At 49.9% G+C, this 70,244-nt stretch overlaps 2 long non-coding RNA genes across 2 annotated transcripts; both read right to left on the bottom strand.

Annotated features, from left to right (window-relative positions):
- Positions 1-51,655: 51,655 nt before the first annotated feature.
- LOC135280248 (uncharacterized) lies at positions 51,656-53,631 on the bottom strand. Its single transcript, XR_010347267.1, has 3 exons — positions 53,318-53,631; positions 52,589-52,621; positions 51,656-52,028 (listed from the first exon to the last, which is right to left on the bottom strand). It is a non-coding gene; the product is annotated as an uncharacterized LOC135280248 (long non-coding RNA).
- Positions 53,632-57,680: 4,049 nt separating this feature from the next.
- Positions 57,681-67,083, bottom strand: LOC135280220 (uncharacterized). The gene is made up of 3 exons (XR_010347246.1): positions 67,022-67,083; positions 60,260-60,434; positions 57,681-58,563 (listed from the first exon to the last, which is right to left on the bottom strand). It is a non-coding gene; the product is annotated as an uncharacterized LOC135280220 (long non-coding RNA).
- Between the last annotated feature and the right edge of the window lie 3,161 nt (positions 67,084-70,244).

Raw genomic sequence — 70,244 nt, 5'->3', positions numbered from 1 at the left:
AAACTGTGTGCAGTTTCTGTTTTCTCTGCCATTTAAAATGTCGTAACAGTTGATCTGCTCTTGTGAGGAGGTTCTTTGTGGTGAACAGAAGGAAAAGTGGCATTTCTGAAGGGTGATTTTAAGACAAATGTGTTCTGGCCACGGTAGTCTTGAGGACTGAGGGAATCTTGGAAAAGACCTCAGAGAGCAGGTACCAGCAGGGCTGGAAAAAGTTGCTTCATGTAGAGTTCACAGAATTATAGAATCTTCTGAGTTGGAGGAGACCCACAAGGATCCAACTCCTGTCCCTGCACAGACACCCAACAATCCCACCCTGCTCATCCCTGGAGTGTCCAAGCCCTCCTGGAGCTCTGGCAGCCTCAGGCTGTGCCCATCCCTGGGGAGCCTGGGCAGTGCCCAGCACCTTCTGGGGGAAGAACTTTTCCCAAAATCTAACCTGACCCTGCCCTGGCACAGCTTCAGCTCCTTGGCTGGGAAACAGTTCAGACAATCTTGACCCTGACCACTGCACCAGAGGCACAGCTGCTGATTCCCATCTCCCATTAGCAAAGATTTCCCTGTAGGAATTCCCACTTTTGCTCATCCCTCAGGACATCCTCCTTGCTCTGCTGATGAGGGCACACAAACTCCATCTCTCGTGTCCACACCCCTCTGCCAGAGTGACAAAAGGATGACTGCAAACCTGTGAGGTTTGGGAGGAGGAGAGGGCATCAGCTCAGTGCCATGCATGGTGCCAGGCACAGCTGGGGACACACGGCCCACATGGCTGTGTCAGGTCTGTCACACCCCCAGCGCTGCCCTTTGCACCGTGCCAGCGTGGTGGCAGCTGTGACACATCCATCAGCCATGCCTGCTGCTCCTGTTGCCAGGCACAGAGGGGTGACCTTTTCAGAGAGGAGGAGAGGCTGGGGAGAGCCACGGGTGGGTGGGAGGCAGTGGCAGCCATGGCTGGGGCGTTTGGAGCAAAGCTGCCCATTCCTGCTGCTCTGCTGGGGGTTTGGATTCATGGAGCAAAGGTGCCCATCCTGCTGCTCTCCTGGGGGGTTTGGGGCAAAGCTGCCCATCCCTGCTGCTCTCCTGGGGGGTTTGGGGCAAAGCTGCCCATCCCTGCTGCTCTCCTGGGGGGTTTGGGGCAAAGCTGCCCATCCCTGCTGCTGTGCTGGAGGTTTGGATTCATAGGGCAAAGCTGCCCATCCCTGCTGCTCTCCTGGGGGGTTTGGGGCAAAGCTGCCCATCCCTGCTGCTCTACTGGAGGTTTGGATTCATGGAGCAAAGCTGCCCATCCCTGCTGCTGTGCTGGCTGCAGGAATCCCCATCCCTGCTGCCTGCTGGGGCTGAGGCAGAGCTTTCCCTGCTGGGCCCTGCCATCTCTGTGGGATGCAATGCCCGGATTATGGGAGGGAGGAGCAGGGTGCTGCTTGGCAAAATGCTATTTATGGGCTGCTGCAGATCTGGCTGTGTCACCTTGGGTGTAGGAAATTTTGGTGTCCCTCCATCCTTCTCAGGCGGGAGAAGCAGCCAGCAGCCGTGGGGGTTTGGGTCTTGTGCCCTGTGCTGTGATTTGTCCACGAAATGGTCACATTTTGTGTGCTGAAGGGGTTTTCCTGTGACTCCAGCACCTGGACAGTGCTCTGCTCTGTGTGTGCCTGCTCTGGAATGAAACTGGAGGTGGCTTCTCTAGGAAAGAAAATATTTTCCAGGTATTTGAGGTCAGCCTGACTCGGGAAACAATTCTGAGCCTCTCAGGCTGGATTGGTACAAATGGTACCATGAGTGCATGGAGATGCAGCTCTGTGTGAAGGGGTGAGGTGGAGCAGTACCAGACATAACCTGAAATGACTTAACAAGCAGCTCAAGTTTTTTAAATGCATGTGTCGTTTTTTTTCCTTTAATTTAAATTTCCTCTGACATTTCATAGGCTTCATCACTCAATGTGAAGCCAAGATCCATGTGAGTGTGTGCAGTAGGATTGTTTTTAAATTTTATTTTAAATACAGATGTCTGGAATAACTTTTTTGCACACACTGTAGGAGTGTAAAGGTTTCTAAGCAACATCATTTCATGCTGTTTGCATTCGAGAATGTAAAACAGGGTTCCTTTTTTTAAAAGTCTCTGCAGTGCAGGCATAATTACAGGATCCCATTATGCAGCATTGTGTCTACGGTGAAGCCTGCCCTAATGGAATATTCTGCCTTCTGCTGAAGCCTTACCTGCTTTTTACCAAGACACTTAAGGACTTAATTAGCGTCATTATAGACTGCCACCCCCTTCCCCAGCCCTGTGCATGAAGGGATAATGATCTGTCCAAGCTAGCAGTGTGTTCACTTCCCATGGTTAACAGCACCGCATGGAGGGAGCGATTCGGAGCTCGCTGCTCCTCTTGAATTGAACATGGAGGAGGAGGGGGGGATGAAAGCATTTCCTAGGAGCATAAATACACTCTGGGTTTACTTGGCCTGCTCCCTGCCACTGAGCTGGGAGGGTGTTTGTCACTGGGAGATCCCCGTGGAGCTCCTTGGTGTGATGCCTCAGCCTGGAGCGAGCAGCCCTGCAGGGCACCCAGGGGCACCCCAGCCCTGCAGGGCACCCAGGGGCACTCCAGCCTTCAGCAGAGTGCCTGGGAGCAGCAGGAGCCCTGTGGGTGCAGAGAGCCTGGCCCTGATGCCCCTGTGGATGTGCTACTTGTGGGCAGCATCCTCCCCTGACCTCTGTGTTTGCCCATCCAGATGTGGAATTAGAGTGGGTGGAATGGTTTGGGTTGGAAGGGACATTAAAGATCAGTTAAATTCCACTCCAGCCATGGGCAGGGACACCTTCTCCTAACCCAGGGTGCTCCAAGCCCCATCCAGCCTGGCCTTGGACATTCCCAGGGATCCAGGGGCAGCCACAGCTTCTCTGGGCACCCTTTGCCAGGGCCTGCCCACCCTCACAGGGAACAATTCTTTCCCAAAATCCCACCAAAACCTGATCTAAACTGCTTGCTGCTCTTGCTGGACAGCAGGTGTTGCAGCTGTGGTCAGTGGGCTGGAGTGGCAGGAGGTGGTGGCTTGAGGACACTGCTGTGATGCTGGGGGAAGCTGGATGATCAGGCCTGATCCCCAGTGCTAAACAACATCTGCACTGAGCTGCCCAACAGAGTTTTATAAACATCTGGGGGCTTTTTGTATTTTATGAGATGAGGAGTGTTGGCTTTTGTACCAGAGATGGGGCCAAAGGAGTTTTTATTGCTGGTTAGGTAACTTCTCTGGCATGTTGTGTTGGGAGCCCCAGACATAATTAATGAGGTGTGGGAGTGCTGTGGTGCATGTGCTGTTTTGTGTGATGGCTGTTGCTGCTGCACCCCGTGCCAAGACGTGGCCATGACGTTTTCCTTACAGGTGGACAGCCCTGAGCCCCCTCCACCTCCTGTGTCCGTCCTGTGGTGGCATTTCTGCCCTACCTCCTCCTGGTTTTTGCTCTCCTAGCAGGTTTTTTCTGGAATTCTGCTAACATCTTGCAGGGAAATTCACCCCTCTTTGCACTTGTTGGTTCAGGTAGGAAGGGGCACTATAAGAGTGGTCAGGGATTTGGGAGCAGGTCCTGTGGGATGTGGCACTCCCACAGCTGCATCCAGGGCTGCTCTTTAAAGGCTGGTGGCTCATCTCTTGTGAGAAGCAAAGACAGGACAGAAGGAGCTGTGATGCTGATGGATTTCCTGTTCTCCTTGACTCAGCTGCTTGCTCCCTCACCTCAGCAAATCTGTGTGGCCTGGGGTGCTGCAGGGAGGTCACCCATGCTGGGAGCCCCTGCACAGCCCAGAGCTGCTGCAGGAACCCATCTTCCTGGCCTGTGACAAGTGTCCCACCCATGGCAGGGGGTTGGGAGCAGATGATCTTTAAGGTCCCTGCCAACCCAAACCATGATTCCGTGTCCTCCTGCTCTGCTTTGCTCTCCTGCCCTGTCCATTCCTACAAGGGATTGGCTGCAGCGATGCAGTGCCTGGTATTTTTGTTTTCCAAAAGCCATTTGGCTCTCCTCTGGCTTTTCCAGCCCCTGCCCTCGAGGAGCTGTGTGTGATCCCTGCTCAGGGATCTGGGAACATCTCCTGAGCCCCACAGAGGCAGGGGAAGGTGCAGGCAGTGCTGGCCCCCAGCACAAAGCCCATCCAAGCTGCAGCTCCCTCGTGTTTTCCAGGGAGGTGGCCGGAGTCTCCAGCAGTGCATGTTGCCTTTTGGCTTCCTAAACACTGAAAAATGGTGCCAGATGGATGGAGCTTTATAGGATCTGCCCTGTGCTCCATGGATTTGAAACAAACCTGGGAGGGGGTTTGGGCTGGATCCTTGTTTGTTCTTGAAGGAATTGATGAGGGCTTCAGAGTCCTCGTCCATCCATCTTCCATATGGAGATAAAAAGTTTTGGCTGAACACTGCTAAATGTGCCGTCATCTATCACAGCGGAGGCGGGATTGTGTCAAGGAAAAATAATCCACCATCAGGCTCAAAAGGAAAAAAAGGGAAAAAAAAAAAGGAAAGAAATAAGATTTCCAGTAAAACGCATCGCTTTTAAAAATCCAATTCACTCTTTGCCAAGTCATTGTTTGGTTTTAGACTTGTTTCACATGAAAGCAACCTTTAAAGGTTACTTTTATCCCTCTTTAATGAGCTATAGAAATGAGGCTGGTCTGCTAGAGGGCAGAGGGCAGGGATGGGACCGTGTTGTGGAGCTGATGCTCCCCTTTGGAGAGGCTCTGTGAGCTGTACCACAGCTCCCTGGCTGCCAGCTTCTGCAGCCAGCAGCTTTCAGCAGGAGAAATGAGACAGGATCATTGATGTATATCTCTCCCCTTGCTGTGGAGGAAATGATACATGCTGCAGTGTGTGTGGGAGAGAGAATAGACGGGGCTGGCTGGGTTTTTCTGGAGTGTTCAGGATGCTGGGGTTTGCACCCTGGGGATCTGCTTTGCTGTCACCCCTCCTGTGCTGGGTGCTGAGCTCTTTGGAGATGTGCCCCCAATGAAAGATCTTGGAAACCTGATCCCTGCAGTGAGTGAGACCTGGCCCCATCCTCCCCCGTGGGTGAGGGGACACCAAACCCCCTCCCCTTCGTTCCTCTGTGGTGTCTGGGGGTGTTCAGGTGACAACGAGGGTGTCCCAGCACCTCTGCAGGGAGGGATTGTCCCAGCCCTGACCAGCAGGACACTCTTTAGGTGTAGGGCAGCGTGAGGGAGTGGTGGGCAGGGTGGCCATGGGTACAGCTGCCCATGGGTGCAGCTCCACAGCGAGGTGGCCGCATGAGCCAAACATGGCAAACACAACAGCAGCTCTCTAAACAAGACTCATCAGTGTGGAGTGGGCTCTTCCTTCTCCTGCCTGATTTCTTCTGCCCATGTGTTGTGCAGGAGCAGACCCAGAGTCCCCCAGCCCAGCTGGGAGCCCACCCAAACCTCACCCAACCCCTCAGTCCGAGGGCTGCTGCGTTTCCCCACTCTGCTCCCAAGTCCTGTGCTGCTGAAACATCTCCCTCATTTCTCTCCCGTTCACGTCACGCTGCCTGGAGCTTTTAGGGGAGCCCTGGCTCGTGCACAAGGAGCAGCAGAGGGGGGTAAAGGAGCCATGCTGTGCACAGAAAACCCGATGTGGTTGTGCTTCCCTGTGCCGCTGTGGGTGTGGGACATGGGCCTTGCATGGGCCATGTGTGCCCCAGGGCTGAAGACTCCAGGGCTGAAGGTTTCACAGCTGACGGCCCCAGGGCTGAAGGTTTTCAGGCTGAAGAGCCCAGGGCTGAAGGTTTCAGGGCTGACGGCCCCAGGGCTTTAGGTTCTAAGGCTGATGGCCCCAGGGCTGAAAGTTTCAGGGCTGAAGGCTCCATGGCTTGAAGGCCCCAGGGCTGAAGGTTCTAAGGCTGAAGGCTCCAGGGCTGAAGGTTCTAAGGCTGAAGGCTCCATGGCTTGAAGGCCCCAGGGCTCAAGGTTCTAAGGATAAATGCTCAAGGGCTGAAGGCAGCTGGGTGCCAATGCGGTCGGTGCTCCAAGAGGGGTGACTGTCACATCCCCAGCACTGGGGTGCCAGCAGGAGCCTGCAGCTGGCCTGGAGCTCTGGCCCTGCCTCTTGCCACCCTGTGGAGAGGTGTTTTTCCTGAATCCTCTTTCCCAGCAGAAACCACCTCCAGCCTCTTCCCGTTTTGTGTGCGAGGGGGCTTTGCCCAGAGGCTGCGATGCTCAGGTGTTTTTGCTGCTGGGCTGTGAGGGCTCCCCCCGCAGCAGGAGCAGCCACCCCGGGGTGCTCTGGGTGAGCAGGATGTGGTGGCCTGGCGAGGAGCTGCTGCTGCTGCTGGGGAGCTGCCAGCACAGAGAAATTCCCTCTGAAGCAGAGCTGAGGAGGATGCTGTTTTCTGTGGAAGTGTCAGGAGGCCGCTGGAGGCAGAGAGCAACTTTCCTATGGGAAAGTAAAGTCTTGTTCCATTTTTAACCCTTGGTAATTGAGTCCAGGGTGAAATGTGACCCCAGGTTACATAGTTGTAATGCCTTCCCTGTGTGCTGGGCTCTGGGCCCTCAGGAGGGGGAAGGAGCAGTGGCTTGCTGCTTTTGGCCCAGCTCCATGAAGAAGCGAATTTGTCAGTGCCTGAAAACACTGAAAATGGGGAGGCAGGAAGTGGACATCTCCTTAAGTGACATCGGAGCCGACAGCCCTGTGTGGCTTTGGGGACACTCACCCTGAGAGCGTGTGTGGCTCAGGAGAGCCTGGGAGAGTGGCAGGGGAGTTTGGGGTCCCTGGTGGGGCCATGAGGTGGGAGCGTGTCCTGGTGGGAATCTGCGTCCTGGTGCTGCCTTCAGAGGCTGCCTGGGACAGAGGCTGGGATTTAATAAAGCAGGGATTTATTGAAAGCCCTTCACAGGACACACCCTGGGCAGTGCAGGAGCCCGGCCGTGGCTCCACCCCACAGGGACTCCTGGCCACGAGTTCTCACTCTTGGATCAGTTCTGCTCCATTCCCACACTGGGTTCACTGTCCCATTCCAGCCCCAGGTGATGCAGTCCCACCCTCCCAGGCTGCTCTCCTCCATCCCCTGGTGTTGGCACTTTTTGGGCTGCAGCTGCAGCGGTGTCCTTGGTTCTGGGCTGGCAAAGGATTGTTCTGTGTGCCTGAGCTGTGAGGAGAGCTGCTGGCACTGGGTGGGGAGTGCAGAGTTCTGCACCAGTGCAGTGCAGAGCTGGGAAATATCAAAGCTCAAACTGAAGGCATCACTGGGATTTTGTGAACTGGCCCTGGCCTGGCAGAGGAAGGAAGGCAGCCCAGCCAGGCCATGGTTTTTGGCAGAGCTCTGTCCCAGATTTCATGACCTTTCCATGCTCAGCTCTGTGCTCCCTGCTCATGGATGGCACTGGGGAATGACACAAATCCTGTGTGGTCAGCTGGTGCCACCACAAACCATCTCTGGGAATTTGGGAGCCCTGCAGGCACCCCCAGGGTTTGGGAACCACCCCCAGCCTTCAGGGGAGACTCCTCATCCTGGGCACCTGGGATCTCCTCCTGCTCCCTCCTGCCTCTCCAAGAAGCTTTGTAATCTGATGATTCCACTGAGACAACACTGATAAAACATTTATTTGAGCCTTGCCATTAAAAATGGATGGCTGTAGCCTAAAGGTGGCTTGTTGGGTGACTTGCTCGCTGTTCTGCTTTGTTATGAAGGCTGAAAATTACTGTGTTTTTTTAAGTAGTGTTGCTTGTTTTCCTCACATGTCTTTCCAGCCTTACAAATATTAAATATGCCATGTCAGGTTGGTTTTGTTGCAGTCTCTAAGGAAGAGCTGCCCACTGGGAACTTTCTCTGCCCCGAGGATGTCAACAGATCATTTATCCACCATGAGGAAAACAACAGTTGACTGTAAAATGAGACCATAGAAGTAAAAAAAAAAAAAAAAAAAAAAAAAAAAAAAAAGTGGAGAGTTAACAACAGTCAGCAGTTCCTCTGGACTTGCTACCTCAAATATCCCTGCTGTAAATTTCCTGGAAAAAGGGCAGGGTACACAAGGGGTGAGTTTTTGGTGTTACATACTTCCAGGCCTCCTCAGGCCATCAGGAGGAGCAGGCCAGCTGTTGCTCCAGATGTTTCCTTGGGGAAAGGATCACTCACAGGAGCTGGATCGCTGCAGCTCTCTCGGGTGCCTTCCCCTTCTGGTGGTGTGAGGAAGCTTTTATGAGTCTTATCCCCAAAAATGGCATGAGATTCATCTCTGGAGATCCCTGGGAACATGGGGAGAAGAGGTGGCAAGAGGCCAGTGGAAATCCCAGAGGATGCTCCAGACACAGGAGATGCCCCAGGCGGGTGAGGACAGGACAAGGTTCTACTGCCACCCCCATGTCCCTGTTCTGATGTGGAATTCTGTCAGCCCTACTCCCCTCTCAGCCCAGTAAACAGGAGGTGCTGAGCAGCCCAGGCACTCTCCCACCTCTTGGAAATCCTGGGAAAGAAAGGTTTTGTTGTTAGTACACAGCAGTTACGAAGGAAGGTTTGTGTTTTCTTGCTGGATGTGCATTTCCCACCTCCTGGATTAATCCTGGCTCATGGTTAGCTCAGGGTTTGTGTGCCCTGCCAGGGCCTGAGCTGCATCCTCTACCAAAAGAAACCCATGAAACATCTGCTGAGGGGGCAAGAAAACCCCGTGGTGTTTGCTGCCAGCTTGGCTGGGGGAGAGGAAGGGCCAGGAGGGTGGAGAGGGCACAAAGAAGAGAATGTTCAGGGTGGAAAAATGCAACCTGGCTTCTCCATAGCAAACTTGTCTCCCACAGGCTCTCTGGGACAGTGTGAGCAGGGATTTTGCAATGACTGGAAAGCCCAAACCTCCCTGGGGCTGGTGAGGGCAGAGAGGCACGGCTGGGTGGGAAAACCCTCCCCAAAGCCTCTGGGAGATGCTGCTGAGGGTTTGGAGCTGGCTGGGCTGGGATGTGAGACAAAGGCCATCAGCCAGGCAAGGGACAGGGTGTGTGACACCCTGCCACGCTGGGGACATGAATTCCCAATGAAGTGTGAGTGCTGAAAGGCTGCAGGGCTCCTCAGGGAGGGACAGATGAGGATCAAAGCCATCCAGTTCTTCCAGCTGGTGGGCACTGGGGACAGAGCCAGGGATGCTGGTGCTGCTTGTGACCTTGTGACCTGTGCTGAGGTCACCTATGGTGGCACCAGGCACAGGGCACCCAGCAGGGCTCACTCAGGCTCCTTTTGGGCTGGGAAGGGCATCAGGGAGATGCAGAACTCCTGATCCTACAGGAAAGATGGAGAGGGGCTTTCTGCAAGAGCCTGAAGTGACAGGACAAGGGGAATGGTTTCAAACTGAGAGTGGGTTTGGATTGGATATGGGGAAAAAAATTCTTCTCTGTGAGGGTGGGGAGGTTGCCCAGAGCAGCTGTGGCTGCCCCTGGATCCCTGGAAGTGCCCAAGGCCAGGCTGGACAGGGCTTGGACCACCTGGGAGGTGTCCCTGCCCATGACAGGAGGTTTAGAACTGGATGATCTTTAAGGTCCCTCCCAGCCCAAACCATTCTGTGTTTCCAGGTGGTTTTTCAGGCAGCATCTGGGCAGGGGCAGTTCAAAGGAGCAGTCCTAATGCCCCAGAGGAGAAAGGGACACGCCAATAAATGAGCGAGTAGGAGCCCTGGGGACTCCTGAAGCATTGTGGACACCAGTGGATGTGTTTTGGATACTCAGCAGGGACAGATGTCCTGGGGGTGACAGCAGACAGGGAGGGGTGGGATGGTGGCGTGTTCAGGCTTGGGAAAAACTGCTCCAAAAGTGAAGTTTACTTTGTCTAGAAATTGGTTTTTAGACTGTGGCTTCACTGGACAGAAAGGAATGGTTTCTGCAGGAACCTTTTCCAGTGAGGAGCGTGGCTGGTGCTGCAGAGGGGTTGCAATATTAGACCATCTCCAGGGCTTGACAAATCATCTTGCAAAGTGTGTGCAGCAAGCTGCTATTTGCAGAAAGGTTTTGTGGGAGAGGTACTTAACCGAGAGGAAGAGGTTTGGATTCCAGAGCAGTCATCCTGGAGCTGTGGCCAGCTTCTGGTGCAAAGTGAAGCTTTTCTCAGAGGTAAACATCACTTTAAGGCAGGATAAACCCAGCCCAAAGCAGGGAGGGACTGCTCTTCCACCACCACCAATTAATCAGTGTGCAGCTCTCAAAAGGGCAACTCCTGCAGGCAGCTCCATTCGAGGGTCCCCCAGGGTCCCCCTGCCCGGGCTGAGCTGGGGAGGGGTGAAAGAGCAGCAAAAATTCGACTGCTGAAAGTTTCCTTCCTGCAGCTCTTCCTCAGGGTGAATCACTCTCCGTGCTCAGCAGCTAATCCTGCTGCCTCTGCTGGCCCCTGATAAGCTCTCTGGCCAGCTCTGATGATTTTCCAGCATCTTTATTAGAAAAATAACATCAGAAGCGCTTGGAAGTCAATTATGTTTCATGTGACTAATGTTAATTATTATTACTTTTGGTAGTTCACCTCATCCACCAGGATTCCCCCATTAATAGGTATCACTAATTTGTTCCCAGAGGGCACTGTCTCCCACCAGTGCATTTTGGAGCATTTCCCTGAACTGCCCTCTATTTTTTATTTAATGCAGTTTAAAATTTGATTGGAAGTTAATTATTGTGAGCTGGAAGTTTCCACAGGCTCCTGTAAACATCAACTAAGCTTTGCAGTCTGGGTTATTTTTACAACGTGTCAGGCAAAGAAACCCAGGGTAACAGTTTGGGAATGCTGGGAGACATCTGATTGAGAATGGAAATTGGCAGATAAGTGATGTGGAAGAGCACATCCCTGTCTGTGCAGGAGGTAAGGAGTGTGATGGATGTGGGTGGAGCAAAAAGAGGGTTGAGATAACCTGAACTAATGCCCACAGGCACCCAGTGAAATCTGCCTTCTCTCTTTGCTCTGGAGCACAAGATTTGCATGGATGCAAAACAATTTAAGGATCATGAAGACAGCAGGCTGATCATGGAAGAAAATCCTTGGATAAAAGCTTTTCTCTTGCTTCATTTTCTAAATTTCACTCACCCTTTTTTCTTTTTATTTATTTATTTTTTTTTGGCTCTCCATGAGGCACCAAGGAAATCCAAGAAATCTTGAAAATCTTGAGCCTTTTTGGATGTGGGTGCCCTTGGAGCAGCTGCTGGCTGGCAAGTGGTGCCCATCCCCTGTTCAGTGCTGCTGGGGGGCATGGTTTGGATGCAGCCCACAAAGAGACTGGTTTAAAAAGGGGTCAGACAATCTCTGACTCCAGCCTGTGCTCAAACCCTGTGCACAGTTCAGCACATGGAGTTGTGCTAACAAAGCTCCTTGCCAGCAAGTGAAGTGTTTGTTTGGAGATGGCACTGTGAGCCCTGGAGAGCTGGGCAAGGGTTATTTTCATTCCTAACAAAATAACAAACCACAACACTATGGAATTTATCATATAGGAGCAGCAGGAGGAGGTCAGGGCTGTCTGAGCACAGCACTGAGGGCTCTGCTTGTTGTGTTTGGCTTGGAGAGAGAATTCCCAGTGGGATTTTTGGGGCAGCGATCAATCCCTGTCTGCTTTTCTTTCTTTGATGGAGTGACAACACAAATCTGTGCTGCCAGGTGGAGCCTGGTGGGGGGTGCCAGTGGTGGAATGGAATGGGTTGGGTTGGGAGGGACCTTAAAGATGACCTGGGTCTGACCAGGGACACCTTCCTCTGTCCCAGGTGGCTCCAAGCCCTGTCCAGCCTGGCCTTGGGCACTGCCAGGGACCCAGGGGCAGCCCCAGCTGCTCTGGGCACCCTGTGCCAGGGCCTGCCACCCTCGTGGTAAAGATGTGGGGAAGGCACAAGAGGGGCCCACCTTGTCCAAAACTTGTTGAGACACTGGATAGTCAGTAATTTATATTTTTTAAGCACAATTATATCACTGGGTGTTTTGTTTTAATAAGGACACTGCTTGCTTTTGTGCAGACTTTTTATCCTTTGCCTCGTGCCTGACTGACTGCATGTCCATGCTGGGGTCACTCAGCTTCCTGCTCTGCCTCACATCTCCACCTCAAATTGGCACAGTGTTGCTCATTTCCCACTTCTGGTTTGGAGTGCAACCTTAATGGAAATGTTAATTTACAGCAACTACTTCCCAGGGTATGATTTGGGGAAAAGCTCTCAAGTTTTCCGTGTGGTTATCAGAGAGTGGCTGACTGCAAAACCCCAGCCCTCCCCTCGACCTGACAAAGGTCCTAACAATGCCTGGTGAAAGTAAAAGTGCCCTGCAGTCAGTTCATGCCCAGGGGATTATTTATGGGCAGCTTTCTCCAGAAGCATCATAAACTTTGTGATTAATTACTGGGAGAAGCCACTGTTGGGACAGGATAACACCGGGGTTTCTCTGCCTGCAGCCTCGAGGCAGGGCAGCTGCTGAACAAAATCTGCTCTTGCAAAGTAAAAAGCAGAATCCTGGTTTATTTATTTGTCTTGTTGTTCCTAACACCCTGTCGAGGTTGGGAGGCTGGAGGGAAGCTCTTGCAGTGGCCTTTGGGCGTGTTGCATGTCAGGACTCAGAGTGTGGCACGAGGCACTGAGCAGAGCCCTGGGCAGGTTTTCGCTGGGGCTGCTGGCACTGGGTGAGCAATTCAGGTGCATCCCTCGTGTTGTTCTCACTGCCTTGGAGAGCTGCTTGCCTGCTGCACTGCTTGGGGGCAGAGGAAGGGTGCTCTGCTCTGGGACTGTCCCTTTCTGCCTCCTGCTTCCAGTGTGGGCTTAGATGGGTCACTTGTTCCTGCTCCGCTTTGCTTTCCCAAAATCTCAACAATTGAATAAAGCAACTTTGTGCACTTAAAGTCAGAGACCAGCCCCATTTTTTTAGACAAGGTGTGGATGAAATGAGCTCTCTCTTACCCTGCATCCAACTGGCTCCTTGTGAGTGGCCAGTCCAGAGCAGGGAGCTGAAATAACGAGATTTTCTGGGAGGTGATGTGGTGACAGCAAGGTGGAATGAGAACCAGGAGCTGGTGATTTTGGAACAGGATGGCTCCTGTCTGTGTCCTCCCCACAGCCCCCTGTGAGCAGCACAGCAACACAGGGCACCTCATCCTTGCCTTTTTCCTCGAGGAGGAAGGGCAAAGGCTGCAGGAGGGTGCTGTGCTGGGTGCAGATGTTTCATGTCTCTCATCCCTCGAGGTCAGCTGGAGTTCTGCCAGCGCCAGTGACGTGTGCTGAGCAGCAGAGGCCAAACCCTCCCTCAGACAGAGCTGTGGGACTGCTCTGTGCTCTCTGGAGGCTTTTGTGGCATCCCAGGGATACCTCAGGTTTTAGCTTTTATGTTTTTCAGGTTCTGTGCTGCTTTAGTGTGTGGGGCTGGGTTCATATTATGGGATGGCGAGCTCTCTGCACAGAGCAGGGACACAAAACAATTCCTGCTCCAGCTGGGCACCAAGGACAAATGATCCAAATCTCAGCCCCAGAGCACAAACCCCGTGGGCTGCAGAGAGAAAAACAAGGATGGGACTGCAGGGGCTGCAGCTGGGATTGGACACTGAACTGCAATGTGCACATGGAGCAGAGCTGAGCCCAGGGAGAGACCCCGGCAGCGCTCGTGCATTTTGGGACCATTTGGGTTCATCTTGGGACCATTTGGGTTCATCTTGGGTGCAGCCCTGGCTGGGCTCTGGTGCTGCCCAAGGTGGATCCATGGAAGAGATCTTTTTAATGAATCCCTGCTTTATTCTTTAGCTCTGTCTGGTCTCTGCTCTAGCTCAGCCTCTCCCAAGGCATCCCCAGCACATCCAGTGCCCGGGGCTGACCTGGTGGCACTGGTGCCACATCCCCAGAGAAGGTGTCCCTGCAGCAGCACTGTCCCCACACCAGGCTGGTGTCTGTGGAAAGCTGCAGATGACTCATTTCCCTCCTGAATTCCTGCCTTTCCTCCCTTTGGGCATCCTGCTGCCAGCACTGCTCTCCCAACTGCCTGCACACTGCTCTCTGCTCGCTCTATTTATAGGCAATTTAATAAGATATCAATTAAAGAAATGAAAACAAACCCAGGACGTCTGTCAGCTGAAGAGCTGGAGAGAGGCAAGGCGATTGGTAGCAGTTGTCCCAAATCTTGTCAGCCCTTTTTACAGCCAATCCCTGTTGTTGTGGGACAGCTGGGCTGGGCCTGTGTGTCCCAGCAGGTGGTGGCAGCCACCCTGTGCCTCTGCTGGGACCCCGCTGCTGCCAGCTCCTGCCTGCCCTGCTCGTTAAAAGGGGAGGGATGCTAATGAGACAAGTGGGCTTCAGGGAGTCCCTCTTTGTGCAGCACACTGTTAATTAGCTCTCCTGATTTACTGCTTTCCTGTTTGGGGGATTTGGTATTTATGATCCTATGGGGAGGATGTGAGCTGGCATGGAGAGAGGAGATTTCTGCTCCTTCAGGGCTTTATGATCCTCCTTCCTCTTGAAAATTCCAGCTGTGGGGAGAGACCAGGAAATTGGAGATTTGTTTCTGACTGAGTGAATTAGTGTCTGTCTCTGTAAAATCTGTTTCCCTGAGTTTTGCTGCACCCTAAGTATCCTTTTGGCTCGCTGCCTGGCACCTCTGCAGTGTCAGCACGGGGAGAGCCTCCTGCTGCAGCCAGAGGCCATCCCAAACAGTCTGCAGGTCTGTCTGGGATCTCTGGTATGTTCATTTGTTCCTTGGGCTTGAGAGGGAACAAGGGGAACAGGGGGAAATCCTCCAGCCAGGGTCCCTCCAGGCCCAGAGCTCCTCTCCTGACCCTGTGGGCTCCAGGGTCCACGTGCTTGTGCCCAGGGCTGTGCCAGCACTGCCTGAATGCTCCCAGCATCCCTGTGCCCCTTTTCCAAAGCCACCTGGAACAGATTATTTCTCTTTAAAAGCTTGAGCTGCTTCTGCTCTTTATTCCTGTATACTCTGTATTCTGTGTTATTTTTATAAGAGTAGTGACAGGACAAGGGGGAATGGCTTTAAACTGACAGAAAGTGAGTTTAGATGGGATTTTGGGGAAAAATCCTTCCCTGTGAGGGTGGGAGGCTCTGGCACAGGGTGCCCAGAGCAGCTGTGGCTGCCCCTGGATCCCCCAAGGCCAGGCTGGAGCAGCCTGGGACAGTGGAAAATGTCCCTGCCCATGGCAGGGGTGGCACTGGATGGGCTGGAAGGTCCCTCCCAACCCAAACTATTCCATGGTTCTCAGCCTGGTGATGTTATCCTGGTTTTCTCTGGGGAGATTGTGATGAGCACAGGCAGGACTTTGGCCAGATGAATTCTGAGTTCACTTGTCCCTCCTGTCACTGTCTAGTGCTTTCTGCTCCTGCTGCTTCATCCACCTGCTCCTCCTGTGCCCACCTCTGCTCCAGCTGCCTCTCATTTGTCAGGTGTTTCCTCTCTCCTCCAATTCACTTCCCCAAAATTGCCACAGGAAAAAAAGCACCTCCTCCAGCCTTATTAAAACCACGAGGGAAATGTTTCTCTGGGGCTCCATTTGATATTGTTTGATCTGCTGAGAGCAAGAGGAAGGAAAATGCTGAGTTGGGGGAATTCAGTAGGAGCTGTTAAAAAAAAAAGACATGTCCAAAAGTACAAGCATGATCTCATGCAACACATTGTGATCTGGGAACTACAGAGGGCTGAGCCTCGGTGTCTGGGCAAACAAAGGGACAGAAATAGCAACCCAGAAATGTTAATTCATTGTCAAAATGATCCCCACTCCCCGGCCATATGATTTATATGGAGCAGAAACCAGGGCAGCTCTGCTTGGCTCCTTTATGTAAGGGAAGAAGGGTGAAAAGAGTGAAAACTCCCGAGCTGGACTCAGCTCTGGGGCTTCTGCTGTGGTCTGTGAGACACTGGAGTGTCTCCTTCATGCCTGTGTTAGAAAATCAACCTTCAAGTCATGCTGAAGTGCCTTTGGGGCCACGGCTGCTTCTAATTCAGGAATTTCACTTGGAGGTTATCAAAGAAGCAATACTTTGATCCTGCCTTGGCATTTGCACACCCAGCAGCATCCTGGGGGTTTGCTCTGCCTCTCCCTCCTGCCAGCTGTCTGGCACTGCCATTTCTGTCCAGCCAAACCAGCCCAAGACCATCCAAGGAGAAGAGCTGTGAAGGAGAATGAGGACAAACATGGTTCACAAAAGCCCCTTGGGGACAGGGAGCTGGAAGGGCAGGAAGTGTTTCAGAGGTTGCTCTTAATTTGGTTTATTTTCTATTTAGGCTGTCCCAATTTATCCCAGTCCCTGTGTGTCCTCTGGTCCACGGCTGTGCAGTCACTACCTTGGGCTCTGTAATGGGCCCTGGAAAGCCAAGGATGAGGAGCAGTTGAAAATGGGAGGTTAAAAGAACAGGTAGAACTGGCACTGTGCTTGTGTGTCAGCATGAGACCCTGCTCCAATGAACCATCTTCTTTTCGTCTTGTCATCTTCTGGGAAATAGTTTTTTCCCCCTCAGGATCCCTTAAAAAAAAAAAAAGTATTTGGCTGCCTGTGTCTGTGCAGATCAAACATACTTCCATCATTTCAGGCCAGTGAGTCACAAGGGCCATAATGACTCTATCTTAAAAATAACCCCAAAGCCCCTTGCAATTGCTCTGCAGGCTGAGCTGAGTTCCTGCATTCCCCGGGGAAAGGCAGAGGCTGAGGAAGAGACCCGGGGACAGACGGTCACTGTCATGAAAAGGCTCTGATGGCTTTTCAGATCTGCTTTTTGTCCTCCCTGCAGCTCGGCTTTCTGCTCTGATGTGAGCTCTGTGAAATGGTTGTTTCCTTTCAGCCCTCCTGCACCTCCATTCCTTTTGCCTTTGTCTCCTTTTCTTTCCCCATCTCCTTTTTTTTTTTTTTTTTTTTTTTTTTTTTTTTTTTTTTGTTATTTCCCAGGAGTGAGAAGGGGTGGGGTTGGTTTAGAAAGGTTTCATCTGTTAATAAATCCTGCTCTAGCCACTAAACATCATTGTGTAAGGAATGATATTCCAAATGCTCAGCTCTTCCTGAGGCAGAGGAAGAGGAGAAGCTTGGTTAATCCTGAGGATGCTCTTTGCAATGAGTTTTGCATCCAGTTTTGATCCATTCACAAAGGTGCAGACTTTGAGTGCTTGGGGAAAGGTGCAGCTCAGCCTCGAGGTGATGCCCTTAAATTCTTGTGACATTGTTCTCTCTCTGTGCGATGTGGGATAATGCCTCTCCCTCCCTCCTCTTCCCCTAGAATTGCTCAGTTTTGTAGCTCTTCGTGATGTCTGAAACGTGGCACCCTCAGATCTTCAAACAAAAGAGGCTCCAGTGCAGCAGGAGTTTTTGCAGAGGTGTTTTTCTTGCAGCACATTTCTGTTTATCCCAGGCTGGGCAGGATGACAGGGCTGCAGCAGGGCTGGGCTGCCCTGTGCTGTTTAATTCAGGATCAGCTCCCGTCAGGGCTGACAGGGTTTTGGCATCAGTGAAAAGGGGAGCTGGAGCACCCAGCTGGTTTTCCTACCTCAATACCACCTCTCCTGAGACCCAATCCATCATCATATCCATGAGTTGTTTGGAGTTGCTGATCCATGGATGTCCAAGTTACAGCTCTGCCTCTTACCTGTATGTGAGACCCAGACCCCTTAATTCCTGAGATAATTCTTCCAAGTCTCATCCTTGGCATTTAGAAAAGAAAATTTCATCCATGAAATATGCACTGAAAAGGATGAGACCTCACTAAGTTCAGTGCAGTTTCCCCCTCAACTAAATACTCATCCTGTTTAAAACAAACCAGGAATGGGTACAAACTGAAAGAAGGGAAATTTAGCTTGGATATATGGAAGAAATAATTCCCTGTGTGGCTGGGGAGGCCCTGGCCCCTGAGAGAGTGGAAGGTGTCCCTGCCCACAGCAGGGATTTGAAACTAAGTGATCTTTAAGATCCTTTCCAGCCCATAATTCTATAAATAATTGCTGAATAAATGTGATTTTTCACCTGGATCTCCATGACAGCGTGTTTTGTCCAGCTGGGTCATCAGCCAGCAGCACCTTTGGGCAGTTGTGCTTCTCCAAAATAATTCTGAAGCCACAGGAGTTGGACATTTTCCTAATTTTTTTTGGGTTTTTTTGCATGCAAGTGTTAGGCATGTGAGGTCTCGTAACTTTCTCTGAGTGGTTATAAATTATTAGCAACTGCAGCTAATTAATCTCAAGGGTTTCATGGTAAGGTTGTCTAGCACACATGAGAGAAATGAATACTTTTATTTTACTTGGCCATTTTTTCGTTTGCTGTCTGGATCTGCTCGTTCCTTAGGATGGGAATTTGGGAATGTGTGTCCCTTGCAAGTGCATTTCTTGCCCAGAATGCTAATGCTGGTAGCTCTTAAAGGCTTTTGTGGAGCACTTGGAAGCTGTGTGAGATGAAAACCATAAATAAGTTACTAACTAGCCTTGGCATAACTCCCTGAGCACTGTATCTATTGATATGGAGGTTGGCTACAGATAAAAGCATCCTTCTGTCCTGATAGTGATATTATTTGGACGAGGTTTTAATCCAAGACTGTGAGGCCAGAGGAGGCTTTTTCAAAGGAGTTCTTCCCTTGGATCATTCACCAGCTTTGGAGCTCTTAGAAGTCATTTTATGACAAGGCTTTCATTTATTTCTTTACCTGGTGGTTAAGTGTTAATAGACACCAGAATATTTCTCTCCAAAGTATCTAAATCTTGAAAATAAATGGGATTACAGTAGCTAAACTACTTAATTTTTTTTTTTTTTGGTGCTACATTTTTAATTAAGTTTTGTGCTGTGTAGTAGCAGGAGAATCAGAGGCAGGCACACTCAGTGCTTGTGGGTTCTCTGCCTCCTTTTTCTGCCTCGGTCAGGGTTGGGACTGAAGGCACTTGAGATGATGGTTCAGACTCAGGTGTTTGTTTGTTATCAGTGTTACAGCCTCACAGCAGTGAGTTCTGCAGCCTTTCATTAGCAAGGCACAAAATGGCCAACTGTCTCTTGTTGCAAGGTCTTTTAAGGTTAATCTATTCAATTAAGAAATGACACCTAAATTATTTTTCCTTTTAACTCAATAACTGATCACTCCAAGCCCATAACGTGAACTTTTCTGTCCAATTACAAAATACCACCCAAACCCATGGAGAAGGAGGAAGAAGGAGAAGAACCAGCCTCCACCCTAAAACCTCCATCTTGCTTCACATTTATTTCTATATTCCAAAACCCCAAACTCTAAGCTTCCCAGCCTGTGACATTACACATTTCTAACCAACCACACACCCACAATCCCAGCGCTATTAATCAATTTTGGAAGCCTTCTCCACAGCCTCAGGTCAGATGCAGTGTTCTCGTGTGGATCTGTGCCTTTCAGCACAGAAAGTTTAAAATTCTCAGCATCCAGGGCTCCAACACCTGCCCCACCTGCCTGTGCTGCCTCTACAGGGATGATGTCTTTACCTGTGGGTGCTTGGTGCTCTGGAGAGGACCCTGCCTCTGAGCCAGCTCTAAGGGGTTTCATTCTGCTCCAGCAGCAGTGGTTCACACTTGGAAAGTGAAAAGCCCTTCTAGAGAAATCACTCCAGGCTGTTCAGAGCCACAGCCTGCTTCAGAGGCTAATTTCAAATCCGTGTTCTGCTCCTGGCTCTGGTGTGCTGAGGAGCAGGCAGCGCTGACAGGGGCAGCGGTTTGGAACCCTGATTTGCAGAGTGTGTTTGTGTTTGTGTGTGTCTGATCAGCCCAAATGCAGCCTCTGTCACAGTGCTTGCAGTTAATTACAGATTGCTGCAGAATTCTGGCCTGGATTGGTGCCTCAGTCCCACGGGGGAAGGTGGCACAGGAGTGACAGGGTGGGACTGAGGAAATCGGAGAATTAAGAGAGGGTGAAAAGCCTGGCTGGTGGTTTGTTGGGCAGGTGGAGGGAGAGGGAAGGAGGCTTTGCCAGGGTTGTGAAATGCTGGGATTAGAGCAGAAAAACACACAGATTTCCATTTTCTTTAATTTGGTGAACCTGCCACACTTCAGCTGTGACATCTCTGTAATTCCTGTTATGGGAATAAGGGCTGGAGAACAGTGGGAGTGGTTGTTGGGGTTTCTAGCAGAGGTTTTATGGGGTGTTGGAGTGCATCCAGAGCAGCAGAGCCACTTCTTCCAGCCTGAAGAGCAGCAAAACCTCTGAGCCTGCAGCCCAAGCAGCCCAGTCATTAATTATGATGCTCATTTTGGGGGACATGCAGGTTTTTGCCCACTTGGAGCTGATTTCTGCAGGACGCTCATTTATCAAAGTGCAGCACTTGAGCAGCAAAGAGCTGCCACTGTCCAGGGCTTTGCTGAGCTGCTGAAATCAATACCAATCTCTGAGCAAAGCAGCAGCAGCAGGACTTGCTCCCAGACAAGAATATGAGGCAGACACTCCCAGTGTTTCTGGAACATTGCAGCCACCTCTGGATTAGGTGGTTTTGGGGTTTTTTTTCCCTTTTTTTTCCCTTTGGGATTTTTTTACCTGTTCTTGTTGCTCTCCCTTTTTAGTTTCATTGCCTTGCTGCTCCTCTGCCTGGTACATATGTCCGTGTTAATTAGAGAAAAAAAATGAGTTATGCTTTTAAGTGTCTTAATTAAGATTTTCCTTAACATCCCCAACATTTTCTCAGAGTTTTTTTCACCAACATCTAAAACTGTTCTTAAAAGCTGGTGTCAAAATTATCTTGTGCTTAACAATTGATGTTTAGATATCTTTCCAAACACACAATCCTTGGATAATTTACCTTCCCAGCGCTGCTGAGACCTGTAAGGCCTTGCTGTGAGCAGCAGCAAGTGAGGTGAACTGTCTCAGGTCAGAGGGAACTGGGATTGGATCCGGGATTGGATCCAGTCCCTCTGAGGCTGTCTGAAGTCTGGTTCTTCAGGAATGTCTCTAAGTCCAGCTGGAAAGTTGGTTTGTGTTTAAAAAGGAAAAATATTGTTACTCTTAGCACAGTCATTGCAGAAATAGCATCTATTTGTTCAGTGATCGGAATAGGAAGTTTCTTAATGGCCTGATGGAAAAGCTGCAGGGAATTCTCCTTGCAGCTGAAATGCTCTGGTGGGTGTTGCCAACCTCTCCTCTGTGGAGGATCTGTGTTTGTACTGGGAAATGGAATTAAAGCTTCTTCTTCCCTGACAGCTCCAATGAGAGTTCAGTCACTTCAGCCCAAGATCCTTGGGGTAACTGGGAGATGTCTCTGCTGTCCCTGGTCCCCAAAGCCACCAAAAGCTCCTCACTGGGCTCCTGGCCATCACCCTCAACAAAAGGGTGGATGCTGCTAGTATGAAATGTTGGGGTCCAGTATGAAATGTTGGGGTCCAGTATCAAATACTGGGTCCAGTATGAAATTCTGGGAGGAAAAACAGCCTTGGGAGGAAAACCACTGTACTGAGGAAACCTTCCTTTCCAAGGCTGCTGTGTCACACCTTCTCTCACTCCGAGGAACATCTGCATCTCCTATTTCCTACAAGCTGGCAGAGTGTGGGGATGAATTCTCTCCTGTGGTGTGGTTTAAAGCAGATTCATCCCAGAACTGCTCTGTGGCTCACAGGTGGCTCCTCTGCTCCTGCCTGCTGATGTGGCATCCCCTGAGCAGGGTCAGGGGGCTGATGGTGATTCCCTGATCCTGGCTCTGTGGGGTTTTGGGAACTGGTGAGAGCTGCTTGTAGAAAAAAGGTGTCTCCATTTCCCTGCTTGTGAAATGGAAATTCTGCTCCTCTAAACCTCACTGTACTCACCAAATGCTTTCAGATAAACAGCTGAGAAGTTGCTCAGAGGAGGGGCCTCAGGGATGTGAATTAGCCATCAGCAGACCTTCAGCTGGAGTTAATGAGATGGAGAAGGAATAAGCCCATGGGTGGGTCAAGCTACACTAACGCTGTACCTGTGTGCATAATTGATGAAGAGATCTGCTCAGCAGTGTCCTGTCTGGGGTTCTGCACCCTCAGCCACCTGGCACAGCAGAAATCAATCCCCCTGAGCCCATCTGGCAGCCAGGCCCTGCAGCTCTGTCCCGGCTTTGATGCTGTTCCTGCTCCTGGGGTTGGGTTCCAGCCTGGCACCGAGATGGGAAGGCAGGAGCACTCCCTGCTCAGCCCCTGGGAAGGTGCTTCAGTGTCCCAGAGCTGAAACCAGAGCCAGGACCTGCTCCCTGAGTCCCAGTTTCTCCTTGGAGAGTGGATTTGGGTGTGCTGGGGGATTTCTTGGCTTCTGTGACAGCAGCTGGGGAAGGGTCTGGGCATGTACGGCACGATGTCGCTGAGGAACGAAGCACAGAGGGGGAAGTGCAGCACCTTGCAAGGTAGGAATGCCAGATCTGCCCCAAACTTCTGTAATTAGCACATCCAGGTGGCTGGCATGGTTATCTGTTGTTCTGGGACTATGTGCAATCTCTTCTGGAAGGTACAGAACAGCCAGATAACAAGTACAGAACAGCACTTCCAACCCCTGGCAGCTTTTCTTAGGGTAACTGTAAGGCCTTGGTGTTCTGGACATATTTTAGGGGGGTTTTTTTTGAATCTGGAGAGGGAAAAGCTGTGTAATTTCTCCCACTTTTACAGCTTCTTCCATTTGCAGTGGGCCTGTGTGCTGCTAAAGCAGCTGATGCCGTCTCCTCTGGTAAAAAGTGGGGTAAAGCAGCACTCGCAGAGCACTCAGATGTGCTGCAAGGAGCCAGACAGACTGCACAAGTCACTGTTTATGTTCCAGATAGGACAGGCTGCACCCAGAGCTGAGTAATGGATCTGAATTAAATCCTCCTGCTGGGCTGATGCACCTCAAGTGACTGAGCTCGGCTTACACGAGCTGGCAACGTGACTGCTGCTTTGGGTTGCTTTATTTCTAGATTTCCTTTGGAAGTACTATCACTCCTCAGGGCATAAACTCCACTTTCCCCCAGTGGCTGGGCTGCTGAGGTTGGAGAATTTGATTTTTGGCTCCTGCAGAAAGCCTGGGCTGCCTCCCCTGCTCGGGGCTCTGGCCAGGCTGCAAGTTGTGGAAAGGTCTGACTTAAGCAGATGCTTCCTGATCTAAAGCCAGCTCCTTAAGCTGAGTGTGCCTCCTAGGAAATGAGGTGCATTTTGTCAGGCTCTGGCCTCTGGGCCCAGCTACTTGATCTTCGACTTCTCCAGCACGCTCTGGCAAGAAAATTGCTGATGTTTAGGCCTTGTCTTTATGTGTAGAGTTTAAACAAACCAAGCCCAGCTTGTCTCTGCAATGTGCCAGCAAATTCATGTTTTATTAGGAGCAGGAGAGGTTTCCTGTGGTGCTGGCCAGATCAGATGAACAGAGGAGGCCACTCCTGGCCCTTTTCTTTGCTCTGTCATCTCCAGATTCCCGTTATTGCATTTGTGTTTTGGTGAAGGCTTTTGGAGCCTCTTGGTAATGAATGGATTGTGATTGGTATCAGCAATTCTCAGAGCCTTATTGGCTTCCATGGGATGGACACGGTAAAAAACCTGGAGAGAACATTTGGCTTCCAGGGGATGGACATGGTAAAAAACCTGGAGAGAACGTGGCAGAGCTGTGGTTTGTTGGTTTGGGGCTCTGAATTTTCATGGTTATACTGAGTTGTGTGTTGAGGCATAGTAATTGTACAAGAGACAAACAAGCATTGGTCCAGTGCCTTGTCATGTGCTGTGTGAAAGGAGGTGGATGTGTGGTTTCTGAAATTCTCTGCTTTCCAGGCCATCAAAATGTGATTTGTGAAGCAGTCAAACTTTCTTCCCTGACTGTTCAAAGATCAAGAAAACCCATGCCCTTTCTGGAGCTCTTTTGTAGGCTCCTATCTGCAGAAGAGCATAGAACAAATGCCTTTTGAATTTGGGACAGTAAATTCTGTTAAGAATGCTCAAATTCTGGGAGAAAAACGCTGCATTCCTTAGCCGAGAGCTCCCATCAGCTCCTGAATCACCAGCAAAAGTGTCCTTCAGCTCATGAAATCCTTGTATCCATCTCCTTGCAGTCTCTCACTGAGGGGCTGGAGCGTGTCCAGGGCAGGGAATGGAGCTGGCAAGGGGCTGGAGAATCCCTGAGGGAGCTGGGAAGGGGCTCAGCCTGGAGCAAAGGAGGCTCAGGGGGCCCTTGTGGCTCTGCACAGCTCCTGCCAGGAGGGGACAGCCAGGGGGTCTGGCTGTGCTCCAGGGACAGGGACAGGAGCAGAGGGAACGGCCTCAGGCTGGGCCAGGGCAGGCTCAGGGTGGGCACAGCAGGAATTTCCCCATGGAAAGGGTGCTCAGGCACTGGAACTGCCCAGGGAGGGTTGGATCCCCATCCCTGGAGTGTCCCAGGAAGGGCTGGAGGTGGCACTGGGGCTCTGGGCTGGGGACAGGGTGGGGATGGGCACAGCTGGGACTCAGTGCTCTGGGAGGTCTTTTCCCACTTCAGTGATCCTGGGATTCTGTGATTTTTATGAGTTATGATTCTGTATGCCCAACTCTAATTTGTGGACATTTCCTTCTGACTGCCAGTGACCTCCACAAACCTCCCTCACCTTGGCTGCTTCCAGCACAGCTGAGACCCACCACACCTCTTTGAAAGTCCTTGTTCTAGGAGCACCTGCCCACGGGGACATTCTCCAGAGCTCATTCTTGCAGCTTTCCTGTCCCTAGCAGTGGTTTCCATGGGGGACAGGGCACAGGGGGCACAGCTCCTTCCACTGGGAGGGCTCAGAGACAGAGCTGGCACTCGGATTTTTGGCTGTGTGCTCACAAAAGTGGCTCAGCCGAGGCTGCAGTGACACCCTGGGAGTGTCTGTCTGGCTTTTGGAGAGAGATTCAGGGCACTCTTCTCTCTGCCTTCCTCCCATGGCTCTCCCAGAGCCTGCAGGCACCTGCTCCAAGCATCCTCCTCCCTGCAGTGGGGCTGGGCTTGGGTACCAGCACAGCTCCTGCTCCTCGCAGGAAGAGACAGGGAGACGAATACAGGAGGCCACGTGTGCCTAATTTATTCACTCTGTCATCTCCCTGGCTTCTCTTTATCCTCCTGTTTGGTTGGAGGCTGTTTGGAGCCGCTGGGGAAGGCACAGAACGTGCTGTGCACTGGGGGATGAGCTGGGCTGCAGGACAAACACAATATCTGCCACCCCATTCATCTCTCTGGGGGGATTTTGTTATCTGGGCACAGCCAGAGAGACTCAGAGCAGCGAAATGCAACATGCAGTGACACGGGCTAGGCTGGGAATTTGAAAGCTTGGCTTGCCCACCCAGGCACATTTTGAAGTTTTTTCCTCTTTTCCTTGTGTGTTCTGTGTTCCCCAGAATAGCAATCAGCTGGAGATCAGTGTTTTCTACCCACTCCTTTTCTCCCAGGAGTGGTGCTGCTGGAGTGGATGCTGCCTGTGATAACCTCTCCTTCAAAGCACGGGGGTTTTAAAATAGTCACTTTGTAGTTTCCCCTTCCTTTCATTTCCCTTCCGAGTGTTTATTCAGGAGAAAAGTGAGATGTGGGTGAGCCTCAAAGGCCCCTCTGCCCTGAGCTACAGTGAACTGGAGGGGACGTGGCAGAGCTTTGGCCACGGGGGGCTCGAGCCACGCATTTCCCTGCATCATTTCTTATTTCCTGGGCTCGAACTTCTCCCAACAGAGATGTGCAGGGAGTTGTGGCTGCCACAGGCACACGGTGTGCTCTGTCCCTGCTCCTGCACAGCCCAGGGCTGCTGCTGGCACACACAGCATCCCTCAGCCACTGCACTTCCTGCCAGGCCAGGGGATTTTGCTCAGCGATGCCTCTGGGAATTCCCTCCCCACTCTGAAGGTTTTAACAGGCTTTCTGTTGTTGTTTTGTTTAGTTTCATTTCCCCCTCCATTGATAATTTCTGACCTTTTTTTGGCAGAAGCCACTGTTAACATCGAGAGGATTAAACCACCAACTGAAAACAGCGTGAGAACAATCTTGAGGAATCAGAGATTTTTTTCATTAAGTTCACAAATTCTGTTAAGAATAAGCAGGAAAACATGATCCTCCCTGTTGTAATTTCATTATAAGAAACAGCCTGGGCCCCTTGTGTGGGGAAATGCTGTGGGGGATGTGTTTTCTGAGGGCCAAAGAGATTTGGGACACAGGAGGAGGATGTGTCTCCCTCCCACAGGATGCTCACCCCTCACCCCAGCAGCCAACACAGCCTCCTGAGGCCCCTGTACCAGAAATCACTTGGGTTTATGTGTTTTCCCCCAAATTTTGGTTCAGAGAGAGCGAAATATCTGCTAGCCTGCCTACCACAACAGGATCCTGTCAGCCCCTCTCTGCTCAGGGCTCATCTCTGAGGCTGCAGCCCAGCCTGAGCTTTGGAGAACTTTGCATTTACAATTTAGAATTTTAGAATAACCAGGAAACAAGAGACTCCTTCCCAGCCCCACACACGCACACATGGACAGAGCAGTGCTTAATTCTTGTCATCCCCGGGCCTGGGGGCTGTTTATTTCCAGCATTGCATGTTTATATGTGGAGTTCATCTCCTCAAGTGAAGACAGATTAAGCAGCGGGGTGAACAGACCAGTTATGTGAACTATGGGATTTCCAGCCTAGAAATTCTGCCAAGACCAAGCCAGACAAATTGGTAGCACAGCAGTGTTTCTCATTAATGTACATGGAAAGTTGTGCCTTGCTGATAATGCACAACAGCATCCTGTTGGGAGGTTTGGGAACCCATCTGGGAGCAGCTATCAGAGCTCTGTTCCAGGCTGGATTGAGTTGTCTTGCTTTCCTCTCTGTTTTCTCCTCTGACAAGGAAAAAAAAAAGTGGAGCTCCCTTGCACTGACATCCTGAAATATGTGGGAATATTAGTGAGTGGTATGGTTTGCTGAACAGAAATAAGATCATTATACCCTCCCTTCCCTCCCTGCACTGTCCCTTGCTGTTTGTGGTTTGCTGGGTAAGTGGTTGTGGTGCCCATCTTCCACCCCAAGACAAATTATTTCCAACTTGCAAATAAGATTACCTGCCATAATTGCATGTGGTGGTTTCCTCTGCTGCTGCCAAGTGTGGATGCTGATGCTGAGATCTGTGGGTTGGCTGCTTTTGCATTCTGCATGGAGAATATTCCCCAGCACTGCTCATGCTTCCAGGGACAGCAGAAAGGAGCCACAGCCTTGTGTCCTGAGCTGGGAATTGGTGGCTTATTCTGCTGGGAACTCAGGGCAAACACTGGACAAAAGAAAGGAACCACGTCTCTGTGTTCCCATTCCTAACTAATTCTTTGTCCTATTCTTTTCCTCGCCTCCTCCCTGTCTTGGAAAAATGCATTTCAGTTCCAAATCCTTGTTTATGGCAGGCTCTGGAGCAGAGGGTGTGTCTCCAGTGTCTGGCACAAAAGGTTACAGCCACCATCATTAAATAAGAAGAGGCCACTTGGCCTCGTTGTTCAGGGACCAAAACCCAGCAATCCCCTCTGGACTGGACTGGGAGGTGCCCAAATTCCCTGGGAATCTGAGTCTTCAAATTGTCTCTCGGGCCTGAGGCCTGCTGTCCCTGCTGCTGGTGATGTGCACCTCCAGGGTTGGTGATTTCAGACATTTGCCCTGATTTAAAGCACAGCTGCTATTTCTGGCATCTCCTTACGGGAGCTGTGGGGGAAAACCCTGATAAGGGACACAATTGTGCCCAGAGGGGCTTTGTGTGCCAGCCTGGCTCCTTCCAGCCTCTGCCTCCCTTTGTGTTGGAGGAGGAAGCTGGCAAAGGGCTGTGTGGCATTCACATTCTCTGAAAAAATCCCTTTGCCCAGGATTTTTCTCCTGGGAAGCTGAGAAGCCTCAGAGAAAAAGGAAAACAATTCTTATCTCATTTGCTTCTCCTGTGTTTTGCTCCTGTGGAATGTGTTTGGAGCTTGTTTATCCACAGGTGATTGTTTCATTGGGTTTCTGCTGTGAGTTGTTTTGACTTAATGGCCAAGCTGTGTTGGGACTCTGGAGAGGGTCACGAGTTTCATTATTATCTTTTTAGAGTTTCATTATTATCTTTTTAGTAAGTATCCTTTCTGTATTCTTTAGTATAGTATTCTTTAATCTAATATAGTATCATAAAATAATAAATTAGCCTTTAAGAACATGGAGTCACATTCATCATTCCTTCCTGCCACGAGGGCACCCCACAAATACAATAGGGCTGGAATTGTTCAGGGCTGGAGAAGAGCTCCAGGCTTGGATGGGGCCGGGCTGGGGCTTTTGAGCTGCCCCATCACGGGGAATGGACAGGGATAGGAAGGATTAAAGCGCTTGGGCTGCCCTGGAGGATGGTTAAAAACCAGCCAGCCTCTCCTTCCCAGCTGGAGCTGGGGTTAAACTCCTCTGCATCAGCCCTGCCTGGAGCACCCTCCCGCTTCAGGAGCATCACTTCTGAAGTGATCACACCAAAGCTTTCTGCCTCTTTTGAGCCATTTTCCACCCCATGAACCCCTTCTCACTGCCCATCACAGATCTATTCAGTCTGGCACTAGGATTGATATTTGGGATGCTTCTTGAAGAGCTAAAATCTGTAGCTGGAATTATTTTCACTTTTTCTGATGGTTTTTCTTGAGGGGATGGGTTATGTTGCTTCAGGATGTGAAAAATGTGGGTCAGCCAGACCCCAAATGAGGCTGAATTCCTTCTGGTGAGTGTCACGTCTCCAGCTGCCACGTTGTGCCTGAGAGGACAGGAGAGATAGCTCTGATTCATGGCAGGGAGGAAGAAAAGTGATCCAAGAGCTTGGACTGGCTGTAGAGATCCCACAGAAATGCCCACGATGAGTAAATATGGATTTGACCCTGAACTGACAGCGATGTGCACGGAAACACCGTGTGCTGCAGGGCAGCCTGAATTCAGAGCAGTGTTTGAGAGCTGGAGCAAAGCTGGGGAACATTCATGGGCAGTGAGTGCTTCTGCAGTATTTGGGGAGCTTAGCTTCATCTCACTAGCCAGATTTTCTTATTTTGTTTTCTTTCTTATTTTGTGTTCTTTCTTATTTTTTTTCTTTCTTATTTTTTTCTTTCTTATTTTTTTCTTTCTTATTTTTTCTTTCTTATTTTTTCTTTCTTATTTTTTCTTTCTTATTTTTTTCTTTCTTATTTTTTTCTTTCTTATTTTTTTCTTTCTTATTTTTTTCTTTCTTATATTTTTCTTTCTTATATTTTTCTTTCTTATATTTTTCTTTCTTATATTTTTCTTTCATTTTTCTCTCTTTTTTCTTTTTTTTTTCCTTATTTTTTCTTTCCTGTTTCTTTCCTGTTTGTTTCTTTCCTGTTTGTTTCTTTCCTGTTTGTTTCTTTCCTGTTTGTTTCTTTCCTGTTTGTTTCTTTCCTGTTTGTCTCTTGTTTCTTTCTTGTTTCTTTCTTTCTTTCTTGTTTCTTTCTTTCTTTCTTGTTTCTTTCTTTCTTTCTTGTTTCTTTCTTTCTTTCTTGTTTCTTTCTTTCTTTCTTGTTTCTTTCTTTCTTTCTTGTTTCTTTCTTTCTTTCTTGTTTCTTTCTTTCTTGTTTCTTCCTTATTTTTTCTCCTTATTTTTCTTATTTTTTTCCTTTATTTTTTCTTTAATTTTTAATTTTTTTTCCTCTTCTCTCTCCCAGATCCTGCTGAGTTATTTCTGATTCTCAGCAGCAGCTGCCTGTGATTCTCTGGCTGATGGAGAGTGAGCAGCGAGGGCTGCCCTGTGCTGGGAGTGGGATTGCAGAGTGTTCCAACTTGGCAAGAAACTCCTCTTGGCCTTTTAGTATTTTTTCCTTTAGAAAAGCACAGTTCTTATCTTGTGAAAATATAGATATTTTCTCCATAAAGACAGAATTTTCCTAGTTAAACATCCTGGCTTGTCTGCTCTAACAAACATCATCCCTTTGTTATTTGGGTTTATTTGCCAGATTTTTATAATTATTAAATAGAAACAGTGCAAATATTGCTTTATGGGACTGGCTCAACTTTATAAAGATCCTAATTCTGTGAAAACACCTTTCTCACTTGCTGTCCTCTCTCAGGAGTTGCATAGCAACCACCTGCCCTCTCAGGTCCTGCCTTGAACTGAGGATATTTTGCAGAGAGGCTGAACTTGACTTAAAAATAGATATTTTGCCCCTGATGAGTCATTTTTCCACGGGAAAAATATGTAGTTGGAGTGTGGCTAAACTAAACTTCACAAATTCAGTCTACAGTGGACATTTCTTGACGTTTCTCAAATGTTTTGGGGCTGGGAGAGCTGAATTACAACTGGGGGTTGGGCTGAGTGATGTTCAGCTCCCACCCAGAGGGTTGAGGAGGTGCCACAGCATGGAAGGACAATTTCCTCTGGAAGGGATGCTGCAGAGGGTTCCACAGGTGTGTGTCTGTGTGGGAGCATCCCTTGGGTCAGCTCTTTAACCCCTGCCTGGGGAGATGAAGGAAATTTCAGCTGTTGTGGAGGAGTCTGAGCCTTTGCAGCCAAATCCTCTGCCCCAGCTCCTCCAGCTCTGCTCAGGGAGCAGCAGAACTCTGCACCTGAGCCACGTCAGCAGTTCAAACTCACAAAGAGAGGTTTGGATCAGATGTTAGGAAACAAATCTTTATTGTGAGGGTGGGCAGCCCTGGCACAGGGTGCCCAGAGCAGCTGTGGCTGCCCCTGGATCCCTGGCAGTGCCCAAGGCCAGGCTGGATGGGCTGGGAGCACCTGGGACAGTGGGAGGTGTCCCTGCCATGGCAGGGTGGCACTGGATGAGCTTTAAAGACCTCCCAACCCATTCTGTGATTCTATGACTCTTCCTTTTTTCTGTTCAGTAGTGAGGAGAAAATAAAATACTTTTGGGGTATTCACAACTTAAAAATTGGTTCTGTCCCTGCTGCAGGAGACAGAGGAAAACCCTCCTGATCTGCACAGCTCTGTTGTAAAATGCACAAACAGAGTAGGAGAGATGGAAAAGGTGATTTTCCAATGCCCTGTAACTGCAGAGTCAGTGTTTCCCCTGGCTGGAGGGTGGAGGGTCCCCCCTGGGTGTTGGGGGGCACCCATGGGGGGCTGCAGGGCAGGGAGGGGGCTGATGAGAGCCCTTTGGTGGATGGCAGCAGCGTGGGGAGATGCAAACTCCTCTGTGTGCCTCTGCCAAAGGCCAGCACCTGATGGGGCTTGAGCCTGAGCAGCTTTTCTCGACATTTTTCAGAAGTTTGGCTCTTGTGTCAGCAGCTCGGGCTCCTCCAGGGTGGGACAGAAATAGCTGCAGCCGTGGGCTGTGGGTGGCAGTGCTCTGAGGGAGCTGAGCTGTGGCTCCAGCACAGGCAGCTGGCACAGGGGGGTCACCTGCAGCCCCCCCAAACCCAGAGGAGCCCCTGTGCCTGCACAGCACCGTGCTGCAGGGCTCCTGCACAGTGCCAGGATCGCTGAGGTGGAAAAGCCCCCCCAGGCTGTGGAGTCCCCCCTGAGACCCCTCCCCAGCCCAGAGCCCCAAGTGCCACCTCCAGCCCTTCCTGGGACACTCCAGGGATGGGGATCCAACCCTCCCTGGGCAGTTCCAGTGCCTGAGCCCCCTTTCCATGGGGAAATTCCTGCTGTGCCCACCCTGAGCCTGCCCTGGCCCAGCCTGAGGCCGTTCCCTCTCCTCTTCTTGTGGTTTTTACTCTCCCAAGCCAGCTCAGCCATGGCTTTTATTTTTGCCCACGAGCCTCTCTCCATCTCACTTTCAGCAAACTATAAATACCTATTCATAACAGGACCTTCACATCATGCAAATATGTTTAGATCTCGTTATGTCTGTTTTCCCTCACGGGATTTCTCTGGGAAATCTATTGGCTAAATGAGACTTTCATCCCCTAAGGCCCTGCAAATTTCTTGTGCAACCTCTGCCTTTGTGTTTTGCATTATGCCTGCATTTTTTTTTAGGCTAAACAGATAACCTTGAGGCCCAGTGTGATTTTCTTTCACTGTTAGTCCTTTTATAAGATCACGGGACTCTGTGAAATATGGATTCTTCGGTGGTTATGAAGAAAAATAAAAATTCCAAGTATCCCTGAGGAGGGGAAATAAAGGCAGCAGCAGGGTTTTGTTAACATTTAGGCAGAACCAGCCAGGAGAATGACACTGTCCAGATGGAAAGAGCCACTTCCTGGCTGTAAAGATAACTCACTAAAGGAAACATAAGCTGTGGCTGTGCTGGCGATGAGAAACACAAGCAGTGCCAAGAATTCACCCCAAGCCCTCTGGGAGCTGCCTCCTGCTTTCCCTTGTGCTGAGGGTTCAAGTTTACTGAGTTGGGAAATATGGCCAGCATTTCCTGAGGAGACGGGGTGGCCCTGGAGGCCCAGAGCTCGTGTGGGCCCTCAGGAGCTGGGCTGGTTTATTCTGGGCAAGAATCACAGAATTCTGGGCTGGACGGGACCCACAGGATCACCCCAGTCCAACAACCCCACCCTGGGGTCCCTGGAGTGGTGTCCAAGCCCTCCTGGAGCTCTGGATGGGCCGTGCCCATCCCTGAGGAGCCTGGGCAGTGCCCAGCACCCTCTGGGGAAGAACCTTTCCCAAAATCCACCCTGAACTGCCCTGGCACAGCTTGACCCCATTCCCTGTGGATGAGCACACAGAGTTCTGGGATCTCCTCTCAGTGATGCCCCAAATGCAGCCCTGCAGGTGCCACTTCAGAATCCTGTCTCCTTTCTCCCTCCCCTAGGAAGAGGCTGCTCAGCAAAAGGGTGAGCAAGAAAAGCTGACATTTTTGGGTTTTTTTGTGGGGTTATGTCCACCAGGGTGTTTTCCTGGTTAACCCTCTCTGAGCTCACTTCCCAGTGGGAAGAGCTGTGCCAAGGATCTGATGGGATCACATCTGTCTCTGCAGTTTTTTTCTCTCCAAGGTATTCCTCAGCCTTTAAGTCCCCAGAATGAACTGAGCAAACTGAATACCAGGCCACAGATCAAGGACTGTTGCCTCTAATTTGACGTGGAGGTGAGCACAAGATGGATCACAGTGTGCACTGAACACAGTGTGCCCTGAACTCTCCAAATTTAGAGCCCCTGACTGTGACATTAACTTAGAGCCCCTCTCTGTGACATTAATTCTCCCCCTCAGAATGACTGAATTCATCCCTGTGCTTGGTTCCATCCAGTGGGTGTGCCTCAGACTGGAGGTGTTTCACAGCTTTTCCTTTGCTGCCAGGGATAAATACTTTAATGCACTTGGATTTGGCTGCTGGAGATTTTCCTGGATGTCAAATGGAAGACAAATGGAGCCTGATGTGTAGGATAAATTTAAGACTTGAGTTTGGTGGGTTTTTGGTGATGTTGGGTGCTCTGTTCCACCTGGGAACCTTCCTTGGCTAGCTCTGTTATCTCTGCCTCAATATTGCAAGTTAAATCTTAAAAATATCCTCTATGTGGGATCTATTTTGGTTTAGATTTTTATAGAAGTTGATGAATTTTATTTTTTTTCCTCTTGAACAGATCTGGTTTCAAATTCTTCTTGATCATCTTGGCTTTGCAGGCAAAGTGATGTAAGAAGTGGCACTGAGCACAGCTTCTCTGGGAAAACCAAGAGCCTGCTTGCAGGGAATGAGGAGGGATAGAATATTTTCTTTAGGATCAGGGTTTGCAGTGGTTTGCCTGTTTCTCTGTGTAACAAAAAAAATACAAAAATCAACTTTCAGATAGCACCATGTATCTGAAATGGGATTCCCAACCATTCTGCTCACCAGGAAGGATTTCAGGCAGATGTTCCACATGAATTTTGGCTTTTCCAGCCCTGAGGCTGGAGCTCTATCAGTGCTGTCTTCTTCTGTCAACTCCTTTCAAAGCTTCTCCTTAACCCACACTTCCTCTCTCTTTTGGCTCAAAATCTCCTGTCACTTTTTCACCCATTGGAAGCAGCCCAGCAATTCTGCTTTTCTATTTATGGATTTTTCTATTGTCCTGTCAGAGCTGCTTAGGGTCTGGCATGTCACAAGTTCACCATTGTCTCCTGGTCCCCTCGTTAAGGGCATAATTTGTCATGCTGAGCTCTGGAGCAGGTCCATGGTGCCCTTGCTGGTGCTTGGTCACCCTCTGAGGCACAGTGGGAAGAGCCAGAACAGGGAAGAGTGGCTGCACTGCGAGCTGGGGGTGTTTTTATCACTTAAATATTCAGTTTTTCCTCTTCTTTGGGTTTTTTTCCCCCCATCTGACATGCTGGAGAGGTTGTGTAAGTAACTCATGGAGTTGATATCACCCAGGAAGAAGCTGGGCTCCCATCAGGTTTGAGATCACAGAGGGAAAGCAGCATTTGTTTCTGGAAAAGGATGCTCTGCCTGACAGAAATAGCCGTGCAATGTGGGTCAGTGTGACATGACTGGCAGTTCTCCTAGCGAGGAACAAACCAAAAAAAATGGCACAAGTCAGCTCTGAGGTGTTCTGTCCAAGTGCCAGGAGAGAGGAGCAGGGGAAAGCAGAGAATGGTGCAGAGCAGAGGACAGAGAGCTGCTGTGGGGAGAGCTGGTGGCTGCTGTCAGGGGGGACCTGGCTGGGCCATGGAGCAGGGGTGACAGGGCAGTGACAGGCTGGGGACAGCACTCAGGGCTCCCTCAGTGGCAGCAGGGCTGTCCCTGTGTGACAGCACTGCTCTGTTGGGCTTTACTGCTAGGACAAGACAGAAAAAAGTCTGATTTACAGTGCAAAGCCCAGGTGGGACAGAGTGCCCAGGGCAGGGCTGGGCTGGGACAGGCACTTTGCAGCTCCAGATGGGGTCTGTGAGCTGCCATGCCCTGTGAGCCACTTGCTCAGCCCCAGCTCTTACTCCTGGGGTTTCAAGCACAACCATTCAGGCTCCTGTGGAACGTGAGAGATGGAGATTCTATTGTGAACTCCATAAAACCTGCATTTCTGCCCACTTCAGGCTTCAATCACTCCCCACAGAATGCATCAAGGGCAGAATAAAAAAGAGGTGGCTGCCCCAAAGGGTTTGCAGCTGAAAGGGTGGAGGCTGCAAGGACTAATGGCAAAGTGTCAGTGATCCCAAGTTCAGATTGAAGTGCCCTGGATTTGTTTAGATTTCATTTCTCTGCTTCCCCTCATGTGTTTTCTTAATGCCTTCTGAAGGGGGGAAAAATATTTGTGAGGAATGTTTGGAGTAAATTGCTGGGAGAAGTTGGAAAAACAGCATGCAGTGCCAGGGAGGGATGGAGAACTGTGATGGAAGGAGCTGGTGGAGGAGACCAGGAAAGAAGCTGAGAGGTGAAAAACACTTTGAGGAAGAGAATTTGCTGCCTCTGCTTCTGCAGCATCCAGCCTCTGAGAGCTTTATGTGCTGTCTTGGCTCTGTTCATCTGCCACCTCCTCCCTGGGGACACCACGGGGTCCCTCTCAACAAAAAGAGTAAATGAACAAACTCTTAAGGGTAAAGCTCTTGTAGCAGCAGAGAAATAATGCTGCAGGTAAATGCCTTGCTTGTGTTGGGATCCCAGTGAGCCTGAGCAGAGCACAAGGGAGGTGGGGACAGAAAATCAGGATGGGCTCTTGGCAGGGAGGAGGACAGGGGCAATCATTTGTTACTCAGGGCAAAACCAGCCTGGATCTGAGTAGTAACTGCCTCTAGAAACGCTGCATGTGTGTGAACATGAGTGCCCTTGGATATTTAGGCTCTCCAGTTTCCCATGCTGACCAGGAAAACGGAAGCATGGAGCGCATAAAAATCTCAGGGAGCCTCTCTGTGTCTCAGCAGCACATCTCTCACATAGCAGTGGCCAGACTGGGGCTTTTCCTGGGCTTGGAGGCTCCAGCCCTTCCAGTGGCTCCTCCAGAGTGTGGTTTGGTGGCACGTGGAGCAGCCAAAGGGTCCAGGTTTGACCTGAGGGTCCCTTGGAGGAGCTGCTTCCCCTCCTGGTGTTGTGTGCTGATAAGCTCGGTGTAAAGCAGGGAAGAAGACACACACAGAGCCTGTTTCTGGTCTCAGCAGAGATCTTGCCATGCCTGAGAGGCAATCTGCCTGCCTTAGCATTCCCAGGGTGCTGCCAAGCACAGCAGGGCACGGAGGAAGCAGGAGGCCAGCAGCAAAGGGAGCCAGGCTGGTGCCTTGTGAGCAGCTCAGAGCTGAGCTGTGCTTGCCCTGGCAGCAGTGCCACCAGCCCAGAAAATGGGCATTTTCCCTCCTGAACCCCACAGCCTGCCTCACACTGGGGAAAGGAGACATGTGCTGACCCTTGTGCCCTTCTTCTCAGCACATAAAGCAGCCTGGAAATGGGCAGCTTCTTAAAAGCTTTTCTTCCCTCTTTGCTTCTCCTGGCTAGAGAAGACAAACTGATATCGTGGTACTCCTGATTCTCTGTGCTCTGGTGAGACAGCAACCCAGAATATTTCTATTGAAAAGGGCAAAGAAAAGATGGAATATGAAATCTCTTCAGCCTGTCTAGAAGGTAAAAAAGTAAAGAAAGTATCCTCTGCTCTCATCTTCCTTCTGTGTGTGGTTCAAGGTGCTTTCTCCTCCTGCTTGCCAAGTCTCCTGGTATTTATCTCATCCCTGTTGTTTCTTTATGGACCCCCAAGACGTTTCCTGGCAGTGCTGAGGTAAGAAATGCCAGCCCAGGGGAAGGTCCCCAGCCTGTCCCTGGAGCTGGTGTCCTGCACAGGGAGAGCTGTCAGTGGTGCAATGCCTCCTCCTCTCCCAGGGAGGAGATCCAGGGATGTCAACTCACAGCCAGGCAGGAGATTTGCAGGAACACACAGGATTTGCATCACACACAGGATTTGTAGAACACACGTGAGATTTGCAGCCACACACAGGATCTGCATCACACACAAAACTTGCAGCCACACAGAGGATTTGCAGCCACATTCAGGATTTGCAGGAACACACAGGATTTGTAGAACACGCATGAGATTTGCAGCCACCCATGATATCTTCAGGAGCACACAGGATTTGCAGGAGCACACGGGATTTGCAGGAACACACAGGATTTGCAGCCACCCATGAGATTTGCAGCACACACAAGATTTTCAGGAACACACAGGATTTGCAGCACACACAAGATCTGCAGCCACACACAAGTCTCTGAGGGGAAAACACAGTGGGTGGATTTTTGAGAAGGGCCAGGATTAATCTGACAACCTCTGCAGCTATAGATAGAGAAGTGTCTGATGGAGCTGCTTCTCGGGGAGGGTGGGCAGAGGATTTCATCCCCAGGGATGCCATGGAAGGTCCTGGTGTTGCTGGAGATCTCCCCCTCCAGTGGGAGCACGTGTTCATCACTGTGTGGAAGGAATTCAGAGTGAGCTGGGCTGGGCTAGGCAGGCACAGCCAGAGCTGTGATGAAAATGATTTCTTGCATGCTCAGAAGGGATTTCCTGCTCACCTCAGCCTCCCCTGGTTTCTCCAGCCCTGCTCCTGCTCCATCTGCATTCACACAGTGCCTGCAGCCCTTGGGCAGCACATCTGGGAGGAGCTGAGCTCCCGTCAAAGCCTTGATTTTAGATTTCTGCTCATTTCAGACATCTCCTTCCCCTGCTGGAATTCTTCTCCTGGTTGAAACATCACACCTCAAGGGCTTTTTCCCCCCCAGACTTTCACTTCTGTAGGTGCACCCTGTGGAGGAGGGGGGATTTAGCCTGTGATGCTCAGGAATCTCCAGGGGGGTTGTGTGCCCTGCACTGAGTCAGCTTTGGAAAGGAGAACGGGATATTCTAAATAGCTTGATCTAAAATTGATTCCAATCTGTCTCTTTATGGCAGCAGGAGAAAAGAATAACGTTTTCAGGCAGGTGAGGAAAGCTGCCTGATGTGGAATTTGAGGGTGATCATGACTGACACGGATTTTGGGACTGTTCCAGGGAGGAGACACGTGTGAAAGTAAATCCTCTGGCAGCTCAGCAGCAGAGCCTGGCTAAAGATTGCAGGAGGGGACATCTCAGCAATAATAAAGCCTCAGAAAGTTTGTTTTAGCTGCCATACTAATATTATGATCATTGATACTGAAGAGGGTTTTTGTGAGATGGAGTTTGTTTATTTGGCCTGCTTAATGCCCATTAGCACAGTATGCTGAAAGGATATATAGGAGTAAAATTAATGATATTTGTTGAGTTTATTAAAGTTTAAATAATACCTTTTTTTTTTCAAAATTATTGGAAAATTCAGAATTATGTGAGTCTCAAAGCTATTTGATATGGATGCCATTATTTGGTAATGGATGTGGAATTAAAGATTTGCTGTAAGTCAGATTAAGCAGAACTGCAAAACATGACAGGAAAAGAATTCCTAGTAGCCATTTATCAGTATGAGATGGTTCTGTTTCATTTAAATAACTGTGATTTATGTTGATTTTTCAGTACAGTTGAGCAAAACAACACCATTACAATTCACACAATTAATTTCCTGATACCATTATATTGGTCTACAAATCTTCATTCAAAAATTCAGTCCAAAGTTCCCCGTTGTCCTATCCCTATATTTTCAGTGAAAAGTCCCTCTCTGGCTTCCTTGTAGCCCTTTTTAGGTCCTGGAAGGGCTAAAGGGCTCCTCAGGACTCTGAAGCAGGGAAATGCATCTGTGAATGTCTCAGTACCCTGAGCAATGAGCCCAAAAATTAAAAATCACCCCAAAAACAAGGGCAGCAAACCATCCCAGCAGCATCCCTGGCAAGGGGAGGAGGATGCCCAGCAGGAATGACCCGCTTTGGCTTCATGCCATGCAGCCTGTGGCCTCCCCTGCTTTCACTCCAAAACGATTCCAAAATCTCTGCTGGTAAATGGAGAGGCACCTGAGTGCCACGGCTGATTGTCTTTTTTCTGAGTGGTTTTGTTTCTGCACTGGTAGTTTTCCAGTCTGAGCAGAATGAGAATGCAAAGAGGAAATGACTGTCAAACAGACCTTGGTAAATTGCTGTCAGTGAGTGGCAGCAGATGAGCCAAAGGGATCCTGTTCTTGTCAGCCTCGCTGGAGTAGCGTGCTGTCCTCATTCAAGGAGAGCCCTTGTCTTTTTTAGCTGTGTGTAGGATGAAGCAAATAGTAAGTGATGCAAATGATTGATTTGCTTTGCTGCAAATGATGGAGATGTGGGGAAGTGGCAGGAAAAAGCAGCGTGCAGTGCCTGGGATGGGTGAATAATGAACGGGGAAATGGTTTGATGATGGATAGTGGCTCCTGCTTTGTGGCTGAGGCTGCCAGGGCCCCGTCACACGATGGCACACAAGGGGAGATGAGCATGGCCACGAGGGCAGCGCTGGGGACACGTGTGTCCTGCTGGGCCACCTCTCTGGGCCTGCCTTTGCTGCACAGCTGCACAGCCTGCTGCAGCAGTGCTGGGTGAGAGCAGCCTTGCAGCAGGACACAGCCTTGCAGCAGGACACAGGACACAGCCTTGCAGCAGGGACAGAGCCTTGCAGCAGGGCACAGGACACAGGGCACAGCCTTGCAGCAGGGCACAGCCTTGCAGCAGGACACAGGGCACAGCCTTGCAGCAGGGCACAGCCTTGCAGCAGGGCACAGGACACAGCCTTGCAGCAGGACACAGCCTTGCAGCAGGGCACAGCCTTGCAGCAGGACACAGGACACAGCCTTGCAGCAGGACACAGGACACAGCCTTGCAGCAGGACACAGCCTTGCAGCAGGGACAGAGCCTTGCAGCAGGACACAGGGCACAGCCTTGCAGCAGGGCACAGCCTTGCAGCAGGGCACAGGACACAGCCTTGCAGCAGGACACAGCCTTGCAGCAGGGCACAGCCTTGCAGCAGGACACAGGACACAGCCTTGCAGCAGGACACAGGACACAGCCTTGCAGCAGGACACAGCCTTGCAGCAGGGACAGAGCCTTGCAGCAGGACACAGGACACAGGACACAGCCTTGCAGCAGGGCACAGCCTTGCAGCAGGGCACAGGACACAGGACACAGCCTTGGAGCAGGGACACAGCCTTGCAGCAGGGACACAGTCTTGCAGCAGGACACAGGACACAGGGCACAGCCTTGCAGCAGGACACAGGACACAGGGCACAGCCTTGCAGCAGGGCACAGGGCACAGGACACAGCCTTGCAGCAGGGACACAGCCTTGCAGCAGGACACAGGACACAGGGCACAGCCTTGCAGCAGTGACAGCCTTGCAGCAGGGACACAGCCTTGCAGCAGGGACACAGGACACAGCCTTGCAGCAGGACACAGGGCACAGCCTTGCAGCAGGGACACAGCCTGCACTGAGCACCAAGGGCAGGAGGCTGTGCTGACCAAAGGGTGACTTCATGCAGTTTCAATCTGGATTTTCTCCCACACCACGTTTTTGGTGTTATTTCTCTGGTGCTGATGTGTTGCTCTGTTCTTTTGAGTTCTTCTAAGCATTCTGATGTTTACATTCTTGTAATGAACTTTCTCACGTGCTTTTCTGTAAATGCTTATTGTTTTGCATTCTTTTCTGGAGGAGGAGAGGTTTGATGGACTGTTGCTTTGTCCAGTGTCACTGGAGAGGTGGCACTGTCACCCTCCAATCCACTGTCACTTTTGGAAATCTGTGAATGTTGGAGTCGGAATTAAACTTCCCTCTTTTTTACCTTGGAGATTCCAGTGTCCACATCGTTCTATTTCGTGTCCTAGAGTGACACTGATGGGCTCCCTTTCCTTTTCTCTCTCCAGTTCTTGCTCAGTCCAGCAGAAGCAGCAGAACCAGGATGGTGAATGATGGCAGCATGGGCCTCCCACCCGAGGCAGGACCACAGCCAAGGGTGGGCTCACGATGAGGAGCACTGGCCCACATTCAGATGCCCTAATTTCCACCTTTGTCTGATGGTTGCTGTTGGCAGATGCTGCTGAAAGCTGGGGGTCTTCCCACAGAGCACAGGCTTGCAAATGAGGCAGGATTTAGGTCAGCTGAACCTGGGCCAAATGGTGTTGAGCTATTGACTGGCACAGCCCATCCCTTTGGGGGTGCATCCTGACAGTGTGGCAGCTGTTTCCCCGTGGGGCTGGAGAAAAGGAACTTCTTGGCCACCAGATTTCATCTGGCTGGGTGGAAAAACAGTCTCTGTCCTGCCTGGGGGACACAAATTTGGAGTAGTGAGCCAAGAGATGTGATGGACACAAAGAGAATTAGGTGACAGGATGTATCAGCCATCTCTCCTTATTGCCAGGTGACAATCTCAGAGGCTTTCCTGCCCTCAACTTTTCTAAAAAAGGCCAAATTCTAAAAAAACAAATTCTAGAAAAACAGTCCTTAGGCACTTTCTCACACTTTCATTTGGGGAATGTAAGATGGTTTTTGGAGGTGGGGTCATCTTCATCTCTAATTTGCAGGTGGCCCTCAACTCTTGCTGTTCACCTGATGTGCCACAGACCCTGTTCCCACAGGAATGGGTTTGGTACACTTTTGTACATCCACATTTCACCTTTCCGGGCTGGAAGCAGTTAAATTGCCATGCTTCTGAGGAGAAAAATACACGCCTGAGGTCTGTGAACCTCATTGGAAAAAGTTGGGTTTAATTTTAGCACAATGTGCTGAAGGCAGGTCCTGAGGTTATGGTCCAGGATTTCCAGGGATTAAGTGAAGTAGGGCACAAATTCTCTGGGTCGTGGAAGGTCACCTGCTGCTGAGCACTTGTTTCACAGCCCTCTGGGCTCTGCTCCCGTGGGAGCTGCTGCCTGGAGCTGTGGGAACAGGGGACATTGCATCACCCACCACGTGGGACAGAAACTCATTTCCCCAAAAGCGCTGGGAAGAGTGAGAAAAAAAAAAAAGAAGAGACTTATTTTCCTTGAAATGAAAGTGAAATGAAGTGAAAGAGTGGAAGGAGAGGTTGGGAGGGGCATCCATGGTGGTGCTGGCTTCTGGCTGGAGCTTCTGTATCCAACCTGTGTGCTGAGAAGGCTGAGCAGCTTCAAGAATCACAGAAAGTTTGGGTTGGCAGCTCATCTGGTCCCACCCCTAGAAAGAGCATTTTCAAGTCAACCAGGTTGGAAAAGCCCTGCCCAAGTTGGCCCTGAACATTTCCAGGGATGGGGTACCTGCAGTTTTGAGCCTGAGCACCCTTTCCAAGGGGAAATTCCTGCTGTGCCCACCCTGAGCTGCCCTGGCCCAGCCTGGGGCCATTCCCTCTGCTCCTGTCCCTGTTCCCTGGAGCACAGCCAGACCCCCCGGCTGTCCCCTCCTGGCAGGAGCTGTGCAGAGCCACAAGGGCCCCCTGAGCCTCCTTTGCTCCAGCCCGAGCCCCTTCCCAGCTCCCTCAGGGATTCTCCAGCCCCTTCCCAGCTCCATTCCCTGCCCTGGACACGCTCCAGCCCCTCCAGGGCTCTCTCCTCTGAGGGGCCCAGGACTGGACACAGCACTCTCGGTGTCACCTCACCAGTGCTGGCACAGGGACAGTCCCTGCCCTGCTCCTGCTGCCACACTATTGCTGAGACAGCCCAGGTGCCTCTTGCCCACCTGGGCACACCTGGGCACACCTGAGCTGCTGCTGCCCAGCACCCCCCAGGTCCTTTTCCCCAGGAGCCTCCCAGCCTGGAGCAGCAGGGAATTGTGACTCCAGCCTTGCTGAACCTCACACCCTTCCCTCAGTCCATCAATCCAATCATTCAGCTTCTTGGCCAGGTTCTGGGCTGGGCTGCAGCCTGCCCCAGCTCCCCCCTTCCCCGTGCCCTCTCCAGGCTGGGCACAGCTGGCTCAGCAGCTGCAGATGTGCAGCGGGGTGGCTGCACTGCTGCTGCATCCCTGGGAGTGCGGGATGTGCTGGAAGGAGCTCCCTGGACATAAACAAATGGAGCCAGCACGACCCAGAGCAGCAGGAAGGGAGCTGGACAGGCCAGCTGGAGTGTGTGAAGGCAAATGGACAGGCTGGGAGGGAAGGGAGGCCTGGAAGGTGGCTGCCTTTGTCTAGACAGTGTCTGTAATGATTTCTTTATTATTTATTTTATTTTTATAACTGCTCTCTCTGCGCAGTCCAGTGCAGCCAGGTCCTGGCAGGACTGGCAGCCCCTCCTGGGACTGGGCTGGGCTCCTCAGAGCCAGAGACAGCAGCCCTGTGGGGAGGGTGCTGTTTGTGGTCAGGATAAAAATAATGATGCAGCTTTCCTGGGCTGGGGAATGTTTCTCCCCCCGCCTGCCTCGCTGAGCTGACACTGGGATCTGTTGGCTTGACAGCTGTCAGTCAGAGTGGTTGGATGTGCCAATTAGCCAGGCTCACCAGGGGCTTTGGGACTGGTTGTGAGGGCTGTGTTGGCAAAAATCACCCTGTGAGGTTGCCCAAAACCCAACCTCCTCCTGTCCGTGCCAGACTGGAAGGAGCTGGGGCAGCACCTCCCCTCTCAGCAGCCTGAAATCCCCGTGTGTGAGCTCTGCCTGGCCTTCTTCTGCAGTTCAGTGAGCCTGAGGCTGTCATTCCTGTCTGCAGAATCATTTCTTGTTCTTCTGCTGCCTTTTACTCTTGCAGAGAGCACAATTCAGTGCTTCTCATGACGGGAAAAAAAAAAATAAATCCCATTTTGGAGCCATGCTGTTCCTTGACCCCCCAGTCAGCAAAACCTCTCCAGGACTGTCCAAAGCCTTGCTGTACTCTTGTCTGGGATGGATTTCAGCCCCACAAGAGAGCATTCCTCATAATTGAATCACTTTAATGCTTAATTAGAAAAATTCTATGTTTCCTTGGGGAAGAGTGAAGCATACTCTAAGTGAGGGCAGGCAAAGCACTGCTGAGCTCCTTCAGCCCAGCCCAGCATCCCCGTGGGAATGCAGGGCTCTCCAAAAGTGCAGCTTGTTACTTGCCTTTTTTTGCCCTTTCTCCTCCCAGGACAGGAAGCTGGGGGCAGCTTGTGCTGAGTTTGGGTTTCTGTGAGGTACTGGCTGGAGAAAATGCTGATTTATTCTTTTGCACAGTCCTGGCAGCAGGAGAAATCAAGGAAAGGAGGTTGTAGTGAGGTGGGGGTCAGGCTGTGCTCCCAGGGACAGGGACAGGAGCAGAGGGAACGGCCTCAGGCTGGGCCAGGGTAGGCTCAGGGTGGGCACAGCAGGAATTTCCCCATGGAAAGGGGGCTCAGGCACTGGAACTGCCCAGGGAGGGTTGGATCCCCATCCTGGAGTGTCCCAGGAAGGGCTGGAGGTGGCACTCGGGCTCTGGGCTGGGGACAGGGTGGGGATCACAGCTGGGACTGGATGGGCTTTTCCATCTCAGTGACTTTCCCAGCCTGGCCTTTGTGCAGTGGTTTCCAAGCAGAACTTTCAGCACAAACACAGATGAGATCTGGTCTGAGCTCAGCAGCAGAGCCCTGATGAGGAATGACCCAACAGGAGTGATCCTGTGTTCCAGAGCAGGACCATCCTTCAATTCTCTGTGTCCTGCTGAGGTTTTCTTCAATATGGAATTTACAGAGCTCACTGTTCCGCAGCTGTCGAAATTCCAAAAGAAAAGCAGATGGGATCCTTTCCATGGGGAGCCTGGGGCAGGGATCCCAGATCCTCAGGTACTGAGGAGGTCACACAGTGCCCACAGCAGCTCCTGGCTCAGCTGGGCCACCACAGGTGCCTGTCCTTGTCACAGCTCTGGGTGATGGTCCCAGCACAGAGCTGAGCGCTGGGGCCAGGGTGGGAGCAGCCCCAAGCACTCCTCCTGCCTCCACCCCAGCCCAGCATCAGCTCACCTGGGCTGTGAGAGCCCAGCACCAGCTCACCTGGGCTGTGAGAGCCCAGCACCAGCTCACCTGGGCTGTGAGAGCCCAGCACCAGCTCACCTGGGCTGTGAGAGCCCAGCATCAGCTCACCTGGGCTGTGAGAGCCCAATACCAGCTCACCTGGGCTGTGAGAGCCCAATACCAGCTCACCTGGGCTGTGAGAGCCCAACACCAGCTCACCTGGGCTGTGAGAGCCCAACACCAGCTCACCTGGGCTGTGAGAGCCCAGCACCAGCTCACCTGGGCTGTGAGAGCCCAACACCAGCTCACCTGGGCTGTGAGAGCCCAGCATCAGCTCACCTGGGCTGTGGCAGCCCAGTTATCCCATCTTTTCCCATTTCCCTGCTCCCGTTGGCATTCCTAGGGCAAGATCAGGGTGGTTTGGCAGATGGGCAAAGGCTGAAGAGCAAATTGTTTTAACCAACCTTCCCTTTTTTTGAGGACAGCAAGTTCCTACTCAAGTGGTAAAGCAGCACCCGTCATTTCCTGAGGCAGTCTTTTGACTCTGAGAGCTTCTGGGGCTTTTTTGGATGCCTTTTTGGGGAATCAACTTGGACACCAGCCTGGCCTTTCCCCAGGGGCATTTGTGCTTGCTGCCAGTTCCAGGATATTCGGGGAATCCACAGTTTTTATAAACCAGTGGGTGAAAAAAGATCAACTTTCTCCAGTCCCTCTGGGCATTGTGCTCCTCTGGAGGAGGTGCCAGGGACCATCTGGTGTTTGAGTGGTGTTGGGAAAAATGAGAGGTGGTCCCTGTCTGTTAAAGTGCCCATCTGAATGCTGGTGGTGTGGCAAACATTGGATTCAGTGGGGAAAATAAAGGTAGAAATCTTGTTTCCTGCCCCAGCCGCTGCTGTGACCATTCCCAGGAGTTTCCCTGCTCTTCCAAGCAGGATTCCATAGTGAATTTCATTTGGAGTGTGCAGAAATGAATTTACTTGAGATGAGGATGGACAAGGATTGCTTTCCGTGGATGTGATCAGAATCTGGCTCGCTTGATGGGTGTTTAAAACCTGGTTTAGTCTGGGGGGGCTAAACCCCACAAAAAGGTGCTCAAGGTTCAGTGCTCACAGGAATCGTGGGGCAGTGGCTTTTCTTTGCATAAAAGGAACTGCATGCAAGGGAAATTGTTAATTATCACAGCACACGTTTTTATGGTTAACGATTTGGGTTGTTCTGAGAGGCAATAGGAACTGTCTGTGGGTGCGTGGGTGGAGAACAGATCCTTAGGAAATGCTATAATTTGTATTCCTGCTTTTGCTTGGCCGGGTCTGTCAGGGATCCGCTCTGCTCTGTGGCTTGTGCTGTGCTGGGGTTTGGAAAACAAGAAATTCCAGGGGGTCCTCACCTGGTCACAGCCATGGGTGAGGCTGAGCTGGAGCAGAGGCTGGACAGAGCTAAAGAGTAAAGCAGGGATTGATTAAAAGGATCTCCTCCATGGATGCACCTTGGGCAGCAGCAGAGCGCAGCCAGGGCTGCACCCAAGATGAACCCAAATGGTCCCAAAATGCACCCAAGATGAACCCAAATGGTCCCAAAATGAACCCAGGATGAACACAAATGGTCCCAAAATGAACCCAGGATGAACCAAAATGGTCCCAAAATGCACCCAAGATGAACCCAAATGGTCCCAAGATGAACCCAAATGGTCCCAAAATGCACCCAAGATGAACCCAAATGGTCCCAAAATGCACCCAAGATGAACCCAAATGGTCCCAAAATGAACCCAAGATGAACCCAAATGGTCCCAAAATGCACGAGCGCTGCCGGGGTCTCTCCCTGGGCTCAGCTCTGCTCCATGTGCACATTGCAGTTCAGTGTCCAACCCCAGCTGCAGCCCCTGCAGTCCCATCCTTGTTTTTCTCTCTCCAGCCCACGGGGTTTGTGCTCCTGGGCTGGGATTGGGATCATTTGTCCTTGGTGCCCAGCTGGAGCAGGAATTGTTTTGTGTCCCTGCTCTGTGCAGAGAGCTCACCATCCCCTGAGGTGAACCCAGCCCCACACACTAAAGCAGCACAGAATCTGAAAACATAAAAGCCAAAACCTGAGGCACGATGGGGACTGGGATTGTGGAAGAGGTTTGCCCATTAGAGCTGTGTCTGTCTGGCCTCCTGTGGGTGATGTGCAGTGTCAGAGATCTCAGCTGTGAGCTGCATCCCACTGTGCCCCCTCTCCAGGCAGCTCTGCAGGGCTCTGGGCATTTTTTCCACCTGGTTCCAGTGTTTGGCAAGATGCTCTGCACCTTTTCTTCCATTCTGCACCCTCCTGTGCCTCAGAGCTGCCTTCAGCTCCTCCTGCAGTCCGTGTGTCCCCGAGCACAGCCCACCTGTGACAGCCATCCTTGACCCTTTTGGCTGCTAAATAAGAGCAAAATGAGACCCCTGGCTCCTCCCTGGTGTTTACAGACCCCAAGAACATCCCTGGAAATGTCCTCTTGGGCTGGGTGGCCCCACTGCCACTGGGGACTGCAGCCTTTGTCCCTCTGGACTGGAGGGACATCAGCAATTTAGGCTGGATGTTAGGAAAAAAATTTTCACCAAAAGAATGATAAATCACTGGAATGCTCTTCCCAGGGAGGTGGTGGAATCAGCATCTCTGGATGTGTTTAAAAAAAGGCTGGACATGGCACTTGGTGCTGTGTTCTAGTTGAGGTGTGAGGGCACAGGTTGGACTCGATGATCTTAGAGGTCTCTTCCAACCTCATTATTCTGGGATTCTGTGAACAAAAGAGGAAAAAAATGAGCTTTTTTTTTGCCCAGCGCCTTCCTCATTTATTCATGGGCACGGCTGGTTTGTGTCCAAGCACTCGAGCAGTTCCAGGGTGGGTTTCTGCAGCCCCTGGAGAGGGGCTGGAGGGAAGGAAAAAGCCTTGGAGAGGGTGAAACCTCCACCCCAGCTCCATGTTGGGTTGCTACTGTTAAAATGTGACTAATGCTAAAAATAATCCCGGTGTTGCTATAGAAACTTGCAGGGTTGCTACGTGTGAACCTGGAGAGGATTGTACCCTCCCCAGAACATTGTTTTTCCCTTCCCCTCAGCCCCGCTCACCCCAGACAGGACCAGCACAGCCCTGCTGGGTTGCCACAGCTTTTTTTTTTTTTTTTTGGTTGTACCAGGGGATGGGAGGTCATTATTTTACCTGCCCCTATCTGCCCACTTCTATTCCTTCCAGCTCCTTTTGACATGGATTTTTGATTCCACGTGTGCATCCCTGCTCAGCTCCTTCCTTAGGTCTGGTGAGGAGCAGGTCCCCCTCCTGCTCCTCCTGCTCCTCCACCCTCTGCCAGGCTTCCCCTGCTTTCCATCTGTGGTGGAGGAAAAAGGATCTGTTGTGAGCTTCCTTCAGGTCTGGGGATGAAAAGTGCTTTTGTGGTCATTAACTTTATAACAGTCTGCCATCCCCACCTTCCTGTCCCTCCCGGCTCTGCTAGCTCCTGTGCAGGAAGCTGAGCTTTTCCAAGCTTAAAAAAAAAATTAAAAAAAAATCAAATATGGGGATCAGTTCATGTTTTTCCAGGCTGGAATGACAAATGCTGGAAATTTGCTCTCAGTTTGGAAAGGGGCTGGGGTGAGCCCATGAAGGACAGTCTGGCTCCTGCACAAATTATCCTCCAAGGCACAGGGGAGCTCCCCTCAGTGCTGCCATGGCTTTTTCTCAGCTTCATTGAGTGCTGTGGCTGGGATTTTGGGAAAGGGCAATGACCTCCTGTCTCTGCTCCAGATTTATAGCTTGTCCCAAACATGATGTGGTCCTTGGGGTCAAATTTACTGTCATGACAGTGACCTGGGGATGGTGCAGAGGAAAGGAGAAGAAGAATAATTTTTGTTTCCCAGAAGAAAAAAAAAAATTTCTTTTAAAATCCTTTTGAAGTTTGTTGCTTTGAAAGCCTCTTTGTTGCCCTGGGAATTTTAGAAGGATTTCAGGATTTTTTTACCTCACACCTGAGGGTTTGCATCCCTCTAGCATTGATGCCAGTCCAGTGCTGGAGGTGATTCCCAGCAGCAGAGGGTCTGGAGACCTTTCAGTCCTGCCTCTGCTCAAAAGCAGCTGTTCCCTGGTGACACCCACAGCCCATTTCTCCACAAACCAGGCTTTTGGGACTGCTTCATTCTGGAAAAAGCATTTCAGCCCTTGCCTTTCTGATGCTGGAGAGGCAAAAAGGACCTGCTCTCTGCCAGGCTAGCAAGGGCTGCTTTTTCTGCATTATTTTTCATCTCTTCCACCAGTACCCAGACTTGAGAGGGTGCCAGAGAAGGGTTAAGAATAGAAAGACAGATGAGGCAAGCTTCTGGGAACTTCCCCTTCCACTGAGGCACAGGAACATGTGTTATTCCCTGCCCCTTTGGCAAACAGCATGACTCTCCCCACCTACACACATTTGCCAGCTGGTCTTCTCTCTCTCTCTGTCTTTCAGCATCTCGAGCTGGTGGAACCTGCCCTGCAGCCTCTCCACCAAATCCTTCTCCTGGCTGGCTGCCACCTCCTTTCCCCCCTTTCTGTAGGGCACAGGGTCTTCCCCTGCTCAGGGAAAAACCCCCCGTGGCACAGGGACAGGTTGTGTCCTGTCCCATCCCTGTGGCAGGTCACCCCCAGCCCCCCTTTTGATTAAAACTTGGCAGCCCAGCCCAGCTTGCAATCAGAGGAGTTTTGGACCATCAAATAGTTGGGTTAAATATCAAGCTGTGATTTGGCTTGTCCAAACATTGTTGGGGCTGGATGGCCTCTTGTTTGGGATGTGGCTGATGGAGCAGAAGGCAAAGATCTAGCATGGTTTGTGGTTTTTAATGTGGCTGTTGGACCTGAGCTTCCTTCTTCTGAAGTGATTGAAAATAGGATCCGAGCTTAGGTCCAGCAGGTTTGGATAAAGAAGGAATCAGCCCAGACGTATGAATTTGCCTTAAACTGAAATTCTTGAGAAATCTGAACACAAAAAGCCCAACAAACAACTTTTCTTAAAGTTGTTTCCATTTTCATAACCGTGTGCAATTTGTGATGTCAAGCTCCTGACAGGCACTGTCCTTTGGGAACGCCAGTCTGGCTCAAAGCAGGAGCTAAATCCCAAGGAATTTGCTCACAAGATTTATGGCCAGTGGTACGGATGCCAAGGATTTCATTGCGGGAGGATCCAACACTTCTGTGCCTCACTTTTTGAGGATGCAGTAATTAATTTTTGAGGGTGCCAACAGAAGTTAATTAGGGACTGAAGAGGCAAGGATGCCTCTGATCTCCTTTCCTTGGCTGAAGTTATGATACTAAGTCCCAGCTTGGTCTTTTAATCTGGACATTTTCATCTGGGTGGAATATTGGGAACTGGAGTTGTAACTTGAGCTCTCCCTGTTCCTCCTGTGGATTTCTGGAGGAAATCCAAAAGGTACAGAGCTGGAGATCCTTCAAAGCTCTCTGGAGCAGAGTGTCCTAAAAGTGGGATGGAAAACTCCATGAGAACCAGCTCTCCTGTGGTATCCCAATGCTTGGGATTGCCATCCCTTGTAAATATAAATAAGCCCTTCCAGAAATCTTGATTCGAGTTCAATTCCAAAAGTGGCCCCAGGCCAGTGGTTTTTTGGGACAAATCCTACTAAAACCCTCCCAGCTTTAGGACTCACCATCTCCCAGAGCATCAGTCTTGGGCTCTGCAGTGCAGGTGATGAGTTTGGCAAGGGGACATTGCTGCTGTGTCACCCAGCAGAGTTCCCAGGGGAGGAAGGAGAGTTTTGATCACCAGGAGAACCTGGTGCTCTCTGCCTCTTTCATGTGGGTAATTTATTGTGCTCTCCCTGCCTCCATTTTCCATTGGTAGTTTGGATGTACTCACACTCTGCTTCTATCATGCCTCATCAGCCTCCTTTAATTAGGTGCTAAGATCATCAGGGGAAGAACATTTAGCACATAAGGCAGCTCCAGTACATTTAATGAATAATAACAAATGCGCTTTCTCAATTAATTTTTTTTTCATTCTCTTACAAAATAACGTGTTGGTGGCTTAATCAGCAACCTGCCTCATGCTCTGCCCCAGAGATGGGGGTCCTGAGGGGGCTTAGATCCTGCAGTTTGTGGTGCAGGTTTGGGAGAGGTTCTCTGGCAGGGTGGGAATGCTCGTGTGGGGCAACACCCCTTCTGTGTGGGCATGAAGAGAGTCAGAATGGGTTGGGTTGGGAGGAACCTTAAAAAAATCTCATTCCAGCTCACTGCCACAGCCAGGGACACTTTCCTCTAGACCAAGTTGTTCAGAGCCCTGTTCAGCCTGGCCTTGGACACTGCCAGGGATGGGAACAACTTTGGGCATTCTGTGCCAGGAGCTCACCTCCCTCACAGTAATGAATTTCTTCCTAATACCCCATCTGTACCTACTCCCTGTCAGTGTGAAGCCATCCCCCTTGTCCTGTCACTCCAGGCTCTGTAAAAAGTCTCTCTCTGTCTTTTTTGGAGCTTCCTTCAGTTCCCATCCCTTGTAGATCACAGTTAACTCCCCCCTAAGCTTCTCTTCTCCAGGCTGAACATTGGAAATTCTTTTAGCTTTTCCTCACAGAAGTGTTCCCTCCCTGTAACCATCTTGGTGGAATCCAACAGCTCCATGTCCCTCCTGTGCTGGGGAAAGGGGATTTCTCCTCACAGAGAGGTGCTCACAGTTTGCTGTGACAGTCACAAGTCCAGGCTGGGATATCCCAGCTGGGTTTTTGTGTCTCCTGGCATTGGGCTGTTCATTTTGCTTGGGCTGCCCTATTTCCTCTTGTCTCAGTTATCATCCAGAAAAAAAAAAATAGCTCAGGAATGCTCAGCTTCTCCTGCAGAACTCTTTGAGATCCGTGGAAGAAAGCTGTCATATCTTAGGAAGTAGTCACATTAAAGTGGTAATTCTTGGTGTTTAAACAGGATCTGATGACAGATGGGATTAAATGCAAAGCAGCTTGTTATGAGGTTTTAATAACTGTGACAGACCTGGGGAAAGTGGTGTGGGTGATCCAGAGAAGGCAGAAGCACATGATGCAGGATGACAGCTGATGGCATTGCCCAGGAGGGAGGAAGGATTATGCTGCAAGAAATTTTGTGTGAGTGTTTTGGGGAGAAGGGAAGAGGAAGGAAAAAAAAAATAAATAACCCAAACAGAGGAAAACTCCACGTTCCCAATGTTCTGCCATGTAACAGAGCTGCTCGTGACAGCACGGCAGTGAGTGCCAGGTGATGTGGCCACTAAATATAGGGGGAAAATATGTCAGTGTGAGTGTCAGGTTGGGAATGAAGGGAAAAATAGACTCTGCTTCCTGTCAGAGCTGGGGACTGCAGAATTTGCAGGTTGTAAAGCAAAGAGAACGTTCTCTCCTTGCTGTGTCTTCACTCGTGCCCACTCTGTCTTGCAGTGTCTCCCTGAGGGTGAGGACAGGGTGTCCCTGGGAGCTGGAAATCCTGGCTTTGTGCTCTCTGTGGAGCAGTGGTGGGGCTGTGCCCTGCCAAAGACTCTGCTGTGCTCCAGACAGGGATGTGGAGGATGCACCTGCCTGGCTTTGCTGAGGAAGAGGTGTTTTGCTGAGGGGTGGAGGTGCTGCTCTGCTGGCTTGGAGGGATCCCCTCAGCTCTGTGGTATCTGATCAGAGAGAAATCACAGCACCCTTCACAGAATCCCAGAATAATTCAGGCTGGAAAAGCCCTCCCAGGCCATCAATCCCAGCTGTGCCCATCCCCACCCTGTCCCCAGCCCAGAGCCCCAGTGCCACCTCCAGGTGACACCTCCAGGGATGGGGATCCAACCCTCCCTGGGCAGCTCCAGTGCTGAGCACCCTTTCCATGGGGAAATTCCTGCTGTGCCCACCCTGAGCCTGCCCTGAGGTCATTTCCTCTTTTCCTGTCAAACTGAATCTCGTGGTGAGCACCTCAATGTCACCAGTAACCCTTGGCTGGACCCAGTGCCTTTAATAACCATGGAAAAACTCAATAATTTTCCACTGGGCTTGTGCATATCACAATTTTGTCTCAAATCACGACAGTTTGTGCTTTAAGGGGCTGGGATTTGCAATGGCCCAGCATTGAAATCGAGTCTGTGTTTTGATCTATTGGTTTTTTGGCCTCTTGCAGGTCAAGGTGCAGCCTGCTGCTTGTGCCACCCCAATCTTGAAACTTCTCTGAGCTGGGGACCCCCAAACCCACCTGAGGCACTTTGCAGGTGCTCACAGGTTCCTCCTGTGACACAGAGCAGAAAACATCTGCCTCTGCTTTCAATTCTGAGTTTCACCCGAGCAGCAGCTCCCGTTTTGCAGCCTGCATCCCCTCTGAGGGAAGATCCAAGAGGAGCCCCGTGGCTCCCAGGAGCTGCTGCCCTGTGCCAAGAGCAGAGGCGGCTCCTCAGCTGGGCCCCACTTGCATTCTGCTGCTTCAGGAAAGGGGCTGGAGCTGAAATGGAGCTCTGGAGCTGCCCAGTTTTAGCAATCCTGGAGTCCTGAGAGCTGGGGAGCTTCAATGACTGAGCACAGCAGGAAGGGAGTTGGCTCCAAGCCTGCAGGGCTGTGGGGATCTGTCCTTACATATAGGCTCCCTCTCTGGATTTATCTCTGGGTGTATATATATATATATATATATATTTTATATGCATACATCCTTACATCTCTTTTTAGGTCATTGGAGATACTTCCTAGTCTATGGCAATTCCTAAAAAGAAGTTTTACATCCTTCAGCCTGCTGTTAAGGAGCAGATGATGTTCTGATGATCATTCCCCTTCCCAGGCAGCTTCCTTTCATCTTCTGGATTTCTTTCATGGGGAATTTTCCCCCCTCTCATGCTATATTCTGCTGAAGGCAGCTACATGGAACTGGAGGCTCAGTTGATCTTTTTGCTCATTTCCACCCACAGAAGTCTGTCTTTTTTAACATCCTAAATACCTTGGTAACAAGATCATGGGTCTTGATTTGAAATCAGTCTTTAAAAGATCTTTTTTTCCTTCCCTTTCCTTTCCCAGATCTGAGCACCATCACAGGGGTGAAGACATGCACCTTCCCACAAAGGACTGAGAGGGTTTCAGGCCCCAGGTTTCCCTTGGTCCCTTTCCTAACAGGGAATTTAATCAAGCTTTCTTCTTCCCCTGAGAAAAACTCTGGTAATTCAAAGCATTGGAGTGGAGGAGAAGTCTTGGCTCCTGCTGTCCCTCAAAGCACAGGGACACCAGTGTGAGTCCTGGCTTTGCCTTCACCTTCAGTGTGAGTCCTGGCTTTACCTTCACGGGGTGCTGAGATCACAGAATCATGGAATGGTTTGGGTTGGAAGGAGCCTTGGAGATCCCCCAGTGCCAGCCCTGCTCTGGGCTCTGCTGGGGCCACCTGAGAGCACCTGGTGTGCCCCAAATTCCACCTCCCAGCCCAAATCCTGCCCCACAGGCAGAGCTTTGTCCCTGCAGTGAGAATGGGGCCAGCAGAACCTCAGTCCTTTGCTTGGTGCCACGCTGGAGCTGCTGACCATCCTCCAGTCTCCACAGCAACGCTTTCTGCAGGCCTGGCAGGGGATTAGGGATAAATACGTGTAGAAAAGGGTGTTCTCCTGCTGGATGAAGGTCTCTCTTATTAGAAAGCAAGTAAAAATAACACAGAGAATAGTCTGCAAGCTGCTCTCTGGATGAAGGTCTGGATTTTTAGACTCTGAACAGAGGGTCTGAAGTTGTGTCAGCTTTGCCTGGCTGGGGGTGGGATGAGGTGAGCTTTAAGGTCACTTCCAAGCTAAACTGTTCTGATTCTATGAATGTACAGGTGTTTGTAGGGCTGGAAGCTGGACATCACTGCTCCAGCTCCTTGAGGAATGGTGATGTTGTGAGTGGCTGATGTAATTGCAGAGCCTCAAGCAAATCTTGCCAAATGCTTTGCACAGATCTGTGACCTGAAGCAGGAATTCTTGTGAATAATTCCTGTAATTGAAGTGACACTGGAAATGGAAGGTGGGGTCAGCAGTTCATGGGGCTGCACAGCCACTCAGCCATCCTGTGCAGGGGTGACTCAGGGATATCAGGAGCATCCCATGAAGAAAGATTTGCTCTAGTGGAGACATTGGGAATGGCCTGAGGCCATCCAGAACAGCTCCCAGTGCCCTGTAAAACCCTGTGGCTCATGAGCACAGTCAGATGTGACTCAGGCCCCAAGGTGATTCCTATCTCTGCCTGCTGCCCCCCAGGTCACCCTGTGCTTTTGGAAATTGTCAGCAAGTTCTGCCTTAATGAGCACAAAGTCCTTCTGGGCCAGGGTGTGGGGGGAACATTTCTGGCTTTTCCAGATTCTTGCTTCTCTGTCACAGCAGCTGGGAGCTTTCTTAGCCTCAGTGTTTAATCACTGTGCTATCAGAGCAAGGAAGGCTGCTCTGCTGCCCAGACATCCAAGTGGGAAGCTGCATCCCAGGCCCAGCCAGCTCTGCAAATCTGACCTTCCCTCCCCATCCCACCCTGCAGAGAGCATTTGGGATTGACGTGGTGTTCTTGAATCCCACATGCATGGATTAACCTCCAGCAGCATCCAGGGAAAGAGTGGAAATTCACTGACTTTGCTCCCAATTTAATTTTTCATCCTGTTACCAAAACAAAAGGTAATTCCAAGGAGCAGAGCAGCCCTCGGGGTTAATCCTGGGAATGGGAGCAGGATGTGGGCTCCAGCTGGTTTTAGGCTCTGTCCTCAGGAGCTGTGAGGCTCTGGCAGTGCAAACTTTGGCCTTTCTATCTGTGTTCAATTGGCATCCTCATCTCCCAAAGACTTTATGTAACAGGGAGGACTTGAACATTTTTATCACTCGTGGCCACAAGGCAAACAAACTCCAGTGAAGGAGAAAAGCCATGCTAATTGATGGTTATTTTCAATATTCCTTGGAATATTTGCCAGGGTTTTTGCCTGTCCATCCATATTTCCATTTTTCAAGTGGGAAGGGATGCAATCAATGGGGAAAAGAGTAATTGTTGCTAGGTCAGAAGAGCACGTTCCAGATGGTGGGGAGGAAAACCCATTTCCCCAGAGGAGTGTGGCTGGGCATTTCTCAGCTGAAGGATCCTGAGAGAAGACAGAACTGATTATGTCCACTTGGAGGTGAAACCTAAGATAACCACACTAAAAAAAAAAAAAAGAAAAAGAAAAAAAAAAAGAGAAAAAAAAAGATTATGTAAAGGCTTTTTCTACTCCCAATGTTTTCTTTTCCCCATATCTGATCTCCACCTGCAGCTGGGAGTTGGCTTGTTTTTTATTGTGTTGAAAGATCTGGTTTGCTTGAGATCCTTCCAGTAACATTTGCAGCAAGGTTTCCTTCCAGATTGTTGTCATTACTCTCAGATACAGCTGGATCTGGGTGGAAATTCAGCTTTCTACCACAGACATCCTCAGTGACCAAACTGCAGCATTGCTGGAAGTTTCTAGGGATGAGACAAAGTGAAGCAGATTTTTCCCAGGCAGGAGGGTGGACATGCCCTGGTGCAGGCTTTGGAGAGGACATCAAAGATCATTTATTCCCCCCAGCCAGGACAGAAACTCCCAAATCCTTAGATATTATTGAAGAGGCAGAGAATGTTGTTCAGATTGAATTTGGGGCCAGCCCAAAGGGATACCCAGGAGAGTGGCAGGGAGCAGGAAATGTCAAGGCAGAGCTTTCCAGCATCGCTGATTCCTCTGCATTCTTGGATAATGGTCAAGAGAACATTTTTATTTTCATGGTACATCAGCCATGTGCTTTGTGCCCACAGACAAAACCTAAATGCCACGTCCTTGCCCAAAGGAGTTTTGTATTGAACTGAGTCCTTTCCTTTACAGAGACACATGTCTGGAGAGAAACAAATTGCACTTAGTTTTCCTTCCCTCTCACAGTTTTCCTTCCCTCTCACACCAGCAGTTGCTGTACATGAGATTAAATTGGGCCACAATGCCAGGTTCTGAGATTCCTCCATGTCTGCAGGTGCTGCCCACGGGGATATTCCACAGCTGGACATCTCCCTGGAATATTGACAGGCTTTAGCAGGGGAGGAGCTGTTCCCCCTTCCTGCCCCTGTGCGTGCAGGCACCACTGGTGTGGGTGGGTTTGGACCTCGTCAGCTGAGCTCTGGCTGTTGGTGATGGGATCTCAATTTGACATTCAGGGAAATTTGAGCAAATCTGTACCCAGGAGTGGGCTTGTCCTAAAGACTCCAATGTCCTGATGTGAGGGAGGTCTGGAGGATATGAAAAGAAATGAGACCCCAGGTTCAGAAGCACCTGCAGGGATGCAAACTCACCTGCTTGTTTTTAGTGCAGAATATATTTTTATTCAAAATTCCTCATGACATGACACCCTCAATGTCTGCTCCAGGCAATTCTTTTTTTCCCAGCCTCTGAAGCAATCATGGAAAATTTGCTGCTTTGATTTGAGAGCTGTGTTGTGAAAAGGTGGCTGCACACCTGGTGTGGGAGAGTCACTGCTCTCCTTTGCCATTTATTTGGTTTTTTCCCCCAAGCAGAAGCTTTTGTGACCATTTAAGGCTGAGAGATTTGATTTCCTGGTCATTATTTCCCCCAGCACTTGTTCTACCATGCCTGGCATTTCTGTTGGCTTCCTGCTAGTTAAATGGTATATTTTTTATATCCAAACAGATAAGAGATTAGGTTTAGATTAGGGATTAGGAAGAAATTGTTCCCTGTGAGGGTGGTGAGGCCCTGGCACAGAGAGGCTGTGGCTCCCCCATCCCTGGAAGTGCCAAGGCCAGGCTGGATGGGACTTGGAGCACCCTGGGATAGTGGAAGGTGTCCCTGCCCATGGCAGGGGGTGCAACTGAATGATATTTAAGGTCCTTTCCAACACAAACCAATCCATTATTCCATAATCTTCCTCAATCAAACGCATTTTCAGCACTGGCTGTTTGGGAATATCCTGCTTGCGTGTTTATCTGTTTATTCCTGTTTATCCCTCTGTGTGTTGGGAGCAGCCCCTGCAGTGTTTGCAGGCAGCAGGACCCCAAGCTCTGAGCTCCTCCCGGAGGTTTGGGGCACAGGTGGTTTTGTGCAGCTGCACATCGATGTTTGCACAAGGACAGCAATAAATTTCAGGCTCCCGTGTCAATTAATTGCTGTGAAGTTTGGCCTGGGATTGTGTCCCAACCTCAACAACTGCTTGTTAATAGTTAAGAAGGGCTTGACAGATTCTTAACTGGTTAATAAATAACTCATGGCAGAGAAGGTTCTTTTCTAAATTACAGGTTAGTTCACTTTATTTTTAATGATGTCTCTTGTGTGTGCCTTGTAAAATTTCTCGAGAGCATAAGTGAGTGACAGGCCTGTGGCACTGGAATCTCCTCTGCTCTTTTTCCTGTGTTCAGCCAAGGCAACTTCATTTTAGTCTCTTCCATGAAATATGGGATAGCACTGAATATGCTGCCATAAATAAAGCTTCAAAAGGCCTGTGCAGCTTGTCCTCTTGCAAAACCCAGGATTATGAATTGCAGGTGATGTCATCCCAGGTATGAAATCCTTCCAGCCAGTAGAGATGGGGTTATTTTCCTCATAGCATTCCTGAGAACGACTGCCTGTGAATCTGGGATCCTGCAATTGATTTTGTTTCTCCATCTGTTGGAACAGCCCTGGCAGTGAGTGCTCAGTCTCCCATCCCCCTGGATTATTTGGTGAATGTTTCTTTCATCTTAGATCACAGACAGACAAGCATCAGCTCACGAGGTGTCATGTACCAGCTACTGAATTTAGAGCTGCAAGAAGCAGAAAACACAGGCTCTGCTTCTTTAATTAGTCCCTGCATCTGCTTTGTTAGCTGATCAGAAGTCCAGGAGCAGAAGGAGTATTTGGCCCAGGACACTGATAGCCACGCAGTGAGATCATCAACAATTCTTTCCAAAAGGGAAAGTTAAGGAGTCCTCCTTCGAGGTCCCGAAATAGATTTCCTGTTGAAAACCCAGATAGTTTCACTATTCCAGTATCACACCACCACTTTGGCCATGATGTGGAGGGCTGTGAACCTCGGTGGAGCTCCTGCCCTCAGGCACATGCCTTCCAGAAAACCCTCAGGCTGGAGTTGAGGGATCTCTTGCTGTCTCACAGCTGTGTCCTCCTGAGCTGCTGGTCCCTGTCCTGACAGATCTCCCAAAGGACAAACTTCATCCAGAGGTTTTGCTTGTTGGTTGATGCAGAGCCTTGAATAACAGAGGGACAGGGTGAGAGCAAAGCTGCTTGGTTTAGGTTTTAGTTTGGGGAAGGCACTTTGGGGTTTGTCAGCAGTGACACATAAATTCTCCTTCACACACACACACACACATAAATTCTCTTTCTGTGAGCAGGAGAAGCAACATCAAACAAAGATTGTGTGGTGAGGGATTTTTTGTGGGCTCTTCTCCACAGGACACAACTCAGCAGGCAGCATGGGTGTTTTTGTAAGGAACCACAGGGAAAACAGATCTGTCTCATGCAGGTGAGGGTAGTGCTGTTTTCTGGGAAATACCTCATTTTCTCTGGAACCTAGATTCTCTAGAACCACCAGCTTCTGCTGCCCACGTTAACCTGTTTGTAGGACAGGGTTACATCCACATTTACTGCTCAGAATGAGAGCAGCCATCCTGCTCAGTTTAGTATTGAGTAAGGAATAGAATAATTAAATCTGTTTAGTTCTCAATGTGATAAAATCAAGTTCTGGCATGGTTGCTGGCCTTGTTTTAACCCTAACATGATGCACAGACTCCAGTTTAGTACTAAGGACCAGTTCTAAGCTGCATGAATGTCCCAGGTTAAGAACTGACTGATGGTTGTGGGTTATGTCCACATCCTGCCCACCACAGGATATGTTCAGGGCTCCCTTTTCCAAGTACATCCTTTCTGTCATTTTGGGTTGAAAAGGTCTCTTTCCTGAACTGCCCAGGGTCTGCAGGGCAGGTGCTGTGCTCAGGGGGTTTTGTTTCAAGGGCTGATGGTGATTTCTGGGCACAGAGAGCACTCGAGTGAGTCCCAGTCCAGCCAGCCTCAGCCTCCATGAGCTGTCCTGCAGATCGATTTAAAGCTTAGATTTATGTCACAAACTCTTGGCTGGAAACCCCACACTGTTCCTGGCCATGGCTTGACTGTGAGCTGCAGCAGGGGCTTCTTTCTGCAACTGGACCAGTTTCTTTCTCTGGTTCCCTGGACTCCCAGGGCAATTTCATTGGTTTAGATGAGAAAAGGAGGGGTGCAGGCACATTTTGGCAGCACACAAGGGTGAGAAGGAGCAGCAGGGGCACAGGGGTGAGAGCAGCGTCCCCTTTGTCCCCAGTCCTGGCATCATTTGTCAAAAGGGACAAACTGGAACAAAGTTAAGCCAGGTGCCACACGTGCAGAGAGCAGGGCAGCACTGTGCTTGGCAGGCACAGAGATGTGCAGACATCCTTGGCACGTGTTCCTGCAGGAAAGCTGTCCCAGGTGAGCTCTTTTAACTCTCTCCAACTTCTCCTGATCCTGGGAGGAGCTGGGCGCCCCACCTTGTAATTAAAGCCTGGCAGACCACAGTTCCTAATTAGCAGCTGCCTGGGTTAGATGCCAGCTGGGTTTTCCTTCTCGGTGGTGGTGACAAGGTGAGGAGGGAGGGACAGCAGGGACCCTCAGCCATTAACCCCAGGGTTCCAGTCATGGCAGGCACAAAGCAAACAGGCAGATGTCACCCGCTGTGCCCTGTCCTGGGGCCAGGAGCAGGTGTCACCCGCTGTGCCCTGTCCTGGGGCCAGGAGCAGAGCCTCGAGCCCATCTCTGGGCTCTTGCAAACACACAGACACCCTGCCTGCTGAGCTGTTCCTCCCTGCCGTGGTTTCACTTTAGGAGAGCAGGGGGCTGTTCTTGGAGCCCACCCTCATCCTGGGAATCACAAACCTGGCAGCTGTCCTGGCCCTCTTGGACGTGGCCCCATCTGCAGCGCTCGTGGCACATCCAAGGAGCCAAAGGAGCCCAAAAGGGTCTGCTCTCCACTGGGGACACCAGTGGCCTGTCCTCGCTTCTCAGGCTGCTCACAGGGTCTGTTTTACTGCAGTCCCATGGCCAAAACCGTCTTAAAAAGGAAATATTTGAAAAATATATGAAATATATTTTAATTTATATAAATATATTATATATAAAAATTATATTAAAATATATTATATTTACTTTATATGAAATATATTTCATAGATTTCGTAGATATGTATGAAATATATATTTTTATATGTGAAATATGTATATGAAAAAATATATTAAATATTTGAAAAATATTTGGGAAAAAGGAACTATTTGAAAAATAAATGAAATATATTTTATATATAATATATATTTAAAATTTATATTTTAATATATTTATTATATATTTATATTATACATATATTTTTACATATAATATATATTTATATATATTATATATACAATTTATCTATAATATTTATTTATATTATACATATAACAATTTTATATATTTATATTTTTATATATTTCATCTATAGATGAAATATATATTTTATATTTTTATATATATATATATGAAAAATATATGAAATATTTGAAAAAAATAAAGGGAAATGTTTGAAAAATAACTTCAGGCCAGGATAAATCACATCAGCACATCAATAAAATGGAGAGGAGAACTAGGAAATTCTAAGGGTGGGATTGGAAAGGCTCTCACAACCCAGAATTTTGTCTGTATAAAATGACAGCTGTGTGTGGTATTTTTTCTTGGTTTTGTTTATAATTTTAAGATTCTTTTTGGTTCGCCCCCCCCATTAACATTTCCTTAATAGGGATTCTTTCTCCCCAGCAGCCCTTGTAAAGATGAGGAATGAGACAGGTCCAGGGTGGGCTGGGGGAGCTGCAGGCTGTGTCACTGGCCACCTGGGTTAGGGGTAGTATTTATTATTTATTTATTATTTATTTATTTTTATTTTACATTTTGGATGTTTTTATTTATTGACTAGTTACCCCATCTCTGTAAAAGCTAAGAAAACCAACCCAGAGCCATTCCTGCAAGGACACGGTGTAGATTCAAGCTGTCCCTGAGTCCTCTGGAGATGTGGGAGAAGGGGATGCTCCCAAAAGTGATGAGCACAGCCCTGAGTGGGGCCTTGTCCTCACTGTCCTCCCACCCTGGCTCCACCAGCACAGGTGTAATACCGTAACATTTCCCTCTCCAAAGCAAAATAAAAGGTGCTGAAAACATCTCCAGGTGTGGTGGAAGGGTCGGTGCCAGAGCAGAGGGGAGGATTAGGGGAGGATTTCTCCTGGGGGTGTTTGGATGCTCTGAGGGGATAACTGAGTCACTGCTCAAACACAGAGCTCCAAACCCTGCTCAGGGGATCCCGGTTACCACAGCCTGGATCTCTGCAGGAGGGAAAAGGAATGAGTTTTTAGGGGATCTCAATTTCCACGGCCTGGCTCACTGGAGGAGGGCAAAGGAAGATTTTTTAGGGGATCTCAGTTACCATGTCCTGGCTCAATGCAGGACAGAAAAGGAATGATTTTTTAGGGGATCTGTTACCATGTCCTGGCTCACTGCATGGTGGAACAGGAATGATTTTTTAGGGGATCCCAGTTACTATGTGCTGTTTCACTGCAGGATATAAAAGGATGATTTTTTAGGGGGATCTGTTACCACAGCCTGGCTCACTACAGGATGAAAAAGAAATGATTTTTTAGGGGATCTTGGTTACCATGTCCTGGCTCAATGCAGGACAGAAAAGGAATGATTTTTTTAGGGGATCTGTTACCATGTCCTGGATCACTGCAGGATGGAACAGGAATGAGTTTTTAGGGGATCTCAATTACCAGGCTCACTGCAGGACAGAAAAGGAATGATTTTTTACAAGGAAACATCAGGGCAGTCCTGTTCTCCAGCTCTCCTGGCTGCTGTCGGGACCTCTCTGGGAGGAGATTTTCATCTCCTGGTGCCACTTCACTTCAGCAGCAGCATTTGTGGCTGAGCTGCCCTGCTGATGGCTTCCTTGTAGCTTTTCCCACCTGTTTCCACCCCAGCAAACCCGCTCTGGCTCTGCTGAAGGAAGGTTTGAAGGAGGATTTGTGGGAAATGCAGGAGATCCACTTGGCTGTGACCCCGGAATGGGGCTGGGGAGGAGATCCCTCCAGCCCTGCTGCTCAGGCAGGGTCCCCCAGGGCAGGGGAGATCACCCAGCCCCGTGGGAGCTCCGGGAGCTCTGCCCTGGCCAGAGCAGCCCAGAGAGCTGCCATCAGTGCTGTGCTGTCCCTGCTGCTCCAGCTCTGAGCACAGTCCCCTGCACTCCTGTGGTTGTTCAGGTCGGGGCACATTCCTGCAGCAGCTCTGGCCCTTTCACAGCTCCTGGCTCTGCTGTTCTCCCCAGAGCAAGCCTTTCCTGTGATTAATTTAATGGGTTTAAAAGGGATAAAACAACGGGGTCTGGCTTGGGGCAAGGGGAGAACAGAGACACAGACGTGGCTGTGTCCCCCACGGGATGGGGACAAGGTGGGGGTCAGGCACAGCTGGGACTTTTCCAAAAGTCCCAGTTTATCCAAATGATTCTTTTCCTTTTCCCCAGTCCCAGTTTCCTAGCACGAGATTCCTCAAACAATAGAGATTGGCATCAAAAGAAGAAAGGGGGGGAAAGATGGGAAAGAGCCCTCCTTTTAGAAATGGGCTTAAAATTAAAGGACAGGACTTGTTCCTTGGAGGAATTGGTCCCTCCTGGTGCTGCTGGGGACTCAGGTCAAGCACTGACGTGTCACAGAAAGATGCCCTTGGCTCTCTGGAGCTGCCTCGCTCCCCACCAAGAAGGTTTGAGACACCTCTGTTCTTCCCAGGTGAGGGAAGAGTGTGTGGATAATAAAAGAAGGATTTCATTGGTCCTTGTGGGGGTTTAAAAAGCTTCCTCCATGAAAGAAAAGAGGCCCTTGGGTTTGGATTTGCAGCAACCTGAGCAGTTATCCAGCTGTATTTAACATCTGCAGCTCCCAAGGAACCTCTGGGTTCCACACCCATGCCTGCTGTTTTCTGACAGTCCCAGGTGTGTTTGGGTGCTTTATTTCCTCTTTTGATTCAGGTGACTCTGGTTTTTAAACCAGCGCATCCCAGCTTGGGCAGAATTCCCAGGGATATCTGCAGAAGCAGCACGTGCTGCAGAGGAGCTGGGCGAGGCTGTGCCCAGCTCCCAGAGCAGTCCCAGCCCCTGGGGCAGGCTGTGCTCTGCCCTGAGCCCCTGCAAGTGCTGCCTGGGCTGAGTTTGCCCTCCCAGACCCTCCTGGTGGCTTTTGTGCTGTGCTGTCCTTCCCTGCAGCAGCTCTGTGAGCTCTGAGCACCTCGTTCTCCTCCTCTGGTGCTGGGAGCAGCCACTTCCAGCCTCTCATAACTCCCCTACCATAGAAAGAGAAGGAGATGGAGCCAAGGGCATCTTTCTGTGACACCTCAGTGCTTGACCTGAGTCCCCAGCAGCACCAGGAGGGACCAATTCCTCCAAGGAACAAGTCCTGTCCTTTAATTTTAAGCCCATTTCTAAAAGAAGGGCTCTTTTCCATCTTTCCCCCCCTTTCTTCTTTTGATGCCAATCTCTATTGTTTGAGGAATCTCGTGCTAGGAAACTGGGACTGGGGAAAAGGAAGCTCAAAGACAGAGCAGCCAAACCCTTTGCTGGAATCTGCTCTCCTCTGAAGGTTAAAGCTTGTCATTTTTCTGATTTGCTGGAAATGATTGGTGTTTCCTTTGTTCTGCTTTGTGGTGGCTGCTCTGATAAGCCCTGAGGGATACTTTCCTTGGACAGATCTGGAACCTTTACAGAAAAAAAAAAAAAAAAGAAAAGAAAAAAGAAAAAAAGAAAAGTAAACCAATTTGCTGTTTTCCCCTGTAAATCAGGGGTTTTGCTTCTTTCAGTGAAGGGCTCAGGGCTCTGTATCTGTAATTTTTGGGACTTTAAAAGGCTGCAGAGCCTGAAGCACCACCACCCCAGGCTGCTGTGATGGGAGAGTTCTGAATGCACTGTGTGGTCTGACCCTTGGTGTTTGGAGAGAGGCTTCTGGGACTGACACAGCTCGGAGATGGAGAGGTTTTGGAGCCTGATGTGAAGTTTGCTGGGAGCCCAGAGCCCTCTCCAGACAGAGTTCAACCCTGAGACCTTTCCAGGAGCAGGGCAGGAGAGAGCTGCAGCTCCAGGCTGAGCAGGACTGTGTGTGGCCCAGAAATGCAGAGATGCTGCAGGCCAAACCCCGCTGATAAAGGAATAAATCTGATTTTAGGAATAAACATCCTCTCCCAGGCTGGGTGAGGACGGTGAGTGGAGAGGGGACGTGGCCAAGCACGATGCAGAACTTGTGCCAGGGAAAGGGGGGATGGATGGGCCAGGAGCAGGGGAGGCAGCAGGCTCAGCCCTTGCCAGGCAGGGGAGAGGATGTCCTGCAAAGTGACTGTCACTGTTGGGGTGGACATGACATACACACAAGTGATCAGGATCTGTGAAGAAAAAAATTTCATTCTGCGTGTTCTCTACTTTATATACTCTTAGCAAAGTGTGATCTTAAGTCATTAACAACATCACAATAACTTACTATATCCATTGGTGCAAAGCACTTAACATATAATATAATATAATATAATATAATATAATATAATATAATATAATATAATATAATATAATATAATATAATATAATATAATATAATATAATATAATATAATATAATATAATATAATATAATGACTATAATTAATATAATATAATTACCATAATATAATATAATATAATATAATATAATATAATTAGCAAAAATTTTACAGAAATTTAATGAGACACGTATACACATTTACTTATGCACATAATCTAACTTACAAAAATGTTCATATATCTTTTCTAATCTGTTCCCATGCTAATGGCCTTATCTTCTTCCTTGTTATTAATACACTCAAAACTCATCAATTGTTATTTCTTCTACTAACTCAGCTTTACTTACAAACCAGCTATAAACCCCCTCCATAGTGTCCTTAATACCAAGAGGTATCACAAGTATTGTGAGATGTCTCCTCCTTTTTACTGCACACAGATCTCTAAAAGATGCTTCCTCTTTTCTTTCAATAAAAACTCCAGTGACAACCTGCACTGCAAGGATGGGGCCTTTCCTTCAGGACAGAAGGGGGTGGGATGGGGTTTTTTAAAGGGAAAAGTTGAATGCCATCCCCAAATTTCAGTTCCCTGGCAGCACAGAAGAAAGGCTTTAGTCCTCCTGAGTTTTGGAGCATCCTCATCATCTGAGAGGTCTCTGAGCCCAAACCAGCCTGGGGCTGTAATGAATTCAGTGTTCTCCCTCTGTGGACAGCTCTGATTTCTGGGGCTCTGCAAACATCCCCAAATCCACGTGCTGCTGGAGGAGCTGCCTTTCAGCTGCCTCTCTCCAAGTGCCTCTCAAAGGAGGAGACAAACCCTCCATCCCTCTCCAAGTCACAGAGGAAAAACATTGAGATTCAACCTTGAATTTGGGAAAAAAATGGCCAGTGCAGGTGTAGGAAGATTTTGTAGCTGCAGAGATTTCCCTGCCCATGACAGTGGGGTTGGAACAAAGTGATCTTTAAGGCTCCTTCCAAGCCAAGCCATTCCATGATTTATTGGAGTCTCTTTCAAACCACGTTGCGTGACTCAGGGGTTGTTATCTCCAGTCTGAACTGTTGAGTCTCAAGGGTGTGCTTTGGTTTTTTTAATAAAAATATCCTGTCTTTATTTAATAGCTGAGATAGAAGGTTCAAGCCAGTATCTCTTGGGAAGACTCTAAAATTGGCAGCTAAAAAAGAAATCCCAGTAGAATTGAAGAATTACTGATGCTTTATAGGAGAATTACTTTTATTTATAGAACGTGGATGTACATTTAATTTGGAGGCAATTGTGCAGATGTAGCACATCTTGGCAGTTCAGTTGTTTTATTTTGCTGATAAGGGTGCACAGGGACAGGAGTGCCATTCCCTAGGACCTTCTGCTTTGCTCCTGGTGTGGTGTCCTTGCTCAGATCTGCACCTGCCTGCTCCTGCAGTGCCCCTGTGGGCACTCAGGGCCCCACACCAGTCCTTCTGCAGTGCTTTGGGGTCCCTGGTTAGAGTGGTTTAGGATCCCTGGTTATAGTGGTTTAGGATCCCTGCTGACACTGATTTTAAGTCCCTGGTTACAGTGGTTTAGGATCCCTGTTTGCACTGGTTTAAAGCCCCTGGTTACAGTGGTTTAGGATCCTTGGTTACAGTGGTTTAGGATCCCTAGTTACACTGGCTTAAGGGTCCCTGGTTACAGTGGTTTAGGATCCCTGGTTACAGTGGTTTAAAATCCCTTGTTACAGGCATTTAGGATCCCTGGTTACAGTGGTTTGGGATCCCTGGTTACACTGGTTTAAGATCACTGGTACAGTGGCTTAGGATCCTTGGTTACAGTGGTTTAGAATATCTGGTTACAGTGGTTTAGGATCCCTGGTTACACTGGTTTAATGTCACTGGTTGCAGTGGTTTAGGATCCCCGGTTATAGTGGTTTAGTATCCCTGTTTACAATTGTTTTAAGTCCCTGATTACACTGGTTTAGGATCCCTGCTTACACTGGTTTAGGATCCCTGGTACACTGGTTTAGGATCCCTGCTTACACTGATTTTAAGTCCCTGGTTACAGAGGTTTAGGATCCCTGCTTACCCTGGTTTAGGATCCCTGGTTACAGTGCTGTAGGATCCCTGTTTGCACTGGTTTAAAGTCCCTGGTTACAGTGGTTTAAGGCCCCTGGTTACACTGGTTTAAAGTCCCTGCATACACTGATTTTAAGCCCCTGGTTACAGTGGTTTAGGATCCCTGTTTGCACTGGTTTAAGCCCCTGGTTACAGTGGAACCACCCCTGTGCTCTCTGCCATCTCCACCCCATCCCCAACCCCTTTCCCCCCGTGGGACACAGACCAGGCCTGGCTGAGGCTCCTGGGTGGCACCAGAGGGCAGGGGCAGCCCCCAGTGCCCTTCTGCCAGCCCTGCAGGGCAAGAGCCACCAGAGATCCCCTGGAGCCAGCTGTGGGCAGCACTGTGCTCCCGCTGCCATCCCAGGGAGCTCCAGCTGCTCTTGCAGGGAGCTCAGCCCGTGGTTCCTCAAAGGGTTTTGATTTTTTCCTTGGTTCAGGAAAATCCCTGCTGAGTTTGGTGCTGGGCTGCAGAGAGCCCTGCCCCAGAGAGTCCCTGCCCTAAGGGAGCTGGCAAGGGAAAATTTGCTTTTTATTACACACAAGCACTTCTAATAATTCCTGAACCCAGCCTTTTGGTCAAAAGGTCCAACCTGAAAACTCTTGCAGGATTTTTTTTAAATTAAAGCAGCTACTCTGGTATTTTTTTTCATGGCAGAAAAGCCAGCAAATCTCTAGGTTACCTGCTAGAGAAGAAAAACCAGGCACCATATGCAATGTAGCTCTTGCTCTAGCTCAAAAATGCCGAACTCTGGGAGAGAATTCGTCCCACCAAACGCCCACTAAGCACATTTTTTAAATCTGGTTTCTCAGCCTTTCGGGAAAGGAGAAGCAAAATCTTCTTGCCTGCTGGAACTGGGCCCCGTTTCATGAAATTAAATGGCTAAGGAGGAAAAAAAAAATATATCCAAGGCAAAGATGCTATTCTCAACAAAGGAAACAGTATATGCAACAGCTTCTGCAGCATTCCTGCAACATGATGTCTTTCCCTGCAGAGTCCCAGTCAGGAATTGATTGTCTAAGCAGAGAATTGCTCGATTCAGAACGGCTCAGGGCACACTTCATGAACTGTGTGCTGAAAGGATGAATAGCTGGGCATGTGTGTGTATCAATCTATAAACCATGGCTTGTTCTGCCCTGAGGAGGACACCAGAGATTGGGCTCTTTGTCACTCGGTTTGGTGTGCTCAGGGCTGGGGGTAAGGGCAGCAGTGTCCAGCACGGGGCCAGGATGTGATGCCACAGCTCTGGAAGGACAATCTGTGGCAAAGAGGAGGTGGCATTGGTGGGTAAAGGGGTAGCAGCACTGCTGCTGCTCTGATGGGCTCCAAATTAAGGGGACGTCTGCTGAGTGACTCTCATTTGGGTTCTATTTTGTCCCAGTTTTTTTCCCAAGTGATGTGTGGGTCGTGGTTTGAGCTCCTGGGTGTTTGGTGGCACCACTGCTGTGAGTTGTCACTGCCACCCTTGCTGCCCTCCTGCTTGGGCTGATTTGGCCAAATTTGGGTGAATTGTGCCCCAATTTGGGGGTTCTGGAGGAGGGGTGGGAGCTGGAACAAACCCCAGAGCTGGGAGGTGCTGCAGAAGGGGCCTGCAAGGAGCTGAGCTGTGACCAGGGCGATGCTGAGCAGGGAGGGGAGGGTCCAGGTGACCTGGGGAACTGCCACACGTGTCCCCCCTGCTCCCCAGGCAGTGTGTCCCCATCCTCAGGACAAGCCAGAGGAGCCCACAGCAGGGCCAAACCTCAACCCCTCAGCCCAAACCTGTTTTCTGTCACTGAGGCTGTGCCAGGAGGAAATCTCTTCTAGGAAACCCCAGAAAAAAGCTGTGAGACCACCCAGGAATCCCAAATGTGATCCCACAGCCAAGGCTGAGGGACATCCTGAGCATCTCGTGCTGCTTTGGGTTCTCTCCATAGATCCCATGGGTGTCCAGGCAAATATCCCTGTGGCTCTGAGTCCCTGGCTCACCCCTTGGGCATTTTTCCTCATTTTTCCTCGTTTTTCCTCATTTTTCCTCATTGAGATGACACGCTGGGGACAGTCCCTGTGTGGCCCAGCTCTTGGTGGGCTCTGCTGTGCCCCTGGTCCATGAGAAGCTGTCCCACAGCCATCAGGCAATGGCTTTGTGCTGGTGGCTGGCACAGGAGCACGGGCAGCGCTGGGCACGGAGCTTCCTGCTTATAAATTAACTGCAAGTCACCAAGGGTCAGCTCCTTTTTGCTTTATTATGCATGAAAAGTTCAGGAAGGTTGAGCAAGGAGTGAAGGATGTTTTTCTCTTTGATAGTTTTCTGCCTATCCAGTAGCCCTGCGCCCTCTCAGTGCTTCATTTCAAGGGAATAACTCCTAAGTAGAGGCTTAAGAAGTTGGTCCCACTTTTAGAAGGTGACAGAGGCAGTAAATGCAGGATTTGTCTTGTTTTGGTTTGGTTTGGTTTTCCCATGAGCTCCTAAAATGCAAAATATTATCAACTGCTGCATTTCAAAGTGGCCTTTCAGTCATTGCCCTGCCTGGGGAAATCAGTAACAGGTGGAAGAGCTGGAGGCAGGGGCAGATGAGCTCCTCTGTTTGTGTTTCTCACTTGTCATCTGCTCCCCAAAGAGCTCCCAGAGGTCAAACAATTCTGTCTGCCTGCTTTGTCTGCCACGGAGAGCTGTCCTGCTTTCCTGGGAAAAGCTGGGCTTTAGGCAGCCCCAGCCCTGATGCCTCCCAGTTCTGACAGATTTGCCTTGGCTGCTTTTCACAGGGCTCAGGAGAAACCCTCCTGCCAGCAAACGGAGGGCTTTTGGTTTTTTCTTTTCTTTTTCATTTCTTCCTCAGAATTTTCTTCTTCTTCCTTCTGGGGAGGGTTTCTCAGTCTCCCAAAATTCGTCATGTGGTGTTTGTGTCTCATGAAATGCATCCCCCTGGACTGTGGGAATGCTGCTGCCTCTAATCCCAGAGCAGGGGCTGTGGGGATGGAGAAGGGCAGGTGGGATTCAGGGATTCAGGGATTCAGGGATGGGTTTGGGAATGGTGCAAAGGCAGATCAGGGATTCAGGGATTCAGGGATGGATTTGGGAATGGTGCAGAGGCAGATCAGGGATTCAGGGATGGATTTGGGAATGGTGCAAGGCAGATCAGGGATTCAGGGATTCAGGGATGGATTTGGGAATGGTGCAAAGGCAGATCAAGGATTCAGAGATTCAGGGATG

This window comes from Passer domesticus, chromosome 13 (genome assembly GCF_036417665.1).
Source record: "Passer domesticus isolate bPasDom1 chromosome 13, bPasDom1.hap1, whole genome shotgun sequence".
In the NCBI taxonomy this organism is placed as follows: domain Eukaryota; kingdom Metazoa; phylum Chordata; class Aves; order Passeriformes; family Passeridae; genus Passer; species Passer domesticus.
This window is presented reverse-complemented; position numbering and strand designations above follow the sequence as displayed.